Source organism: Nelumbo lutea, chromosome 3 (assembly GCF_056320005.1).
Source record: "Nelumbo lutea isolate HS-2025 chromosome 3, American lotus-T2T, whole genome shotgun sequence".
NCBI lineage: Eukaryota > Viridiplantae > Streptophyta > Magnoliopsida > Proteales > Nelumbonaceae > Nelumbo > Nelumbo lutea.
Window position 1 is genome coordinate 55,444,414 of NC_142686.1, and position 72,089 is coordinate 55,516,502.

The 72,089-nt window shown below is 39.8% G+C and overlaps 3 protein-coding genes, 1 long non-coding RNA gene and 1 other non-coding gene across 5 annotated transcripts; 2 read left to right on the top strand and 3 right to left on the bottom strand.

Moving 5' to 3' along the window:
- Positions 1–432: 432 nt before the first annotated feature.
- On the bottom strand, positions 433–2,631 carry LOC148865073 (Tetratricopeptide repeat (TPR)-like superfamily protein). Its single transcript, XM_088981691.1, has one exon. The coding sequence runs from the start codon at positions 2,458–2,460 to the stop codon at positions 625–627; it is 1,836 nt and encodes a 611-aa protein (XP_088837817.1). The 5' UTR covers positions 2,461–2,631; the 3' UTR covers positions 433–624.
- Positions 2,632–8,052: 5,421 nt separating this feature from the next.
- On the top strand, positions 8,053–8,273 carry LOC148865074 (small nucleolar RNA U3). Its single transcript, XR_016112055.1, has one exon. It is a non-coding gene; the product is annotated as a small nucleolar RNA U3 (small nucleolar RNA).
- A 7,035-nt stretch (positions 8,274–15,308) lies between these two features.
- On the bottom strand, positions 15,309–19,776 carry LOC148865075 (uncharacterized). Its single transcript, XM_088975746.1, is given in 5 exon segments — positions 15,309–15,801; positions 16,462–17,603; positions 17,605–18,310; positions 18,313–19,289; positions 19,291–19,776. Coding segments are annotated over 5 exon segments (3,630 nt in total). The 5' UTR covers positions 19,746–19,776; the 3' UTR covers positions 15,309–15,451.
- A 15,247-nt stretch (positions 19,777–35,023) lies between these two features.
- Positions 35,024–36,121, bottom strand: LOC148865076 (uncharacterized). The gene is made up of 2 exons (XR_016108869.1): positions 35,776–36,121; positions 35,024–35,643 (listed from the first exon to the last, which is right to left on the bottom strand). It is a non-coding gene; the product is annotated as an uncharacterized LOC148865076 (long non-coding RNA).
- Positions 36,122–48,596: 12,475 nt separating this feature from the next.
- Positions 48,597–54,135, top strand: LOC148865077 (uncharacterized). Its single transcript, XM_088974948.1, has 2 exons — positions 48,597–52,198; positions 53,546–54,135. The coding sequence occupies exons 1-2, from the start codon at positions 48,904–48,906 to the stop codon at positions 53,908–53,910; spliced, it is 3,660 nt and encodes a 1,219-aa protein (XP_088831074.1). The 5' UTR covers positions 48,597–48,903; the 3' UTR covers positions 53,911–54,135.
- Positions 54,136–72,089: the final 17,954 nt, after the last annotated feature.

Below are 72,089 nucleotides of genomic sequence, written 5' to 3' on the forward strand. Positions count from 1 at the left end.
TGCACAGTATAATGTCTCAAAACATAAACAAACGAAGAAAAAGAAAACCTCATAAGATCCTAAACCAAAACTGCTTTCATAAACAGAAATTTTTTTTTATCAAAAAACAGAAACATTTTGAACCAAAAGGGAACAGAGAGACAAATAAAGCACAGAGGGAAGACCAGAAGAAAGAAATACCAGTCAGTTCCGAGTCCAACTCATGCGCAGGGCAATAATCTCCCTTTAGATATGCCTTCAAGAATGGATCAATGCTGCTGTAATGGAGGTTGAAATGAGGCAGCAGACAATGCCAAATGAGTTTATCAAGATTTGGTTCAGTTCATCAGGTGAACTAGGAAACTCATCCCAGTGTTTGATCACATCTGTTTGAACAAAATTTTCAAGTTGATATCTCAACTTGATTGAAGGAAGAAAATGGAAGAAACCAGATGCACAATAACAGAGACCACCAGCAGAGAGAGTCAATATATATACACATCATCATCAGATGGCATTTACAAGAATACGAACTCCCCCTATAGAAGGGAAAAAAGGAAGAAATATTTAGGTATTCTTTCAATAACTCACAAATAAATTTCATCTCTCAACAAATTAAAACATGTTCATCCAGCAATCAACTTATCACCAAAAATCCTTGCAAGAACACTCCCCATCTTTAAAATGGTGAAACCTATTCCTATCCCTTACAATGATCTCTCTGTTGAAAACCCTAGATATGACTTTCGTGGCATCATGGCAATCCCCACAAACCCTGAGGTTCTTAACAATCCTTATTGGCAAACCTTCATCCAGACTGATCAAACCAAAAGCAATGGCCACCTTCTCACTATGCCTACACAGAGCATCTTCTTTCTCTTCTTCCTCTATATCAAAGAGCACAGGGTTAGTATTAGCCACATACCCAGCCAGTCTCAACCTCCTTGAGATCTCTCCCAACATCACCTCAATTTCACCATACCTAGGATGTGATTTGTCTCCCATAAAGAACTCATGGACTACACCCCCAACTTCTATGACACTGCACCCAGGAACCTTTCTCACCCCTTTAGCCTTCATTAGATGCCTAACGCTACTGACCCCATCCCAGTTTTTAGAATCTGCATAGATGTTCGATAGGAGCACATAGGCGCCATCGTTCTTGGCCTCTAGTTCTACTATATTCCTCAGTGCAAGCTCACCCAACTCCATGTTTTTATGGATTTTACAAGCGTGAAGCAAAGCCCCCCAAGCTCCTGCATGAGGCTTCATAGGCATGTTATTGATGAAGTTAAAAGCATTATCCAACCGTCCAGCTCTGCCATATAAATCAACCATGCATCCGTAGTGCTCAAGTTGAGGCTCAAGCCCATAAACTTGGGTCATGGACTCAAAGTGCTTTCTACCTTCCTCGACTAGTCCAATCACACAACAACCTCGTAAAACTGAAATGAAGGTTACTTCATTTGGCTGAATGCCGTCTTGTTTCATGAGGGAAAAGAGCTCAAGACATTTCTCACCAGCACCATTCATTGCCAACCCACCCATAGCACTACTCCATGTGTAGACATTCCTCTCCTTCATTCCCCAAAATACATCCATAGCTTTACTCATGTTACCACACTTGGAGTACATGTCTATGAGTGCAGTCCCTAGCGTCACGGTCATCTGAAGCTTGTTCCTCTCTATATAAGCGTGTGCCCATTTCCCCTGATCCAGTGCACCTAAATGGGTGCAAGCCGATAGGACGGAGACCATGGTTGCCTCATTAACTTTGGCGCCATCCATTTGCATTAAGTGGAACAAATCCAAGGCTTCCTTTGACCGTCCGCATTGAGAGTAACCCGCGATCATCGCATTCCAAGCAATGGGATCCCGATAAGGCATTTCATCGAAAAGATTCTGTGCAAAATCAACTTCGCCGCACCTGGCACAAGCACTCACCATGGCCGTCTGAGACACCAAATCTGGCTCCCTAATTTCTGAAAATAGCTTTCGAGCTGAACCCAAGAAACCCAATTCAGCATACATATTGATCAACCCGCTCTGAACATGCCGGTTCGAATCGGAACCGTGTTTTATAATGGCAGCGTGAACGGCCAGTGCAGCGTCAGACGAGGAGACCTGTGTACAAGAGCGGACTAGGAAAGTGAATGTGTAGTTATCAGGGGTGTTGGATTGGAGAATCCGGTTGTAGAACTGAAAGCCTCGTTGAGGAGTTGAGCTTCTAGAGTAAGCTCTGATCATGGAGTTCAAGGCGAAAACAGTTGGATTGTGGGATTGATCAAGGAGCTGGTCGGAGTAAGCAAGATTGTTTTGGTGGTTAAGAGCTATGGAAGCAACAAATTGGCCAAGACAGTAAGGGTCGTTAAGAAGGCCGTTAATGAGCAGTTGGGCGTGTATTTGCTTGATCTCTCTGAGGCCGGTGCATGATTCTACCAAGGTCACCGTTGGGTGCGTAGCCATGTACCTTATCATCATTCTCACCAATCAGGTGACCATGTCATGGGTCTGTTTGTGAACTCTGTACCCCTGCCGCTTTACTTTTTGCAAACTGTTTTCAAACCACTTATACAGTTGGCATCCGTGGGAGATGTCTTCTTAATGCATGCCCGAAATGTGCTGTAAGGTTGATATGAGGAGCGCTCTCTGAGAGTAAATCCGAATTCATTTCTCCAATGCATCATCTAAGGTCAAAAGTGAATTTAAAATAAAAATAATTAACATAATTAAAAACAATATAAATTTGTTAATTGACTTAACAAAAATTATTTTATTAGTTAAAATTGATATAAATTAATAAAAATATAATTCTCTCTCTCTCCCTAATCCCTTTGTTTTTTTAAATGTTGGACAATATATAACCCAATAATAATAATGCTAACATGGATAGGGTTCAGCTTGCTCCAATTAGAAAAGTCCTAAGGGTACGTTCGGTTTGCAGTTGGAATCGGAATCGAAATCACAATCCTCTGGAATCGGAATCGAAATGGTCCATTCCCATAGTCTGTTTGACACGAATCGAAATGAAAATTAAAATCAGCAGGAATGGGATTTCATTCCTAAGAGATGAGCAGGGAATGGTCATTCCCTCAAATAGGGTGGGAATGGGATTCCGATTCCGCCCAACCAAACAGTTGGAATTGGAATCGGAATAGCCCATTCCGATTCTGATTCCAGACCCCTATTCGTGCAAACCAAGCGGATCCTAAGATTCCTATCTAAATATCACTTAAAAAATCATGTGCATCACATTTAAAAGTAATAAAATATAATAAAAATGTAAAATTAAGATAAATAATAAAAATAAACACAATTTTATCTAACAATATGTAACTCAAAAATAGTTTACCACTTGGCCCAATTGATATTGTCATAATAAGGCTCCTACCACAATTTCCTTTAACAATAGTCATGCATCACATGTGGCCCAACTATATATAAAGCCAAGTTGTCCATGTGCCATCCTTGTTTTCTTTAAAATTTGATCCAAAATTCTTATTCCAATTTTCTCAAGTTTTAAAGCCATGTAATTGGGCATTGAACTAATAAGAAAACAACATAGGCTCTTGGTGCTATGATTATTTTATCAAGTGTGTTCTTTCCATGTCCTAAAAGCATTCTTAAAGTCCATCTCTCTCTCTCCTAAACACATCTCCATCTTTCTTACCCCGTTTCTCATATCTTCTCATATTCCAAAGATCTCTCTTTAAATATCTCTTTTATGTTTCATTTGTTGATTTGCTAATCCCTAAAGGATGGATTTGAGATGAATTGCTTGAGATGTCAGCACATCTGCTTTGATCCCCCTCCTCCCAATTCATTTGGTGCTTTTTTTTTTATTCCATTGGAAACAAATATAGAGCTGAGCATCTTGAGTCATGCCCATGTTGTTGAATTTCAAGAATTCATTTGATCCTTAGGCTCAGTTTGGAGGGAGTATAAATACAAATATGTACAACACAAATACATACAAAATAATGCAAAATGCAAGGTTTTGTGGTGTACATATTTGTATTTGTACTCCTTCCAAACTGAGCCTTATGGATGCTATCAGCACTCCTCTTTATCAAAGGCTACATTAATTTAAGCCAATAGGACTAATTGAGAAATATGTATATACTTCAATATTGATTTCTAACTTGAATACTTTTGCAAAGATCAAATATTTAATTTAGGCCATGTTCGGTTCATTGCTCTAAGCCTCATTCTCTTAATTCTTGCTCATTCTAGGCAAGAATGGGCAAGAATGAATAACATTAGAGTGTTTGGTTAGAAAGTTCTTGCCAAGGGCCACACTCTTTTTAGAATGAAAAATTAGCTCCATAGCAAGGTTTAAAATTTGGATATGATACACTCAATATAGGGTGTATCATATCGTATCTTTGAAAAGCATATACGGGATACACATGGAAATCGGGTGTCTCATCTTTTTTTTTCATGTGTATTGGACCCATATCAAGGCATATTGAAAGTGTATCAATGCGTATCAGGGGTGTATCAGGGTGTATTGGTAGCGTATTGATGAAAAAGATGCGGTCAAAAAGTGAAAAAAAAGGGGAAAGCAAGATTCTTTTCCCTAAAATAAGCTTTCTTTCGCCCCCAAATGACTCTAAAACCCCGAACCCCATTCCTAGAGTGCTAGATTTGCACAAATTTGCAAGAAACAAGTGTGAATCATTAATTTTTTGAAGAGTTTTCAAATTTTGAAAAAATATGGCAAAAATAGGTAATTTTTTCAATTTTTTTATAATATCTTGTGATGCTTTTTTTTTCTTGAATGTTTAAATTTATATTGATCTACATTACTTACATTCAAAATCAGATTTTTTTTTGTTATCAATAGATTTATGAAAATTTCATGAAGATATTTGGGGAAATTATAAATTAACAAAAAATTTGAAAATATAATTTTTCTTTGCTCATAAAGACTAAATATATTTTAGATCTATGGATTTATCTATCATATCCATAGAGGAATTGAAATTTCTTCTTTAATATATATATATTTTTGATTTTTTATATTTTTAGAATTAAAAGATAAATAATAATTAATTGCATTTTATCATTTGATCACAACAATTGAATATATTATAATTCTATAGATGATCTATCATATCCACTAACCAATTGAAATTTCTTCTTTAATAATTAATTTTTTTATTTATAGATTTTAGAAATAAAATAATAATTATATTTTATCATTTGATCACAATGATTGAATATATTATAATTCTATGGATAATATACCATATCCACAAAGCAATTGAAAACTCTTCTTTAATAACTATTTTTTGAATATATTATATAATGTTTATTTATTTTTGATAATTTTTTAAAATAAATAATAAATAATAAATAATTATATTTTCACTTAGAAGTTGTGCTAATGCATGTTTTATGGTTGGATAGGAGAGTAGGGTTTTTCCTATCCCATAAAACATTAAAACTTAAGAATTTTTTTTCATAAATTGTAGTTGAGTATAGGATTTTTAATGAAATTATAATTAACTACTATATATTTCTTCATAAAACCATTAAAATATATTAATTTAATGTTTATACACTTCGCAGAGGTCTTATATTTAGTGTTATTGATGTATTTTTATGATTTATTAAAGTATTTATAGTGTTTCCAAGCATATCTATGTGTATCTTAATTTTTCTTCGATACGCATGCGTATTGAAGGCATAACTCAATATGTCTCTTAAAATTGCCTTTCTGATATACTTGAGGTTTTCCGATACTTTGAACCTTGCTCCATAACACGAAAATTGAGTAGCCTGCAGCATGAAAAATAATCATGCCCATCTTGCTCATTTCATTATTTGAGGTGACTTTGCCCACAAAACCATTGCCTTAGATGTTTACTTTTACAAAAACACTTTTATAAAAGTATTTTTACATGAAAGCACTTCTACGAAAATACTTTTATGAAAACACTTTTATGGACAAAAGTACTTCCATAAAAGCACTTTTACGGAAGTACTTTCACAAAAATACTTTTACAAAAATACTTTTATAAAAGCATTTTTAGAAAAAGCACTATTATAAAAGTACTTTACCAAAGCATTTTTATAAAATCACTTTTACGAAAGCACTTTATAAAAGCACTTTTATAAAAGCACTTTTATGGAAGCATTTTTAAAAAGTACTTTTATAAAAGAACTTTTACAAAAATACTTATATAAAAGCACTTTTATGGAAGTACTTTTATAAAAGCACTTTTACGAAAACACTTTTATAAAAATACTTTTACATAAACACTTTTGCGAAAGTACATTTATGAAATCACTTTTATAAAATGACTTCTATGAAAAACTTTTACAAAAGCACTTTTATTTCACTTCATCATTTTAACCTTAATTTCTCAAAAAGAAGAGGAGAGAGAATTATTTGTTAAAAGTTGTCATGTAAAATAAATTAGTGGAGGGTGAATTTGAAACTTCAATATCTTTGTTATTGAAAAGCTATGGAAATAAAGTATTTGCACTTTAAAAAAAAAAAAAAAAAGAAAAAACCTATAAGGAGAGGGTTTTTTCTTGTTAGGATCAAAACACATGGGTGGTTTTTATATGATGGGTTCCATCACCACCTTACACTGGGCCTTCCAACGGTGCCATAAAATAGTAGAACACTTAGGTGGTGTTTGGCATCGATGATGGTTTCTCCTTGCCGATTGTCCAGTAATCACTGATTTTCTAGAATCAGTGATTTTTGAAAAATCATAAAAAATTGTTGTTTGGTATCATTTATGCCATGTAAGCTTATTTTTGAAAAAGTGGCTTTGAGTTTGTTTGGTACTGATTTTCAAGGGCTGATTTTTTTTTTTTTTGTATTAGAGTTATTATTCAATGCCTTGGATGCCACATCATCCTCAAAATATCTGAATCAATTAAAAATCAAGAAATCACTAGAAAGACAATCCCTGAAAAGGGCTGATTTCCCAAAAATCGGCATAATCAGCCAATCAAACAAGAAAAAAAATCAATGATTTTTTAAATTCTGACGTAAATCCTACATGACGCCGATTTCTAGAAATCATCATTAATGTCAAACATCACCTTAGTAAATATATTAACTTCATCACTTGATGCATGAGGGATTATAAACCACCATAGCTCTAACCATTGTGAAAGAGACCAAGATGGATGAGTGTCAACACGCGCCGTCACACAAGACCCAAACCAAATGGGCCGCATCACTGGACAATGAACTTGGACCAATTAGACATAATTCAAAATTAATTAAAGCTTGGATTTAACTGAACTTCGACCGGTTTAGTCCAATTAAGAATGTGTAGTTTTGCTTAACAATAAGAGATTTGCAAAAATGTGCGAAGCTTTATTTTTAATATTGTTGTAATATTATAAAAGTTCAAGTTTGTTCCACCATATATTTTAAAAGGTAATTACAAAATTTACATATCTTTCCTAAAATTTTGGAAGTTTTTCTTATATTTCATCCATAATTTTTGATTTTTAAAATATAAATAAGATAAATTATACAACTAAAATTATAAAAACATTAAGAAAACAAAAGTTACAAAACATTCTGTCCGAAATTTTTAAATTTCATTATCAGTTCTTAGGCCCAAATCAAGTAGACAAAATTTCTGAATTTTAAACATTGATTCATTATCAGTTCTTAGGCCCAAATCAAGTAGACAAAATTTCTGAATTTTAAACATTGATTTTAATTAAATTTAACACAACGTAAAAAGAGAAAAAAATGGCCAAGCCACAATTGACCAAACGATGGGAAATTATGTGTAGTTGACATACAGATTTCAGGGGAATTTGCTCTTCCACAATCTCTCAAGTTTCAAGTCTCAAGACTCTCAACGATGAATTTATGTTGATTTTGCCTTATTTTCCTTTTGAGTTCATGAGATTCGATCCCAATTCTCTGCTATTACCGGGCAGAGAGAGTCAGAGACCTCACCATTCACCCAGGCACCAACGAGTCACCTTAACTCATGGTCAGGGCTGATGGGCTTTGTGTGTAGCCCCAAATCGTAAAAGTATGCTATCAGAGAATTGCTTTTAAGCAGAGGAAGCGCATAAAATCATACGACCTTACTTGAACAAGATCTGTTCTATAGGCTCGTACCTCTGTATCCTTGAGTTCCAAGGAGACAGGAACCTCAGTCTGGTGGATGGATAATGACCATGTGATCAGAGCGTGATTAACGACTGCAATCTCAAGATTTGGGTCGCCCCGGCAGTAGAGGATCGTTCTCAGTCATCTCTGATCTGATAGCTGAGATGGTCGCATAGTTGTCCGATAGACTTTCCCTCTTTTGTCTCATTTTCTTTAAGTATTGGGGTTGTGTCATCTTGATAGATCATCCTTGTCTTGGCTTTCAAGATTGCTATTGTTTAAAGTCTACTGCTTTTGTAAGTTGTTAACTTTTAATGGGTGGTTGATCTTTATTGCATTTTGACTTGTTACTCTAATTTTGTTTACTGTGATCTGTTACTATTGTTGGGACTTATTTGTTAATAACCAGCACAGAAAGAATAATCAAGAGGCATTTATACTTAATTTCGGGATTCAGAATTACTAGTCACTTCTTGCAATCAAGTTGCCTTTGATTTGTAATAGAAGTCAAGACAGACAGGTGGTTTTCAGTATTGAGAACAAAACATACAGAATCTTCAAATAATCCTCTTATTGAAATACTCTCAGATCCCACTTTGGATATCATTTTTCCAAAATCTAATCAAATAACCCATTAGGAGAAAAGGAAATACATAAGCCATGGGAATCATGGTGACTTGATTTTCCTTTTTTTCATGGAATGTTTTCATGTATTGGCCATCAAAATGGTGAATCCTATCCCCTCCAAACCCTAGCCACCTAGACAGAAATCCCCAAGAAGGATTATTATATTTTAGAACCTTTAGTGGAAAATTGTTATAATTATAATAGTTAAGAGATTTCCCCAACAGGCAAAGAAAAGGAAACATAATAATGACACCTGATAATGACCAAAATCAGGAACTTTTGTAATGAGAACTTTGGTTTTGGGATGGAACAAAGTACTCTACAGGGAGAGAACTTTTAGTTAAAACATGGTTCCAACTAATTAGGACTTTAAGTGAAGCAGATAGGAATATTTTTGTAATTTAACCATGGGTGTGACTGTTTCATAAACAAGGTTTGCTCCAATCACTCTGTTTCTTTGTGTCACAGCCTTTGGTAATAACACCTGATCATTTATTCCATTATCAACAGTTCATGCCATTAGCAGAATGGTACTAGGGTGTGGTACTAAAGCTGGTCTTTAAGTCTGAGTGCAGCCACTTTATGCGAAAAATGCTGCAGGTTAGATCTGTATTCAGTCCACTTCTCCCCTCAGATGGTTGGGACCAACATTTGTTAATGGCCATTTTTAGGTTTCCAGTGAGAGGGTGTTCTCCATCATCTGAAATATTTAGGTTTCTCCTTACCTAGATTATAAAAGGGCATCTTGGATTGCAAGCTCCTTGTCAAAGTTAAGTTCTTCAGGTTGTTGCAGGCTCACAGCTTGTTGAGACACAAATAAAGGGAATACAAGTGTTCAAGAAAAGGCCATGCTAGCCTTTAAGTAATGTAACTGACAGCCAACCACTAGAACAAACTAAATAACAAACTGGACAAGTGGAGAGGCTGATATAACAGAATTGTAACAGAAGTGTATAAATAAGGAAAGGAAGCCAAGAGAGGAATTATTGATTTTGGGAATACAATCTTTCTCTCACTCTCTCTCTCTCTCTCTTTCTTCTTTTTCTCTCTCTCTTTCAGGAGGCAGTCTTCCTCGAAAAAGTCCCTGAGTTAGGCAGTTCCTAACAAATTGGTATCAGAGCCAAGATGCCAAGCACAAGGTCGTCCGCGGTGGAGAATAGGGTCGACAACATAGAAGGAGAAATGCAAAGATTATTGGCTGACGTCAAAGAAATCAAAGAAAGCTTCGCATCCTTACTTGAAGGATTGGAACAAACACCACCTGCACCAAATCGGGAAGGGCAGGAAGAACGCAGTGACACCAGTCATCGAAGCGGATCAAGAACAACAAGAATCGAGTTTCTTCGCAGGGGGAGATCCCACATCCTGGCTTCTACGAACAGAAAGATACTTCGATTACCACGATACGCAGGGACCTGATCGTGTTCCATTAGATTCCACACACCTGGAAGGAGAGGCAATTGTCTGGTACCAATGGTACCGGCGACGACATCCAAGAGGCACATGGGTGGACTTCACCGATGCCTTAACCATGAGATTTGGAGTCTCGACTTTTGAAAACTATGATGAAAGCCTCGCTAAGCTACGACAGACCGGTTTTGTCCAAGATTATCAGATGGCGTTTGAAAGGTTAGCTGTGTGCGTGCAAGGGTGGCCAGAAAATGTGCTTGTCGGCAGTTTTGTTGGTGGACTCAGGGAAGTATTGCGGCTGGAGGTGAAAGCCATGTAGCCCACCACCGTTCTTGATGCAACAGCCTTAGTTCGACTACATGAAGACAAACTGAATCGGGCAAGAAGGATTAATCGACCTTGGGAGTTGTGGTCAGACTAGGTATACCGAATCCAGAACCAGATTTCTTGGGTAAACTGGAGTCTAGACCAGGAGTAGGAATCACAGGCAAGGACGCCAACTCTGGTTCAGGCCCCGGCTCAGCCAAGAGGTTAACTTGGACTGAGGTGCAAGTCCGATGGGAAAAGGGCCTTTGTTATGCATGTAGAGACAAATTCGGGCCGGGCCATTGTTGTAAGATCCCGCAAGTTTTCTTCCTTCAACCCGAAACCGAAAACGTCGAGCAATCAACAGACATTGAAGAGCCAATGGACTATCAAGAATGGGGGCAATGGACAAAGGAATACCCGGAAGTATCCCTGCAAGCCTTGACCGGTCTTGCTTCTTCCCAAACTATGAGAGTAACCGGACTGGTACAAGGGCGCCATGTGTCGGTTTTGATAGACAGTGGCAACACTCTCAATTTCATTACCCAAACATTGGTTAGACAACTAGGGTTCCAGTCCAACCATCTACAACCTTCCGGGTGCACGTAGCTAATGGGAGCAACCTGGTGTGCGACAGTACGTGCATAGGATTAAAGATGAAGATACAAGGACACGAGTTCGAGGTAGATCTACACCCCCTAGAAATTAATGGAGTAGATGTAGTTCTCGGAGTCCAATGGTTAAGGCAACTAGGGCTGGTGATATGTGACTGGGCCCGTCTCACCATGGATTTTCAAGTGAGCAGCTCACAGGTGCATATTCAAGGACAATTGTCCAAGGGTCCAGGACCCATTAGTCTTGCCACCCTAAGAAAACAGGCAGCAAACCCAGCCCACATCATTTTAATGCAGATAGACTCCCACGAGAACGACCCAATTCTAGCCCAAGGAAGTAACTCCAGTAGATCTGAAGAAGCTCGCACACAACTACAACAACTACTTCAGAAGTTTTCAGTGATCTTCCAAGAGCCTAAGGAACTACCACCGAAACGTGCCCATGATCATTGCATTCCATTGCTGCCCGGAATGGAACCCACAAATGTAAGGCCCTATCGTTACCCCTATTTTCAGAAACTAGAGTTTGAGAGGCAAGTGCAAGATATGCTTGATAGAAAAATTATACAACCCAGCCAAAGCCCATTCTCCTCGCCAGTATTACTTGTGAAAAAGAAGGATGGGACATGGCGGTTTTGTATAGACTATTGGGCCCTAAACAACATTACTGTGAATGATCAATTTCCCACACCGGTAATCGATGAACTACTAGATGAACTTGACAAGGCCACCATATTCTCTAAACTAGACCTGAGATCGGGATATCATCAAATTCGGGTCCATGAGGGTGACATCCACAAGACTGCTTTTCGTACACACGATGGGCATTATGAGTTTTTGGTCATGCCATTTGGGTTGACCAATGCGCCAACTACATTCCAAGCACTTACGAATGACATATTTCAATCCCATTTGCACAAATTTATACTCATTTTTTTTAATGATATACTTGTACATAGCGCTACATGGGACGAACACCTAGTACATCTACAAATCACCTTGGAACTACTAAGGACTCATAAACTCTTTGCAAAGGAGTCAAAGTGAGCATTTGGACAGACGCAAGTACACTACTTAGGGCACGCAGTCGAAAACGGCATTGTAGTAGCAGACTCGGAAAAGATCTCAAGCATGATAAATTGGCCATGACCTCAAAATGTTAAGGAGTTACGGGGCTTCTTGGATCTAACAGGGTACTACCGGCGATTCATCAAAGGGTATGGACTGATTGCTGCCCCCTTGACAAGTTTACTTAAGAAGAATGGTTTCTGCTGGACTAGGGAGGCCCAAAAGGCCTTCGAGACACTCAAATCGTCCCCACTGATGCTCACACTTCTAGACTTCTCAAAGGACTTCATCATTGAATGTGATGCGTCAAGCCAAGGAGTTGGTGCGATCCTCATGCAAGAAGAAAGGCCACTAGCGTTTTTTAGTAAAGCAATGACAACACAGAAATGGGCCAAGTCAGTATACGAACGCGAACTGATAGCAATTGTTCTCGCTGTTTAGAGGTGGAGGCCCTACCTTCTAGGGAGGAGGTTCATCATACGAACTGACCACCATAGCCTGAAATTTCTATTGGAGCAGTCCATACTATCCCCAGAACAACAGCGATGGATAACCAAATTACTCGGCTACGATTATGTCATTAAATACAAGGCAGGGCACACTAACAAGGTGGCAGATGCATTGTCATGCCAACCACAACTATTTCCATTACTTCTCACGGGCCCAACATATTCCATCATGAGTCAGTTAAGGGAAGAAGCTGAAAGACACCCACAACTGAGCAAGCTGCATTCACAGGTCCAAGAGGACCCTACTAGCCACCTAGGGTACACAGTGGAGAATAACTTGCTGCTGTATAAATGCTGAATGGTGATACCACAGGATTCAACCCATATTCAGCAGCTTCTGGTAGTGTTCCACTCATCACCAGTAGGAGGACACTCAGGGATTTTGCGCACACAAGAGACTAGCCACCCAATTCCACTAGAAAGGCATGCGGAATTCGGTCAAAAAATTCATAGCCGAATGCGTCATTTGCCAGAAAAATAAGACTGATACCCAGTCTCCAGCAGGACTACTATAACCACTCCCAATTCCTACACAAGTGTGGGCAGATATATCCATGGACTTCATAATGGGGCTTCCCCTTTCCTATGGCAAGTCCATCATTCTCGTAGTGGTTGATAGATTCACTAAATACTGCCATTTTCTCCCTCTTTCTCACCCCTTTACAGCTTCAATGGTGGCTGGGATTTTTACTAAGGAGGTGGCACGACTGCATGGTACCCCTAACTCTATTGTCTCAGACCGCGACCCAGTTTTTATGAGTCGTTTCTGGTCAGAACTTTTTCGACTACAAGGAGTGAAACTCTTCAAATCTACCAGCTACCACCCTCAAATAGATGGGCAAATTGAGGTGGTCAACTGGAGTTTGGAAACCTATCTAAGGTGCTATGTAGGGGATAGGCCACGTCAGTGGCTCAAGTGGCTTCATTGGGCGGAATGGTGGTACAATACCACGTATCACTGTGCAGCAGGAATGACTCCCTTCTGGGCTCTATATGGACGGGACCCACCTCCCCTACTCTCATATGAAAAAGGGTCTACAGCAGTAGCAGCAGTGGAAGACCAACTCCTCTAGCGAGATAGGGTGTTACAAGATCTCAAATCCCACCTCCATCGAGCCCAACAATGGATGGTAGACTCCTACAACAGAAAGCGTAGGTCTGCCTAGCACCAGATCGGGGAGCAAGTCTTCCTTAAACTACGACCATACAAGCAAGTTTCACTAGCAGGCCACAGGTGGAACAAACTGAGCCCAAGGTACTTCGGCCCATTTCGGATTGTGAATGCATTGGATCTGTGGCATACAGGCTTGGCCTTCCAGCAACATCAAAATTGCACCCTGTATTCCATGTATCTCTATTAAAGAAATGGCCAAAAACGGGAGCAATAACAACAACCACCCTCCCATCATTCTCGGAAGATGGCCAAGTTCAAACTGAGCCCACCCAGATAACAGATTTCAGGTGGATACGCAAAGGGAATCACATTGAACCAAAGGCATTGGTGGTATGGTCAGGTCTCCCACTTGAGGATGCAACTTGGGAACCTTACTTGGACTTATAGAATAGATTTCCACATCTTGACCTTGAGGGCAAGGTCGCTTTCAAGGGAGGAGGGACTGTTGAGACACAAATAAAGGGAATACAAGTGTACAAGAAAAGGCCACGCCAGCCTTTAAGTAATGTAATTGACAGCCAACCACTAGAACAAACTAAATAACAAACTGGACAAGTGGAGAGGCTGATATAACAGAATTGCAACAGAAGTATATAAATAAGGAAAGGAAGCCAGGAGAGGAATATTGATTTTGGGAATACAATCTCTCTCTCACTCTCTTTCTCTCTCTCTCTCTCTCTATCTCTCTTTCTTCTTTTTCTCTCTCTCGTTCAGGAGGCAGGCTTCCTCGAAAAAGTCCCTGAGTTAGGCAGTTCCTAACACAGCTGAATTGATGTGAGATTTGAAGGAATTTATCAAGTTCATCCCTAATGATTTACGATGATTTACTCCAGAAAAGGTGATACCCATTGAATCAAACCTCATTTCATGTAAGGAAGGTAAAAGTAACTGAGGCCTTCAAATGTCTATTCCTAGTAGCTTTATGTAATTTCATGAAATGTTAGATTCAATTGATTCTGTTTTAGTTTCAATTTGGTTTTGGATTAAATCATAATATCCTATCATGATATGAAATAAATTGCTGTAGTATGAGGATAATGAACTTCAAGTAGATCATCAGACCTTTCTTAATCGGTGATTGAAGTCAGAATTGGACAAATCAAACACATGCATTGTGCCCGTGGAAGATTTGGAGCATTTGGATCATCTGAGTTTTAGACTAAAATGCATCCAAGATGTGAACCATCTTTTTCTAGTTTCTAGCTTGCTTGACTTATGCAGAATTCGTTTATGATGGCTTGTGCATGGAGTTTAATACATGTTGAACTTAGCTATTGTTGGTAGAAGCCCATATGTGGTTCCCAACATAGTGAATTTAGAAAAACTAAAATTGACTTTGCAATTTAAATATGTTGGCAAATGTTAATGCAACCCATGTTGGAGATGCCCTAGGAAGATGGAGTGTCCTTGTACTCTTGTTTTGTCTTAATAACTTGAATAAGTCTTGGTTTGTATTTTCTGGCTTAAAGTTATTGTAATTTCCATTGGAACGTATGAGTTAAAAACTAATATATTTTTTTCATACTTTTTGTGGAAAAGAAGGGATCAAAGCTCTTCACCAGAAGAGAAGAAAGTTGAGTTCTATAAATGAATTCCAATGCAAAAACAGAGTTGTATAGTTATTCTTACATAATATACAGATTCCTTGTAGTATATTTTCTCAAAAAGGACCCCTTAGATTTTGTAGTGTAGGCATGTCAAAAGGCTCAGAATAAAGCTGATGTGCACCATATGAGAGTTCATGAGACACTTGATCCATGTTAGGCCGTGAATTGGGGTTTGCACGTGTGCAGGCCAAAGCAAGGATCACCACTGAAAGTATTTGTTGCAAAGTGAGACCACTTGGAGCTTGAAGTTTCTGGTCTAACACACTTGTGATTGTGAAATTCAGGTCTTGTTGCATGCATGAAAGGAGTTCTCTGGGGTGCTTTCCCATGATTACTTCCAATGCAATAACTCCAAATCTGTACACGTCACATTTCTTTGTAACTTTCATTGTAGAGGCAAGCTCTGCAAGATCGAACACAGATATGAATAAAGAAAACTTTAGAAAAGCCACCTTGTTATTTGTTTTTATCATTTTTGTTGAATGGAAATTGAATAAACTTAACCTTCTATTATTTATGGGAACTTTGCCCATCCATGTTAGAAATCAAGATCAAAGTCAAATATTAAAGTCAAATATTGCCTTTTGAAGTTTTAAAGGGGACTGATTTGAATGAACCTGCTTTTTGTACAAACCAGACACATCCCCAGTGGCAACTGACAACACAAAGACTTGTTCGTAATGATGATAATTAATACATGGGGTACTTTGTCTTTTAAAAGATGTACTTTTTGACTAATAATCATGGGTGAGGACCCTATTTAAAAAGAGACATGACCAAATTACCCCATTATTGAATCATTTTGCAATAAGGAAAGTATTTGAAAACTCAACCTTATTTGTTGAAATTTATGCATCCTATAAAAAGTTAGCATTTTAACATTTTGGTTTCTGAAATGGATGTTGATTTCAGAATGGTTATGCATGTGGTGTGGTGTTGTCTAACTTGGCTAAATAAAAAGGGACATCTATGAATCATTTATCTAGATTCTAAAACAAATATGAAATTGAAAAACCAAAATGCATAATGGCAGAACAGTTAGAAATTAACTGAAAAAGTTTACCTGGAGCCATGTAGCCATAAGAACCAACTGGTGCCGTCCAATTGGACTGATCTTCTCGTAGAAACCTTGCTGTCCCAAAGTCAGATATCTTTGGTTTGAACTCTGAGTCCAATAAAATATTATCCCCTGATATGTCCCGATGCACTATGGGTGGTGAACAGTCATGGTGCAAGTAAGATAAGGCATGTGCCACCCCTCTAATAATATCCAACCTTGTATTCCAGTCCAGCATCCTTGCCTCATTCTCATCATAAAGTAAACATTTTAAGCTACCTTTCTCTACATACTCATATACCAAAAACATGAACCCCTTGCTTGAGCAGAATCCATACATCTTTACAATATTTCGATGTCGTATTTCAGTCAGAGCGTGTACTTCATATTCAAAGTTCTTCACCAACTCTTCCCCTGGCAACCCATTCTCATTGGATGATGGCATGTGAAGACGCTTTACCGCAAAGACGTCACCTGTATGAAGTATTGCTTTGTAGACACTTCCTTGTCCGCCCTTCCCTATGCAATAAGCCTCACTGAAGTTTTCTGTAGCAGTGATGATATCCTTGAACGCTAATTTCCCATTATAGTTCCATACTGAGAATGAGCTGTCACCTGCTGAATACGAATCATGCTTTTCTTCATCTAGATTTCTGGAAGTACGGTGGCAAATGAAGATCCAAAGAAAAATTGATAGAACTATGGCAGTAACAATGGGGACACTTGCAGCAATGATCAGCTTCCATCTGTTGCTTTTGTTGTCGCTTGCAGACAGAGTATTGCTATCACAAGAGCGCAAACCTTGCACTATGTTGCTGCATAGACCCGGATTTCCTTCCAATGCCTGGAGAGGAGCTTTCTCAAATGCCTTTATTTCTGGAAGTGGACCTTCAAGGTTGTTATATGATATATCTACTGATTGAAGGCTTATCAGACCTTGCAGTGAAGGTGGCAAACCAGAGAGGCTATTGTGAGAAAGATTCAAATTTTCTAATGATTTTAGATTTCCGAGCTGTGGTGATATCTCCCCCATGAGTGAATTTTGACTAAGGTCTAGGATAGACTGCAATGTCACTAGGTTTCCAAGCTGGAAAGGAATTGTCCCATTTAATTTGTTGTCATTGAGCTTCAAGGATATTAATTCTTCAGTCTTCAAGTTCCTCTGGTATTGGCCCACTTAGATTATTCCCTGACAAATCCAGGGTTTGTAGTTGTGATAGTTGTCCAATCTCTGCAGGTATGTGGCCTGAAAGCTGATTGTTGCTCAGATTTAGTTCATATATACGTGAAGATGAACTGATAAGCTCCAGCGGAATATTTCCTGTTAGTTGATTTGAAGAAAGACTGAGCTCTTGTAGATTTTTCAACTTTCCAATCTCCCTTGGAATTTGGCCTGATAGCATATTGCCAGAAACTCGAACAAATGAGAGGCTCACACACTCTCCCCAACTTCGTGATAATACACTAGATAGTTGATTATTGCCCAAATCAATGTATTCAAGAGCTGGGTATACCCCAAATGCATTAGATATATCTCCATCAAGAAGGTTTTGCTCAAGACGGACTCTGGTTAAACCTGTACAATTTTTAAGGCTTTGGGGAATCGGTCCCACAAATCTGTTTCCATCTGCTGACAAGTATATAAGATGTCCTCCTCCACAAATTTGGGGAGGGAGATTTCCTGAGAAGTTGTGTGAAAAACTTGCATTTTTGAGAGAACTGGGGCCAAAATCTTCAGGTATGCTACCAGAGAAGTTATTTGGAACATAGAAGAGAGTCAAAATTTTCAGGTGGGTTATTGATGAAGGCAAGGTGCCTTGCAGCTTGTTTCTACTGAAGTCAAGAAATTCTAGGCCTTCATGTTACCTATTTCATGGGGAAAATTTCCAGTGAGTTGGTTATTGGAGAGATTTATATTAACAAGCCTAGTCAAGTTTCCTATGCTTGAAGGAATTGAACCAGTAATGAGGTTGTCAGCCAAATCAAGGTAAATCAAATTCAACAAGTTGCCTATATCCAATGGTATGGAACCTGATAATTGGTTCTGAAATAGGAATAAGTAGTTTAGCTTGCGAAGTAACCCAATTTCAGGAGGGATTGTTCCTGTTAGACTGTTGACATGGAGTTGCAATGAAATAAGTTCTGTCCAATTGGATAGGAAATATGGATGGATTTCACCAGAGAGCTGATTGCTAGAGATTCCAAGCTCAGATATTTGGGTTAGGAGGGCCATGGTGAGAGGCAATGCTCCTGACAGGCTGTTTTCTGACAGTTCAAGGAAAGTAAGGTTGGTACAAAAGCCGAGCTCACTCGGGATACTGGAATTCAGACCTGCTTTCCGAAGATTTACTGTCTGAAGCATTATAAGGTTTCCTATTGAAGATGGCATTGGCCCATGAAACTGATTCTCATGCAACTCGAGGACTCTGAGGTTGGACAAGAGGCCGATTTCAGCTGGTATTGTACCATTCAGCTTGTTTATTCCCAACCTCAGATCTTGAAGCTTAGTAGGATTCTTTATTTCTACTGGAACCAGTCCTTCAAATTCATTATTAGTTAGGTTCAAGAATTCAAGGTTCTTAAGACTAAGGAAGTGTTGCACAGGAATTGGACCTGTGATGAGATTGCCTGACAAGACCAGAAAGATCAGCTTTGAGCATTCAAAGATGAAAGGTGGAATGTCTGGTCCCAGATAGTTGTAAGTGAGCTGAAGTTCTGTTAATGATGCCATGCCCCTGAAATGAACTGGGTCAGGATTCTGTAGGTAGTTTTCACCAAGATTGAGATTCCATACCTTTTGCAACTTGCTAAGCTGATAAGGTATTGGACCTGTGTGAATTGTTGATGAGGCTAAGCACCCGCAGCTCCAAAAGATCTCCAATCTCTGAAGGGATAACATCTGTGAAATTGTTGTTTCCTAAATCAAGAGAAATGAGTTTCTTTAATGACCCAATTTGATTCGGAATCACACCAACAAGATTGTTGCGATTGAGATTGAGGGAAGTGAGATTGGGGACAGCAGAGAAGTTGAACTGGTCCAAAGTGCCACTGAGGCCTGAATTGGTAAGATTTTTCTCTACAATGCTCCTGGCCTCATCACATTGAATTCCAGTCCAGTTACAAGGATTGCTGCCACTGCTGCCATTGGTGAGGGACCATGAAGTGAGCCCATGAGAATTTAAGCTGTTTTTCCATTTCAGCAAAGCCTCTGCTTCATTCTGTGCTGAGGTTTCCAGAAGAACGCAAGACAAGATGATAATGTAGAGCATACTCTTCAATGTTTCTCTCATGGCTACAGCTGTAATGGTCTGCAAAGCTCCATTTGTTTTCATCTTATCCTTAATTTAAAACAAAAAGAGCCAGCACTGAAAGAAGTCTGTAGCCTTCTGCCTTCCTATCCCAGGAATAAATGGAAAGACATCTTCCTTTGAAGTAGTTGCTTGAGAAACAAAACCTGGTAAGTTAGTTGAGGAAGTTTCTCAAAAACATCGAAGATGATCTGTAGCCGACTTAATCCGTTTTGATTGACTTTCAAACTTTTAATTGCTGCGTAGACATTTGATTGGTGGACGCAAGTTTAATGGTTTTGCTTTTAGGTGGGACCCACATGCTATTGGTTCCTCAAATGAAAGTTTTGTAGGATAATCTCCATTCTTTGAAATATTTCTTTGAGCAATTAATGGGCATTTCTAAAATTAAATTGTTAAAGCTTTCATGGACTTACATCACTGGAGAAGAGATCCAATGCATGGGGAATGGATATCAACAAGCTCTGCCATCTGATTGCAACTCAGCCATGGAAAACTATAAATGGGCTAAAAAAATGTTCTTTGCTTGACCTGACCCAGGTCAGATCAACCTTAATGGGGTTTCAGATTATAATCCGATTGATACCAAATCCGAGCGGTTGGCATAGTAAAATGGATTCATGGAAACATTTGTAAATTTGTAAATATAGCCATCTCTGGGTACGGGGGTACTATTCATGGGATGGGGTGGGTTGGATTGTCCACCCCATTTTATTCTTAGTTGGGTTGAGTCAGTTTTGGAATGAGGTGGCTTGTCCCGATGAAAGATTGACTAAAGCCTATTTTTAGTTGGGTTGGGTCAGTTTTGGATTGCCCACCCCATTTTATTTTTGGTTGACTAAATGCCTCGTGGTCAAATGGTGGTGACAAATTCTTGGTTGTACGCATACAATGAAGACAAATTCTTGGCCATTTGAGTGGTTGTACGCATACAATGAAGACAAAGTCCGATGGTTGTACGCATGGAATGAGGTGGCTAGACTGCAAGTTTGCCTCCTTAATTGAAAGTAAAATAAAATCATTTTTCATCAACTTTCTAGTTTTTTCTTGTTTTCTATCAAACCAAACAAAGCCTCTGTTCTTTGTGACAAAGGGGTTCTTGCCAAACATGATATGACAAACGTTTGGAGGATAAACTCATCTTATCTTATTTACAGAAAAATGTTTAGGCCCGACCCTGAATTTGCTCCAACCATCGGACTACTGAAAAGAAAAAGTCCTGCATACTTGTAATACTATCATATATTATGATGTCCAAATGTGTAAATTTCAACAAATAAGTAGGATTATAGTCAAATTACAAGTTAGAGCATAACTGTCAATTATGATCAAGCCTTATTGGGTCAGACCTGATTGATAGTCCCAAATTTTTGGAACTGGTTCTTTTGGGTTGGGATCGGGTCTACCAGTATGACCTGATCTGGACCCGGCCCGACCCGCTATCTGGTACTTGATTTTCTATGATTAAAGTTTATGAGCGTACGTATGATTTTACTGCATTTAATTTGATGGTGGAGCAATGCTTTTTCTTAGTTAAAAAGCAGCTTTGTGTAGTATCCAAAACAAACCGGTTAAAAATGATCTCTAACTCTGAAACAGGTCAAACCTCGGAGCACCCTTATTTCACCTATTAGTGACCCGTCAATACGATACATATTGACAGATACGTTATATATTTGCATAGTCCCAACTCTCAAACAGTGGTACGCGTGGCAAGCTATGGGTTCTAGGTGTACATGAATCCTGCATCGCCGAGTCCCCAAACACTTTCCTTTTATAAGTAACTAGTGTAGAGCCAGTCTATCCACGTCTGAAATTAAAAATCAAAGCCCTAGGCTATGTTTGGTTTGAAGGAAAAGGTAGCTCAAGGATTCCATCAATCCCAAGGCTTGATTTCTCTGATACATTTGGTCTTGTTATCAAACTAGTGACAATTCATACTAATCTTGCTCTTGCCACTTCTTAAAGTTTCCCTATATGAACATTAGACATTAATAATACCATCTTACATGGGCTTCTTGATGAGGACATTTATGTACGACAATCAAAGGTTTTGAGAACCCAAACTTTCCCCACCATGTTTGCAAATTGCATAAGGCTCTATGGGGTATTCGTTAGGCACCAAGTGCTTGATACTCTTCGTTTGACATCTAAACTCCTTAATTTGGGTTTTCATAACTCTATAGCAGATTTATCTTTGTTCATTTATACAAAGGAGCTTCATTATATATTTTGATATATGTCGATGATATCATTATCACTGGCACCTCCTCTGCCTCATTGGCTCTCTCCTCTAGAGCCTCTCTATAGTATTTCCTCTAAAATACTTGTGACCATTGCATTATTTTCTTGGAATTAAGGCTCGGTATAGTTCTTTTGGTCTCCATTTATCTTAACAACATTATATACTTGATTTACTTTAGCATACAAAATTGAATGGTGCTAACCTTACTCCTTTCCCAAGGTGGCTTATGCTCAAGTCAATAAAGCCTTTAGTGATCCTCTTCTTGATCCTTCTAAGTACAGGAGTGTAGTAGGTGCTCTACTGTATATTACCCTCACCTGACTTTGACATATCTATTGATAAGGTATGTCAGTTTCTTCTCTCACCAATTGAGGAACATTGACCCACTATTAAATGCATAATATGTTATTTGAAGTGACTATCAACTATGGGTTGCATTTTTCTACCTCTTCTTCTTTAAAGTTGAATACTTTTACTAATGCTAACTAGGTTAGTTGTCTAGATGACAATTGTTTTATAAGTGGGTTTGCCATCTATTTGGTGTTAAACAGTTGTATGTCCTTAGCTTCAATCAGAAATATGTATATTATGAATTTATTGTAAATGAATAAAGTACACATTTGATTCATGTTTCTGCGGTGTGTTTCTGTATAATATCCTTAAACTGGACACTTAATGAGACTTGTGTTAGTTTAGAATGCTCACAACCATTGGGTAAGTCTGGGGAGATTTATCCTGCCAAGGCTGACACTAGTGTACTGCCAACTGTTGGGGTGACTTGTCTCAGCTACCAGGGTGAGACCCAAAGCACATGCAGTGTACGATTAATAGAACCTTTGAACCAAACCAGATTATCAGTATTGCCCTGGACCTTGGAGATAAATGGGCAAAACTGAAAAGTTACACCTAACCCCTAGACTCGATTATGATACTACACTAGGTGTCGAATTGGGCTGTCTTTGATGTACCAATCAGTGAGATCCTTAGCGGGGTCAATACCTGGGTATGTTGGGACAGTCCGAGAATTCATCTGAGTAGGTGATCATAGTGACATGATCAGCCCCTTTGTCAGACAAAGGTAATGATCAGGGATGCACTCTCTCTGATGGAAACCAAGACTGCCGGCAGCCGATTTCAATTGTTGAGATTTTGTTTTGCAAAATGTATTAATGTATTTATATATATATATATATATATTGTTATGGTTTTGAAATGATTTGCAAAAGGTTTTAATTCCCGGGATCCATGTAAGCAAAGAGTGCAACACTGTTCCTTACAATCGAGGGAGGGAGAGGTCCTCCCTTGTCGGGCAGTGTTTGATCATTATGGGCTGAGAGGTTAAGTGTAAGACCATTGAGGATAATACCTGATGGGCTAATTTTGCATTTGCACACAGTCCCTGGGTGTTACAAGGTGGCTTGGCCCAGGGACCACTTAGGGTAACTGTTGGGCCCATAGAGCCCATAAGATGGGTTTCAGGGGGTGCACTGTCCATAAAAAGTGTATTCGGCCAGGCCTTGTAACAAAGGCTGGGCTGAACCCATGTGGTTGATGTGTAGATCAATGTTTGGGTCCCACGCCATACAAGGAAGCCCAACTGGGTAGTAGTTTGGAAGGCTAAGTGAGTACATAACCTTAAATGGGCTTTAAGCCCATTTCGAATTGGGCTGATTTGATCAGTCAATTAAAGGGGGCAGATTTTGAGATGGATCAACTGATAGGATTGGGCCCAGACCCTATCCACTTAGAGAATCCAAGATCTAAATACGATTTAGATTTGGAAGCTTCCAAATTAGATTAAGAGATGGTTGATTTGATCTGCAGATAAGATAAGGGTTCTCCCTTATCACTTAAGGAACTTCTAATCCAAATATAATTTGGATCAACAACTCCTAATAGGATTAGGAGCTGATCCCTTTAAATCTATAAAAGGAGGAGGGGGCGGCAGCTTTTAGACATGCAACCTAAGACTCTTGTCTTTAGAGCTGAAATCATAGAAGAGAGATTTCTGCAACCTCTACAAAATCTCTCTTGCCGCCTCCTTCTTGCCGCCACCATTACCTTCAGTTCGATCTCTAGTTCATGGGAGAAATCAAGATCTGATCTTGATACCAATCTTTTGGAAAAGATTGATTGGAGCTGTACTCACAAGCCATCTAGTTGATTCTTGCGAAGGGTCAAGTTCTTTTGAAGAACATTGCTGATTCTGCTCCATCCTGCACTGCGCCATTTTCAGTGGGAGCAGTCTTTGGATATTTCGTTGGGCGTGAACACCTCAATTGGGAGAGACTATTTCTCCGTATCAGGTACATCCTCCCTCCTACTCCTTTTGGTTCAGATCTGATTTGGTTCATGGTTTAAGATTGATCATTGAAAAATATGTTTTTCTAAAATAGGGAATTCGATTCCCTACAAAGATGGGAGAATTTTTTTGAAATTCGCCCAGTCCATTCCGCAAGACTTGGGCGTCTATGTGATGGATATTCCATCCCTTCAGTGGTATCAGAGCCATGGTTCAAATCTTGAATCAATTTAATTTAGATCTAAACCTGCGCAAATGGGCAGAAGGTGTTCTACCCAATTTGCGCAGATAAGTGTTTTTGGGAATTTGCTCCCAAAATTATGGGCGAATAATCTGAAATTAAATTTTATATAAATTTGATTATTGTTTAGAATAGTTCTTTATGATTTTCTTGATTTATGGGTTGTTTGTACAAGAGAAGATCGAATTCTTGGTTTGCGTAGGGAACCTGCAAGATTTGCAGTTTCTTGATTCATTCATTACATTTGGTCTGTAAATATTTTTTTTATTATTTTTAGACTCAATGTATTAGGCATTCGATCTGATGTAATTATAAAAGAAATTAGGTTTTCTGTTTATTTATTTTTGGATCGAAGATGGCGGCGCAAGGAAGGAGATTTCGTAGATGGGACATTCGCAACCTGCGATTTGCAGTTTGTGAAACTGCATTCTGTGATTTAACCTCTGTTTTGCAGGATGGATTGTACGAACAACCCTGGATTGACTGATTCTTGTTTTTTTTATCAGTTTTTTAATTTTAGATTTTTTTTCTTGAATTAAAGATTTAATTAAAGATCAAACCCTAGACCCATTCAAACCAAGATTGGTTCAAATTGTTTGGACCGAATCTAGGGTACGATCAAGGCTGAATATCAGCCCAAATTTTTTGTTTAATGGGCTTAAGGATTGATAATTAATTGGATATTTAATTTGGCCCAACCTGTAAGGCCCAGTTTTAGATTGTTAAAACTGCCAAAAGCCCACTTCAAAGGATAAAGCTACATGGGCCGAACTAGGTAACCCTAATTCAGCCCATATACCTAGATGATATTAATTGTTAATATTATGGATTAAAATGGGCTTCAAATGGGTTTTTATAGATAATTAATTGATTGGATCAATTCCTCCCTACATGTGATGTATGGATGTGTGATGTGCTACGTTCATGGGCCATAAGTACTTGGCCCATGCAGATTTGATAGTGGGCTCCACACCTCCTGAAGAGGTTACGTGCAGAACCCTAGCTGATTTAGGCCTACCGAAATCTGACTTTATGAAAGTCAGTGGGAGCCATTTTGGTTTGACCTAAAATAAACTAGGGCGTAATTCTTGTTCCCTCCAGTAAATATGAGTGCACGTGATAGGGAGATTCATGTGATGAACTCTCTAAAAGCCTTCCATCATTAGCATGAGGATGGGTCCTTCAGTAATGAGGAAACATACCAGAAAATGAGCTATCCATTTGCTGTTGGGCTTGTCTAAGTGTTTCATAAGATGATAGGGGCGTCATATACCGATGTGGGAGAGGCTTCACCAGAAAATGGGAACTCTCTCACGGTACCTTGGCGTTCATGAATATGATGGGTGAGCACTCACTAGACAGAAAGGTTTACCTGAAAACGGCTTTGAACCTTGTCTGACAGAGGCTAAAGGGAAAGCTCATATGATGAGTGGATATGATCCTTCACAGAAAGGTGGTGGGGTTTTGTAGCTGAAACAGTTGGATCCATGCACCATATGTGGTTTCCCACATTTCTAGAGACAAGTCGTTGTCTCTGTCCCTGAGAAGGAGGGAAAACTCAGAGATGAACAAATGGGAATGAAACATAGATTAAAATCCATATATGTGATATGAACATGAATCAAATAAGGTTGTGGACTGATATTTGCTGTTTTTATCAGAAAATGGCAAACGGACAATTTGCAAAGCTTCTTGACAACAACAAGCTTAAGGGCCCAAACTATGCCGACCGGTACCGTAACCTAATGCTAGTTTTAACATCTGAAAAACTGGACAAAGTAGTCAAGTTTCCTGCCCCGGAGCGTCCGGGTGATAGGGCTTTTGAAGCCCATAGGAGAGAATTCCAAGATTGGGAGGATAAAAACTCCCTAGCCCACTGCTATGTCGTTGCTTCTTTGGACAACTCAATATAGAGGCAGTTCGATCCGATCGAACTCGCTAAGGACATATTGGACAGTCTGAAAACAATGTATGAAGAGCAGAACCATTCTACTCGATGGAAGGTCTTGAAAATGTTCATGACCGCTTAGATGTCCAAGGGGCAGAAAGTTCACGACCATTGTCTTTGGATGATGGGATACATTAACGAGTTGGAAGCCCTTGGATTCGGGATAGATCTTGGCACTCAAGTGGATGCCATTCTGAACTCCTTGCCCTCTTCCTTCAATGGGTTCATATTAAACTACAATATGAACAAGCTGAATGTCAGCGCCTAAGAGCTCAACAATATGTTGCAAAGTGCCGAGGACTTACTTAAGAAGGATGAGCCTGTGGTGATGCTTGTGGAAGCTAACAAAACGGGCAAGAAAAAGAGGAAGGCAAAGAAGCCTCAGAAGAAGACTACCAAGCCCAAGAAGCAAAAGAAGGACAAGACAGCAGGTGCATGTCACTTCTATAAAGAAATCGGCCACTAGAAGTGGAACCTCGGTACCTGGAATCCAAGAAAGGTAATTTCGAATCTTGTGTCACAGAAACCAACTTATTGGTGGCTTCTGCGTCCTGGTGTATTGACTCCGGGGCTTCAACTCATGCGTGTAACTCACTACAGGCGTTCAAGGCAAGCAGAAGGCTGAATGATGGAGAAGTGATGCTCTACTTGGGGACTTCTGCAAGCGATGCAGCTACGACAATAGGCATCGTAGAATTAAAATTTAGAGAAGGAAATATTGTACTTAAAGATTTTTTTTGTGCAAAATCTAAGAAGAAATTTGATTTCTGTCTCAAAATTTTGTGCGGATGGATATTCTATCTTTTTCAGTAATACGATTACTATTAAAAGAAACAATAAACTCATCGCATATGGGGAATTGGAGAACGGTCTCTATGTTATACATCATTCTCTAGAAACTAACATAGCCGAAACTACGTTGGCTGAAATCCCCAAGAAAAGAGCACATGATACTGATGTATGTGGTCTCCTATGGCATTATCGACTTGGCCATATCGGTATTGACCGAATCACAAGACTGGTAAAGGATGGTCCTTTGGATTTTCTAACTACAGAAGATCTTCCCACTTGTGAGCCTTGCCTTCAGGGTAAGATGACAAAGAGGCCATTTAACGGTAAGCATGAAAGATGTACAGACACGCTTGACCTTATACATACTGATGTATGTGGTCCCCTGAGTGTTAGGACCCATAACCAACATGTGTATTTCATTACATTCACTGATGACTATTCTCGGTATGGTTACATGTACCTAATGAGACATAAGTCTGAATCCTTTGAAAAGTTCAAAGAGTTCAAACAAGAGGTCGAGAAATAATTAGGGAGAGAAATTAAGTCCATTCGATCAGATCGAGGCGGCGAATATCTCTCTGATGAATTTAGGGACTACTTGAAGGTAAATGGGATAGTATCATAGTTATCTCCTCCTGCTACATCACAACTTAACTGTGTTTCAGAGAGGAGGAATAGGACCCTATTAGATATGGTCCAATCACTTCTCATCCATTCAGAGTTACTTACATCCTTTTGGGGATACACATTAGAGACTGTGATATACGTGCTGAACCGGGTTCCAACCAAATTGGTTCCTAAGACTCCCTATGAGCTTTGGACCGGAAAGAAACCAAGTGTATGACACTTGAAGATTTGGGGTTGTCCGGCTCACGTTAAAAGAACGAATCCGGACAAATTGGAATCCAAGACCAACTGTTGCCTATTCGTAGGCTACCCAAAGGGCTTAGTGGGCTACCTATTCTATGATCCAAGTGAGCAGAAGGTGTTCTGCAGTCAGAATGCACAATTCTTGGAAAATGATTACATCATGGACAAACTTCGTCAAGAAATTGTTTTTGATGAGGAGAGCTCAGATGCAGTGGGAGGTGTCCCACAAGTTCTAGGTAGTGACCAACTTAGAAGATCTACCTGGGTGTCCAGGCCACCGGTCCGTTTTGGTTACGATCAGGATATTTACCTGGTTGAAACCTTGATTAGTAAAGAGGATCCCGTGACTTATACGGAAGCTATGTTGGACATAGACTCCCTTAAATGGGTAGATGCCATGAGAGCTGAGATGGAATCAATGGAGACCAATGGAGTCTGGGCTTTAGTGGATCTGCCCTCTGGGGTAAAAGCAATTGGTTGCAAATGCGCAATGACAGGGTTGAGACCTACAAACCGCGTCTGGTGGCGAAAGGATATATTCAGAAAGAAGGCATCGATTATGAGAAAATCTTTTTGCCCGTGGCCATGCTTAAATCCATTAGAATTCTGTTAGCTGTAGCAGCTTACTATGACTATGAGATTTGGCAGATGGATGTCAAAACTGCGTTCCTGAATGGAGATCTTACTGAAGATATCTATATGCAACAACTGTAAGGTTTTGTAGCTGTGGGTCAAGAACACATGGTTTGTAAGTTGAATGGATCCATATATGGACTCAAGCAATCTTCTAGAAGTTGGAACATACTCGACGGTCAAAAAGTTTGATTTTGAGCAGAACCCGGATGAACCCTGTGTTTACAGGAAGACCAGTGGTGACAATGTTATGTTTCTGGTTCTGTATGTAGATGGCATTCTACTCATTGGGAATAATGTAGGAATGTTAACTACGATAAAAGTATGGCGATTACAGCAATTCCCCATGAAAGACCTTGGAGAAGCCTCTTATATACTAGGTCTTCGGCTCTATAGAGATAGATCGAAGTGGATAATAGGATTATCCCAATCTGCTTATATTGACAAAATAGTCAAGAGATACAACATGGAAAACTCCAAGAAAGGAAATGTTCCTTTCAGGCATGGAGTCAATCTCTCCAAGAAGATGTCTCCAAAGACCTCTGAGGAGATCGAGAGCATGAAAGATGTTCCCTATGCCTTAGCCGTAGGGAGCATCATGTATGCCATGTTGTGCACTCGTCCTTACATCGTCCAGACAGTGAGTGTAGTAAGCTGATTCCAGGCCAACCCAGGGCAGGAGCATTGGACTGTTGTGAAATGCATACTTAAGTACCTTCCAAGGACAAAAGAGTTTTGTCTGGTATTCGATGGTAGTTCACTACAGATCCGATGGTATACAGATGCGGATTTCCAGTCGGATCCAGATGATAGAAAGTCTACATCTATATATGTTTTCACGATAGGATCGTGTGCTGTTTGCTGGAAAAGCAGCAAATAGGGGTCCACAGCAGACTCCACAACCGAGGTCGAATACATTGCTGCAAGTGAAGCTGCCAAGGAAGCCATGTGGATGAAGAAGTTCGTTCACGAATTGGGAGTAGTTCCGTCCAACACATCATCGATCACATTGTTGTGTGACAACAATGGAGCAATTGCTCAAGCTAAGGAGCCACGAGCCTACTCGAAGTCAAAGCACATCGAGAGGAAGTACTATGTACTCTGGGAGATTGTTGGTAGAGGGGACATCTTGATTCAGAAGGTAGCATCAGCGGAAAATGTAGTAGACCCATTGACTAAGCCACTAACACAGAAAGTGTTCGAGAAACACGTGGAAAGTATGGGACTCCGGCTTATACTGAATTGAACCTTAGTGCAAGTGGGAGCTATTAGACAGTTGTATGCTCTTAGCATCAATAAAAAATATGTACATTATGAATTTATTGTAAATGAATAAAGTACACATTTGATTCATGTTCCTGTGGTGTGTTTCTGTGTAATACCCTTAAACTGGACACTTAATGAGACTTGTGTTAGTTTAGAATGTTCACATCCATTGGGTAAGTCTGGGGAGATTTATCCTGCTAAGGCTAACACTAGTGTACTGCCAACTGTTAGGGTGGCTTGTCTCAGCTATCAGGGTGAGACCCGAAGCACATGTAGTGTAGGATTAATAGAACCTTTGAACCGGACCAGATTTCCAGTATTGCATTGGACCTTGGAGATAGATGGGAAAAACTGGAAAGTTACACCTAACCCCTAGACTTGATTATGATACTACACTAGGTGTCGAATTGGGCTGTCTTTGATGTACCAATCAGTGAGATCCTTAGCGGGAGTCAAAACCTGGGTATGTTGGAACAGTCCGAGAATTCATCTAAGTAGGTGATCATAGTGATAGGATCAGCCCCTTTGTCGGATAAAGGTAATGATCGGGGATGCACTCTCTCTGATGGAAACCAAGACTGCTGTTAGCCGATTTCAATTGTTGAGATTTTGTTTTACAAAATATATATATATTATGGTTTCGAAATGATTTGCAAAAGGTTTTAATTCCTGGGATCCATGTAAGCAAAGAGTGCAACACTGTTCCTTACAGTTGAGGGAGGGAGAGGTCCTCCATTGTCGGGCAGTGTTTGATCATTATGGGCTGAGAGGTTAAGTGTAAGACCATTGAGGATAATACCTGATGGGCTAATCTTGCATCTGCACACAGTCCCTGGGTGTTACAAGGTGGCTTGGCCCAGGGACCACTTAGGGTAACTGTTGGGCCCATAGAGCCCATAAGATGGGTTTCAGGGGGTGCACTGTCCATAAAAAGTGTATTCGGCCAGGCCTTGTAACAAAGGCTGGGCTGAACCCATGTGGTTGATGTGTAGATCAATGTTTGGGTCCCACGCCATACAAGGAAGCCCAACTGGGTAGTAGTTTGGAAGGCTAAGTGAGTACATAACCTTAAATGGGCTTTAAGCCCATTTCGAATTGGGCTGATTTGACCAGTCAATTAAAGGGGGTGAATTTTGAGATGGATCAACTGATAGGATTGGGCCTAGACCCTATCCACTTAGAGAGTCCAAGATCTAAATAAGATTTAGATTTGGAAGCCTCCAAATTAGATTAGGAGATGGTTGATTTGATCTGCAGATAAGATAAGGGTTCTCCCTTATCACTTAAGGAACTTCTAATCCAAATATAATTTGGATCAACAACTCCTAATAGGATTAGGAGCTGATCCCTTTAAATCTATAAAAGGAGGAGGGGGCGGCAGCTTTTAGACATGCAACCTAAGACTCTTGTCTTTAGAGCTGAAATCATAGAAGAGAGATTTCTGCAACCTCTACAAAATCTCTCTTGCCGCCTCCTTCTTGCCGCCACCATTACCTTCAGTTCGATCTCTAGTTCATGGGAGAAATCAAGATCTGATCTTGATACCAATCTTTTGGAAAAGATTGATTGGAGCTGTACTCACAAGCCATCTAGTTGATTCTTGCGAAGGGTCAAGTTCTTTTGAAGAACATTGCTGATTCTGCTCCATCCTGCACTGCGCCATTTTCAGTGGGAGCAGTCTTTGGATATTTCGTTGGGCGTGAACACCTCAATTGGGAGAGACTATTTCTCCGTATCAGGTACATCCTCCCTCCTACTCCTTTTGGTTCAGATCTGATTTGGTTCATGGTTTAAGATTGATCATTGAAAAATATGTTTTTCTAAAATAGGGAATTCGATTCCCTACAAAGATGGGAGAATTTTTTTGAAATTCGCCCAGTCCATTCCGCAAGACTTGGGCGTCTATGTGATGGATATCCCATCCCTTCACTTGGGTGATAATCTCATTAGTTGGAACTCTGAGAAGCAACACACCATTATGCATACTAGCATGGAGTCCGAGTTCAGATCTCTTGCTAACTCAACTACAAAGATCCTATGGATCAAATCTTTACTTTCTAATTTCGACTTTCCTTCTTCAACTCTTGTTGTTTGGCACTCACTCGATGTTTCATGCTCACACCAAACATGTTGGAGTTGATTTTCATTTTTTAAGGGATCTCTGTCTCAACAATCAGTTGTCCATTCGGTTCATCACTTCCCAAAACCAGGTTGCTGTCATTTCTTACGAAGCCTCTTCCTACACCAAGATTTGAACTTCTTCAACTTCATGTCACACTGTTCAGCTTGAAGGGGCGTATTAGAGATATATATATATATATATGAGTCTAACTAATGTATCAAGATAACTTAGACTCATTATTGTATTTTATCTAGGACCACATCTCCTTGTTTATCTTAAACTCTCTATATTGCTTAACAACTTATCCTGATAAGTCCTATGTAGTCTAAAACACTTGCATACATTTATAAATACTAGAGGATTCTACATCTAGAAATACTAGAGGATTCGACATCTATAAATACTAGAGTATTTGATGGCTTTCTCCATCATTGAATATTCATTATTTAAGAATATTTAAGAAGTTAGTTGGATGCAATTTCTACACTTATATTAGTTCAAATTGAAAAATTAGAAATTTCAGGAATTTGACCAAAGTTTCAAACTTTCAATACATATGTTTATTTAACATATGCTGACATATAATGTTTTTTATATGTTTTTATTTTCTATAATGACAGTATTGTAACTCAAAATTCTATTTTTTATTATTTCTTTTCTTCTAAAAATTAGCTAAATGATGTAAAAATATGTTTATATTATGTTTATCTATTCTATTAATTTATGTAGTTTTTTTTGTTTGAAATACATTAAAATTTTAGTGAGATGTAAACATTTCATCTAGAATTAAATTTTCTGGCAGGAATTTGGAGATTTCAATTTTGTTTCGTTTAGTGAAGTCAAAATCTCATGAAATTTTAGGAGAATAAGAACCTTGAAGACGATGACTACTAACTATTGTATCGTCAGGTTGTCATTTGCTAAATTGAATCATTACATGACCAAGATTCTATTTCAATGGTTAAGATGGTTGATTACTAGGAATGACCCTTTTCATTCCCAAACCAGTTTATTACCCTTGATCCCAGACTCTTTTAACTTTTCATCCTAATTTTCCCAACCCATTAGATCCATTGTGACCCATTTAACCCAATTATGCATATTTATTGTTGGCATTATTTTTCAAATTTGAAATTCAAATTCAATTACCTTAATTAGCACTTATAAACTCACCATAATTGGCCCTATTTAACACTAATTACCATAATTGATTCCATAACTACCCATATTTGAGGTGCCACTTATAACACTAATTATCTCCATCTCACATTAATTCCATTTAAGTCACTAAAACAAGTTCTAAAGGGACTTGAACCCAAGTTGCTTAATTTAAACATATGTATTTTGTCCATTAGACCACTCCATGATATAATCAAACTACCTCTAGATTCTTCTTCATACTTTTGCCTATATAATCTTAACTATCCTCTTAAGATTTTTTTTTATTACTTTCATAAGATAATTTAATATTTCTACTGACGTATCACTATTATTTATTAAACCTAACTTTTCCTTGGGCATGACATGCAGTCATATATTAGGAATATCTCCCATAAATTTAATATAGACATGTATAGGAGATATTCACAATGTGCGGCTGGATGCTATATTGTCAGGATCAAGTACTGACACTAAAGTTCAGTGAAGCCCATATTCCTGGGGCCATTATAACTACTGAATTATTTATAGGTTTTATAAGAAATTTGAAATTCCAGAATAAAAAGAAAAAGCATTTACCCTACAACTGTTGATTGAAGTGGAGTAATAGGGGGTGTGATCATTTCTGGTCTGACTTACAAATTAATTTCTAGGATTGGTTTAGGTTTTCTTTCTTTCTTATTTTTTCTTTTATATCCTGGTGGTCCTGGGCCAACAAGCGGGCTTCTTTCTTTCTTTCTTTCTAAGCGTGAATGAATAAATGATAAAAAACTTAAAATCATCATCAATTCCCCAAGACATCAGTGCTTAACCAAAAATATAACACAACTTCATTTAACTGAATAAACTTTGAAAATGAGGATAATGGAGGCTGAGGTGTGACCATTAGGCTGTGTTTTGGTATTGTAGAAAATTAAATAAAGAAAAAAAAACAATTTTGTAAATTAAATTCCATCACTTCCCAACTTTGATCCGCTTCTGCTATTGTGCCATACCAATCATGGCCTTATAGAAAGGAACCACGCACTCATGTCAACTTCAAACTCTTCGTTGCTTTTCTTCCCAAGTCATAAAGAGTTGGTTCATGCCTAAAGTATATCAGTGCCTTTAGGGTGTTCAAGATTCGGCTCATCAGTTTTCTGACCAATATAAAATCTCTGATACTCGAAAGATATGATATGAAAAAAGTTTTGATCGATCAAAGTCTACCCATGAATTTTAACAAATCACACCTCATTCCATATTACATTTATGATTGTAATTTAGTGGTCAGTTGATGTCATATCTTTTTTATATCATAATTGAATTAACTCTGACGGTTTTTCGTACTGTAACAAAAAACCTAACCAATATTTTTGACTTTTCAAAGATTCTAATAACTGAAGTTTTTAGTTCAGCCTTTTTGGTTTTTTATGAGCTACCTTCGATTCGTGATTGATCGAGGGTGGTCAAATCAGTGACCTATTTAGCAGGCCAAACAGGAATGAGTTTTGGGTGTTTTCCAATTTTGTCATTTCACCCGGTGGACGGTGAACTCCCCCGTTGGGGCTGTAATGGTATCCAATTGCCAAATTCTATCCATTCAATCCATTAACAATGGGAGAAAATATGAATCCACCCCTTTCCAATTTAATCCATATGGCTACATATCGAAGGATAAATATATAAATTAACATTATATAATCAAATTTAACTTTTTATTACAAACATCAAACCTTTCTCTTTTTGAAGGCAATGGCTAATTTCATTAAAAATGCTTAAAAATTCAAATGCAATTCACGAGTATACAATCAGCAAACAAAAAAAAAAAGATAAACCCAATACAGATTGCAACAAATCCTGAGCACCATGAGAAATTCTGGTAAGTGCATTGCAAACGCGCAAAAAGATGGAATCGCCAATAAAGGAGGACCGACCTCCAACAGAGTCAAAACTCTACAAGAACTCCCGAAAATGGGGAAACACAAAAAAATTGCCAAAGTCACCCGTTCTATGGCAATCGCAGCTAAAAAGTTCAGAAATGAAAGGTGAAAAGAAGAGAGACAACCATTGTCTCACCCAGGCTTGGACGTAACAGTTATGTTGCAAAATAAAACTCCTTCCACGGCAAACCATCCCTAGGCATGAGGCAAGAAAAAGCCACGTCCCCACTAAAAGAGAAGATGGTCCGAAAAAGTGCCAAAAAACGGTTCCTCCAATAACTGAAAGGCTGGACAGTGCCGGAGACTGAATGGAAACGATTGGGCTGCACCGGAAAAATATTCCAGAACAAAGAACAATCCTCCTCACTGAAGAACAACTCCCTAGAATACACCACACCAGAAAGCATCCCAAGGAAGAGGATACGCCCAAACATAAAGTCGTTAGTAAAGCATCCACATATTTCTTTTTAGAATTTCAAAGCGATTTTAGAAACAAACACATCTTCAACCTACATGAAAATAAAGCCAATGCAGAACAAGTCGTAGAGGATGAACCACTTCTCAGAACAAAGATCAAGCCCATCGTATGTAGAACCTACGGGGAGAAACCAAAGGAACAATACAGCAATCGACCAACAAATGAAAACACCAAAAAAAGAAACAAATAAAACAACAAAAAAGCACCCTATCTATAAAAAACCTATCATAATAGAGGAAAACTTGCATCAAGCAATGCAAGAGGGATACTCGCATCGCTGATGCGAGAGGGAGACCCCTCCCAGACAGGGAGGGGTTTTGAATTAACTGGAAAATTTGCTGTTCTCACGCAAACTCTCTAACTGGAAAATTGACCACTTTCGAGGTTTACAAACATCAAACTTAACCAAGGCAAGTATCTGCTTTATATAATTATACATGTTTACATATATTTATAATTTGTATCATATCGTTGGTTTGAATGTTGTGTTTTTACTTAAATTGTCATGCCCAAATAAATTTTAATTCATTTTGTTCATAAAAATGCAATATCAAAGTAATTTTTTGTTCATTTTATTAATAATATATAATATATAATATATTGATAATTTTTAGTTTAAATCAGATGGATTCAGATTTGAATATATACCTATATCAAAGTTAATGTTTGGTTGAGTTTCTAAAAACGTTGAAGTAAATGAGCAGAGCTCTGCCCATTTGAGACGACTTTATTGTGTAGGATTTTGCCTATGCGAGTAAGGGTTTCAATGGACCGGTTTTGGATAGGACCCCATCCAGTCCAAAATCAATTTGGATGGATTGGACGGACTAACAAGACATATTGGATTGGATCAATCCGGTCCAAAATATTTATTAGATTGGATTGGACCTAGCCCGTCTGTAACGAATTTATATTACATTGGATTGGATTGGATTAAGCTAATATCTGGTCCATTGATATAAGATAAAAATATATGTATCAATATGGACTGGGTTTGGGTTGAACCAATCTAAATCAAAATGGACTTGAACAGATCGGACGGTTCAGACATTGAATTGGACTGATCCAAATAGAATCAAAACATTCATTGGATTGGATTGGACCTGGTCCATTTATAATGGACTCACACTCACATTGGACTGGATCGGATTGGACGAAATCCAGTCCAATTGACACCCCTACATGCGAGGTAGATCCCACCCCGACAATATATAAACAATGTTTAGTGGAAAGCCTAAACATGCTACCCTTCGGTTAAAAAACGTGTTGTTTTCTTTATTTCTTTATTTTTATTTTACATTGAATCTTTCTTTAGTAGCATCTCCAACTCTAAAAAGCTCAGTCGTCGATGCTTTAGCCCTCCCAAATGGGCCATTAAATTTGAAGTCCAATAGGGATATGGTTTCATGCGTCTCTCACTAACCCATTATCTCTCTCCCTCAAATTCTCTAATCAAATAGCATTTGCATGCCATACATCTACCTTTTCTCCCCTGTTCCTACAAATTGCCTAATATGCAATCTCCAAACCTTACTCTCTTGTAATGGATATATCTAAATACACGTATTATAAATTAATTACTCCACTTCACATATAGTTTATTTGATGCCCATCTATATGACTATATGTTGTATGGTTCTCCTACAAATGAAGAATAAGTTAAGTTTACATTTACTCTCTCATTTACAAAACAAGTTATTAAAGTGTTACTTATTTTATGTAAATCTATTTTCTAAACCTGCCTTACCACCAAACAAGTTACTTAAAGTGTTCCTTATTTTAAGTAAATCTATTTTTAAAAAGAATTTAATTTAAAAATCTCAAGGATTCAAAGTCCCAATGGGGAACTTGTCTCCATTGGTGTTTAGGGATGGAGGGTCATTTTTATCCCTAATGGGGATAGAGGTCGGGGATGGGGATTTATTTTAAAGTCGGGGTCAGGGATGGGATGTCTGGTCCCCATCTCATTGTCATTCCTAATTTATGCTGGGTTCAAGGAATTATATACAAACCCCATCCTTGCCTTGTGCCTAGTTTGGGGAAATAATATTTTCCTCATCCCTGTTCCATCCCTATTTAAGATCAGGGAAAACTCTCCCCATTCGGGGTGAGGGCCCTGGTTTTATAAGAAAAATTGACATCTCTAATCTAAATTGATTTATCCAAATTAATATAAACTAAATTACTTGCTTACAAAATCCCACGGTTGTGGTGAGTACGGAATAACCTACAGAGCAGCCAAAGTTTTTTTTTTTTTTTTTTTTTTCTAATCAAGATCTTACTCCTGATAATCAACCTACTATTCTTGGGGACATGTCAAGTGTTCGGAAGAATGACTCCATGAACAATTGTGTAGATCAGGGTACACTTGTACAAGTCTTGGAACTATGTGAGGTGGAATGAACAACAGGTATTTGACAAAATGTCATTAAAGACACAAAGAAGCAACCGAAAGATTAGTTAGATGAAGGTAATACTACTATACCCATGGAAACAAAATGGCTCAAATAAGATTGGGTGATGGTGGAAAGCAAGAAGAAGAAAAAGAATTATAGAATTATAAATCTAAGAAGACCTAAGAGACGTCTCACTCAGGAAATATGGGGTCTTCTTTTAATTTTTGAACAATGGATATGGGGATTTCTTCTTTAGTAAGTACCTTAATTTTACTTAAGTTTAACTAAAGTTATCTGAATTTAATTATTTGATATTTAGATTAATTAAATTACTATTATTAAAATAAATTGCATTAAATTTAAATTCATCTATATGTAATCAAATTTAAAATTTGATTATTATAATTAAATATAATTAAATTTTGCTTAATGTAATTAAAATTAATGTTAGTAACTTAAGTAAATTATTATTTAAATAAACTTTTATCAAATTAATAGTATCTGAACTAATGTTTTACTCTATATTCCATTTTAATATTTAATACTTTTAATATTAAATTCTTAAAAATATTTTTAATATTTTTACCTATATTCCATTAATTGTTTATGAATTCTTATACCTATATTTTTAATATTTAATTCTTAAAAAATATTGGTTTTCTTTCCCTAAGTTAATTACTCCCAAATCATTTTATTTTCTTGCTTATTTCTACACAGAATTGTATTTCTTAAGATATCACCTATAATAGTATTTATATATTTCTTTATGTAGCAAGCTGTACATCTTTGATTTTTTAATTTAAGGTAGATTTTATTTTTAACATTTTCCATGTTTTAAGTATATTAACATTATTCTTTACTCCCCAAAGCTTTAGTCCAATTAAGAAAAAATAAATTTATATGAAATATTAATAAACAAATAGTTTAATGTATATATCTAAAACTAGTTACATTTTAAAATTAGTATAATAAATTAATTGAAGGTCTACATTTATTAAATTGTTAATGTTTATTTGAATATACTAGTATATATTTTCTAGTTTTTGAATTTGAAATTCTATCTTCTTTACATTCCCATGCTTGGCATGGGAGATACTAGGTTGATTGTTCAAATGACTGGTGGTCAGTAGGAGGATATGGTATATTTATGGGCTTGGTCTTATTATATAGGAATCTGGATTTTCTCCTCACAAAGCGTGCCTCATGCCACCCTCATAGTGCTTTCAATTGTGCATTGAAAACATCTTATATACTTGATTTTATCATTCATAGGAAGATGTTCCTAATGAAGGGCTGCGATGTGCTGTGAGGTTGGTGTAAGGTTCATATTGTAAGGAACAAATCTGATTTCATTACATAGAGGCTAGAGTTCTAAGAAACAGGTCATAGTCTAGTATAGAGCTAGAAATAGAATTGCGTGTTGTTGCTAATACAATAATAATTGCTAATACCATAATAAAGATCATTTGGATTTAGAAGCTACTCACTAAACTTGGTTGGAAAGTTTCTCAAGCTCTGATTATATGGTGTAATATTGGAGTATTGTACCTTGCATCTAGCTCTCAATTTTGTTTAGGCTGTGTTCGGAAACGATGCAAATAAGTGTGAATGCAAATATGTAGAGTGTAAAATGGTTCATATAAATTATAAAGTTGGGTAAGCTTTGCACCACAAATTTACCTTCTTACCAAACAGACTTTTTAATGGATGCAAACATGAATTCCAATAAAGCATATATATGCCTTATTTTATCAAAGGCCCACTTGAATGTAAATTTACTTCTTTTTTATTGATGTACTTTTACATCTTATTATTAATGTAAATAGGCATTGGAAAATGTATTTTCTGTCATTTGTCAATGCATAAATGTAATGTTGCCAAACACAAACAAAAGTGAATCAGAGTGCAAATTTACCCAGAACCAGCACCATTTGTATCATTTCCAAATGCAGCCTTACCCAAAAAGATCGGTCCAAAATACTAAGCTACATGTTCAAACTTCAAAGTAAATTATAATTAAGTAATTTATCTTTATGTTTAATGTTTATGGTTAAGTAGATGAGACCTGTTGGACGTAGGGACTAGTTAAAAGATGGCCATATTATATTGCTAGGGGAGTGATCATAGTTAGTTTTCTAATACAAAAGGAAACTGAATTAGTTGTGGCCATGGGTGAATTTAAATGATCCCATGTATGATTTTTTATTTTTAAAATTTAAAAAAATCACAAGATTTTAAGGAAGTAGGAAAGTAATAGAGAGAAAGAGAGAGCAAGCTTTTTTTGGATAAAATCCAAAGTTAAATTTCATTCGACTTGTTTTAGAAGATCATTAGTCCCTTAGAAGAGCAGTAGCTAAGAAGTCTGGAAGTGTGGATCATGTACAAGGATGACGCCATCATCATCATCCATGCCTTATCCCAACTATAAGGGGTTGGCTACATGAATCCTGCTTCACCAATCTGTTCTATTTCAAGCCATTTTCATTGTTAAATCATTAGTGATTAAATCATTTTTTACTACTTCTACCTATGTCCTTTTTGGTCTACTCCAATCTATTTTATCCTATTCATGTGTAACCAATATGTTCTATTTAAAGCCATATTCATTGTTAACTTGTTAGTGATTAAATCATTTCTTAATACTTTTACCTATGTCTGTTTTGGTCATTCCAATTTCTTTTAGCCTATTCAATGTGTAACAAATCACTTCTTCTAATTGGCGTAATTGGTGGTCTTCTATGCTTGTGGCCAAACCATCTTAGTCTACTCTTTCATTTTGTCACTTATTGGAGATATTCCTAGTTTCTTACATATAAGTTCATTCTTAATCCTATCATTTCTAGCTTTTCCACTCATCCTTAACATTCACATTTCTGCTACATTCATTTTATGAACACGTTGTTTCTTGGCTACTTAATATTCTTGCTTTATGCAACATAATTGGCTTCACATCTTGTGCTAATTCTTGTTTTTTCTGATCCGGTCTAGTTTCGAAAACCATGGGCTAGATGCACCCCTCAATTTTTCTCATCTTGTGCTAATTCTTTGAGTGACATCCTTCTTATTTACTCCCATGTTATGAACTATTGAACCAAGGTACTAGAAATAGTCATATTTAATTATCTCATAGTCTCCAATCCTAAGTGTATCTTGATTTACATTCCTATTATTACTAAACATACATGTCGTATACTCTATTTTAGAATAATGTAAAGTATTGTAATTTGAACTCAAAAACCAACTCATACCTTAGGAATGGCCTTCTTATTTGTTGGTGGCTCCTCACCTTCATAGTCTGCAACGATGGTGTAATACACATCTGGTTCTCTTTCTCTTTTCTATAGCTGCTAGATGTTTGCTTTGTGCGAGGTCTAGTAGCTTCGTCCCTTCTACATTGGCTATCCTTGTCTCCCTTCATCTTCCAGTTCCGTGTAATAGATTGCGTCTTGTAGGTGAGTCTCTGATTTATCGAAGGGGACCTTGGTGGTCGGGATTCTGATCATGTTGAGGGGACAAGAGCTAGGCCATGTATCAAAGGTTGCCCCAGGAGGACATGGTAGGTGGTCCTTCCCGAGATGACCTGAAATTCATGTGCGATGGAGAATGGCCCGATCACTACTTGTAGTTCAATTGGACCCTTTTGTGACAGATGCATTTCCGTTGAAATCTGTTACCTCCATCAATAGTCCTTTGACGGTTTCTTGTTGTATGTTCATCAGCTTCAACGTGTAGATGGAGATCAGATTAATGAAACTCCTAGGGTCGATCATTGACCTTCTCATTTCGAAGCCCCCCACTCTCGCTGAAACATATAGGGGACGGTTGTGATGGGTGTCGACAGCTAACATGTCTTCCACTATAAATTCCACGTTGTTCCAATCAAGTCGATAGGGCTCTAATGGGCGCTTGAAGACTTCTGCCAGCGCTGATAGCTAGCTTCTTGTCGATGTGCTTGCTCCCTACTTGCTGAAGAACTCAAGTCTCTCTATCAATGTGTCAAAATGATACTGGCTTGTTGTTCCTACCACGCTGATACTTCCCCCTTGGGCATGGGTCGGGAGGGTGTCAGTTTTTACTCGTGCTGGGTCTCTTTTCACGAACTCATCCAACTTTACCTTCTATATGAACAATCTTCTTAATGAGAAACAGTCCATAAAGTCATGGTGTGGTGACTGGTGATAGTTGCACCACCTTTCGCCGTGTTTATCCTTCTCTGGGTCTACTCCTGTTGGTGGTGGTGGCAAATTGATCACCCTGTCTTCAACCAACTTATTCATTATCATAATCACTTCCTCTTTTGTGCAGGGGAAGGGAGGAGGGATCGGTAAGTCATTTCTCTTTCTTGGGGTAGCGTTATGGTAGTAGGGCCCCTGTCTAGGCCCTTCATTGTTCCAAGGCTTCTAGTCGACTACATATGCTTCGTTCCTTCTATATGGTGCAGGCTGGTGTGAGGTGTTCTTGACCGTATTTTTTGTGCACCTCCATAGTTGACTGAATGTCTCAACCTCCACTTATCGATACCTATTCTGTAAGTGGGCCGCATCCCTTGCACTCATTGTTTGATGAAACTTTTTTCTGTGGCATGCTCGTCGAAAATCGGCCATCGTTAGCTTCCTTTCTAGGATGAACCATTTTGGTAGGAACTTTTTGGCTAGTTCGCCACAAGAATCGATGCTTCCAGCGGTGAGGCTAATGAATCAGGTGTACGTCGGGCTGGTTAGCGATTTTGAAAACTCCTGGATCTTGAGATCCCCATCAATAGAAAAAAAGATCTGAGGTTGTCTTCAAACTTGCTTATGTGCTCCTATGGGCTGCCTTTCTGGCCATCATACTACGACCACTGTTGTAGAGGAACGTATCTGACGGGGTAAGGTTTGTACAGGACCCGGTCAGTGTAGGGCTTCTATAAGATGGCAGAATCCTATGCTTAGTTGCGGCTTTCTACCACTAATCCTTGGACATACTCTCTCAGCTCATTCCGACTGAGTGGGGTCTCCATTTCCGGATTCGCTTAGGAGAAAGTTCATGGCTGGTTGATGGGGTGTTGCCCTGTTAGCGTGGGTGTGGGATAGGTTTTGTTGGGTTGCTCTGGTGTGGCGAGAATTGGGTTGGAGGCATGACGGCTGGCGGGAACGCCAATGGGAACAACGGCCAGGGTAGAGGGAGACTGTTCGGCTTGGGTTGATTGCTAGAGAAGGATCTAGAGGGCGTTCCTTGTTTCTTCTTGCATCTGCTTGATTTTTTTGAATTGAGCCTCAAAACGGGCCTTGAACACGTACACCTTGTTTAAGAGTATCTCGATGTCAGCTTGATTTGCTACCTCCGTTTCGAATTGATTCTCCACCCTAGGTTGGTATCCTCAGGGATGTTGTTGTGTTCTTCAGGGACTGGCATGAGGTTAATTATATGGGTGACCATTCTTTGTGGTCAAATACTAAAATAGAGATTCTATTGTAGATGTGGTGGTATGGCTACATGCAGAAGTCTCCTTGAAAGACAACGATATAGGTAAAGTGGCGGCTAGGATAGGGAATTGGTCTCTTTGAAAGATAGAGAAAGACCGAGAACAAGGGAATCAATCCAGAGGCCAGGGCACAAAGGGAGAGTAACAGAACGAGAGATCAATGACGAGGATAATCATTGATTGAATGAATGAATTTCATTATGAGAAGGATCTCTATTTATGGGAAAGATCCCGAGATCCTAAAAGGAATGACCTGAAGGTGTTTGTCTTCTGCTAGGAAATTGAATATTGGATTCACCCTCAATCATTAAGGGTATTGCTAGGGTTTTGCCACGTGTCCCTATGGGGATCTTTCCAAGGATTGGCTTTCCTTTCACCGGAAGATCCTCATAGCCCACGTGTGCTACTACCCTTTTGCTTCTTACTTAACTAACATGGTGCTAGTGATGTCACTGTTTGGCGGGCGGGGGTCTTATTAGACCTACGTGGTGCCATGTCATGTTCCCACATAGACATTATGTGTGTAGCTAATACCCGAGTTTGGTTCTTAACGAACCGGAATTCCGTAATGGTTTTAGGGTTCATTACGGGGCCGGGTAAGCCTGAAATCTCATCATAGGTTCGTCCTGAGTTCGTTTTGGGCATGCGCTAAGCGTAGTTTCATCGCAAGCGTATGGTGAACCATGGGTTCATCGCATAGGAAAGATGAACTGTTGGCTGATCGCAAACATCCATGTGGTATCAATTAATGTCTACTGTGCTCTGAGGGACTATGCAAGCACTATGTACCTACAAGTCCTTTTCTAAGGCATTTGTCCATAAGCTTAATTTTGCTTTTAATCCTTTATAAGTTTCATCAATTAAAACAATATCATTAACAAACAACATGCACCATGAAACTTCCTCTTTGATACGTAATTAATTCATCTATGATCACTTTATTTGCACTCTACTTCAGTTTTATAAGCATTTGGTAAGAATACATTTATATACCAAAAATAACAAATATCGCAACTTCCAACGACAAAGTTTATTTATCCAAAAAATGGATATAAGCTCTATACCCAAAGTTGGTCAGTATGCAAAGGTGAATTTTGTGTTTGTACTCATCAAAACGGTTTGAACATATTTGTGTTTACACTGTAAATAAATGCAACCAATGTATAGCCAACGACATTATAGGTCCCTAATGGATAAAATATTCTATTAAAATGTAATTGGTGGGAACCACTAACTTCGTTCCCACCAAAATTCAAAGTGGTGGCCCACTAGTAAAGCATGCCTTTTACATTAGGTAGTGAAGACCATTTTCACCACGTAAGCTATGTACTCAACTGCATTTGCGAAGCAATAAAATATGCCCATTATGTTCCTCTATATTAAGGGACCCCCTCTTCTATTCAAATCATCCATTTCTTTTTTTTTTTTTTATATACACCATTTAGGATATACAAAGTGTTGAGAGGAGTGTGGAATCTATAAGCGTGTATCGGGCATTAGGTGTGAGTGAGGTTCTGGTGAGGTTATACTAGTATTGCAATTTATCTTGTTTTATAGTAAAGGTGATAGCTTCGAATTAGTATCCGTAGTCAATTTAGTTGAATCACATTAAATATGATGTTTTCTCTCTTATTCTTTTATTTTTTTTTTCTTGGATTTTTGTTATTTATATTTCGTTTCTTTTTTTGTACATATAGATTATATTATCCATTGTGCCAATTCCAACAATTGGTATTAGAGCTTCATGGTTTTAAATTGGGATTTTGTCAAAACTCTATATTTGTTGTTCTGATGTTGCACATGTTAAATAAGGCAAGTTCGAGCTCTACCCGGTTTGATATTTCAAAATTCAACAAGTCTAATGTTGCAATTTAAAAGTTGAAGATGCATGCCATGATGGTGAAAGGAGATTATGCAATTGTCTTGAGAGGAAAAGAAATGAAACCTATTAATATAAAGGATGAAGAGTTTGAGAAGAAAAACTAGATTTCCATGATAGATATTCTTCTTAACTTAATTAGAAGATTTTGTATTATTCAATGTATTTGATGAAACCACTACGAAGGATTTATTCGACAAATTGCAGAACCTCTATGAAGGAAAATCGATGTCCAATAGAATCTTCGTCCAACAACAATTCTATAACCTGAGCCTCTTTATAGGAACACCTAAATGAGTTTTCAACATTTTGGTAAACAAATTAGCAGTTGTTGAGGTATTTATTGACAAAGGTTGCTCTTTTGTTTTACTTCATGCCTAATTTTTTAATAGTTTGGTATGAATTTGAACAATACAAAAAATTATCATTGGAATCTACTATTTTTATGTGGCTTATGAAAGAATTTCATAGAAAATCTAACAAGAGTTCTTCTAGTAATGCAATGATGGTACAAGGTAAATCTAGTGAGAGAAGTAGCATTAGCATAAATTAGATGAGGTCCAAATCAAGAAGCAAAATGTAGGGACTCAAGTGCATGTTAGAACTACAACAAGAAGAATCACCTTTAGAAAGATTATAGACAATCCAAAGTAACTTTGATTGTGATTCAAATTCAAAGAATTTCCAAAGAAACATCATAGAAGGAAGTGATTCATTAGAAGATGGTGTGGTGTGTTTTAAGCGTGTGTACATATATATATATATATATATATATATATATATATATATATATATATATATATATATTCAAAAGAAAGAATGATAGTTCAGTGGAGGGTCAGAATTTTTAGGCCTAAAATTTGGGATAAGTGCTAGCTCCAAATTAATTCCAATTCACAGCCGGGCAATGATGTATAGAATGGGGGTTTTTGACATTTTGAGTATTTATAGATCTATGGTGGAATTCAGAAATTTGCATTGGACTGGGCCTGTCCGTACATTTCCGTATGTCAAAATTGAATAGTGATTCATGAGTTCAAGAAAGGTAAGGGTTAAAAGGTAAGGCAAGTCGTCTTTGGTACAAAAGCCCTCTTAGCTCCTAAAGAAGAAGATGATTTCTCTTGATTGTTTTTTGTTTTCTTCCATCAAACATGTCATCTCAATTTAAAAAGCCTGCGCCATATAAAGCATTGAGTCAGTTGAATAACAAGTAGATTTCACCTTTTTTTGCTGGAAAACCCAAAACCCTTTCTCAAGGAGAAGAAAATAGAAAGACGGTTTTCCTCTATTTTCTTGGGTGAATAAACAAGGTAGTCAAATTTGTCTTTTTTTTTTTTCTTTCAATGTATTGTTTGAAATTCAAAAATAAGAGAATGATAAGGCTGTGTTTGGTTTGAAGGAAAAGGTGGGGAAAGAAATTCAAACCAAACACAACCAAAATGAAAATTGAAAAACAAGTCTAGATTTGTTTCAATAACGTCCCAACAAGCCATTGCAGCAATACATTGGGAACATCTCACCAGGACAGACAAGGTTGTGGCGGCTACAATGTGGGGATGTTGTTGAGACCATGTGTTGTGCAGATTCCAGTTTATGAAAAACATCTATTAAGCAATGTTTTAAAATTGACCATGAAGCTGAATCGTTTTTGCCTCTGGGTCGTAGTCGATTTGACTTGTGCATCGAATTCAAATTGAATCAAGCAATATTGAATTTGAATCCTATTAGAAATTCGATTCACTATCTGACCAAATAATTATTTTTGATAATTAATAAATATATAAAATAAATACTTTATTTATATAAAGTATGCAAATATATAAATTATTTATATAATATAATTGTTATATATAAATTATATAAAACATTTAAATATTTTAATATTATATATAAGAATTAAATAATCAATCGAATTTGGATATTTATCGAATTGAATTAGGTCATATCTGAATTTGATTCGATTATGCCGAATCTCAAATTCAAAATCGGATTTTCGAATACCATTGACACTCCTACATTTAGGTTAAACGAGTTAGACCATGCCATGCCATCATTCTATATATATACATATATGTATGGACACAAATGAATTTGATGAGCTGCTCAGAGAGCACATCCTATACATATTTATCGATGCATTTGAAACCAGTTCACACCAGCGCCCCACAACACCTCACATCACATCCAAAGGTGTATTGAAAGATATCACATCTGCGGAGATGAAGTATATCAATGGAAAATATTCTTAATATACGGTTAGGACATGCTGTGAAGCATTTATAGGGTACCCTCAGTAAGGCGCAGATATGAATTGGTATTGAATATATCCCATAACAAAGTATTAAAAATATTTTCAATGCATGCTGAGATATGCACGTGAGGCGCTAATATGATCTCATTATATTCTGAATGGTGAGGACATATGCTCCTCACAAATAAGCGCCTGATATGATCCACTCTACATTTAGAACATCTCCCATAAATAATAGTTAATAAATACGAAAAAGATTCTCAATACATAATAGGATGTGCGTGTGAGGCGCAGATCCGATTACGAATAAAGGGGGAATGACGATATGCGTGTGGGGCGCACTCTGGGAAACCCGTCAGAATCCAAGAATGGTATGTGCAGGAAATCCGGACTTAATAATAGATGCCGACGCTTGCTTCATGTTGACTCCCCACTGCCTGAAAAAAAAAATCAAAATCTAATCATTTATTTATTAATTTTATCTCTCCGCCTCTCCTAGTCCTAGCTTGTGGCCTGTGTTTTATTGATATTACAACTGTCTGACAGGTAAAAGCTCTTCACTTTCACACGTAAGAGGATTTCAGTGATGTGTTTCGTTGCGGCGCCTATCGATTTTGACTGCCCAACCAACAAATAGAACTCAACGGCCAGTGTTTCTGGTCGGGTCTTCGTCCATTCTCCATCAGTGGCCCGATCCATTACCAATAGGCGGGTTTTGTGTGTCGTCATGACTCATAACTTGCCAGCTGTATACATCAACAGAGGATAGGGCAATCAGCAAAGGTGCCATCCATGACAGGTGGCAAGTTGTGGGGCCTACACACAGTGTTGACCATGATTTCAGCTTCCTTGCTTGAGCTCTATCTATCTCAATATTAAAAACTCTTGCAGTTCCATCCTTTTCCTTTCTGTGGTCATTTGTCAACGAAGAAGATGAAACTTATCAATTCTGTACAATAATCGTCCAACGCCAACCCATCCTCTCTGTTCCCCCATTACTCTCCTCTAACTCCTTCCTTTCTGACTTTCATTTTTTTTAATTTCTCTGTCCATACCTCTCTCTTCTCTTCTCTTCTGCTTTGTATACAGCCTCAGAGAAAGAAGCAAAAAAATCGAAACAGAGAAGGCTACAAAGTGAAAACAAGAGCAAATGGTAAACTAAAGACGCCAGACATGTGGCAGACTCAAAGGCCTCATCTTTTCCTTGCTCTGCTTCTTCTGTTTCTCCTCACCCTCCCATTGAAGCTCTCTACATCAACAACTACCGAAGCCCAAGCTCTGGTCAAGTGGAAGAACAGTTTAGCTTCCTCGGATTCCCTCCGTTCTTGGTCCCTCACCAATATCAGAAGCTTCTGCAATTGGGCAGGCATCGTCTGCAACAAAGCCGGAAGCGTCACCGAGATAAACCTCCCCAGCTCCAGTCTCAACGGGACACTCGACCAACTCAGTTTCGCATCGTTATCCAATCTCACCCGCTTTGATCTCAACGGCAACTCTATCAATGGAACAATTCCCTCGGGCATTGCCAACCTCTCTAAGCTTACGTACTTGGACCTGGGCACCAATTACTTCATTGGTTCCATCCCTCCAGAGATCGGAAGATTGTCGGAGCTGCGGTATCTCACCCTATCTGTAAACAACCTCGAGGGTCCAATCCCATATCAGATCAGCAATCTCCAAAAGGTATGGTACCTAGACCTCGGAGCTAACTACTTAGAATCCCCCGATTCATCCAAGTTCTCTGCCATGCCCAATCTCATATATCTAAATCTTTATCTCAACTCACTGAGCTTGGACTTTCCGCCTTGCATACTGAACTGCCGGAACCTGACGTTTCTCGACTTGTCGGTCAACAACCTTTCGGGTCCGATACCAGAACTGTTGGTCACTAATCTGCAGAAGATTGAATACCTCAATTTTACTAGTAATTCCTTTCAAGGGCCATTGCCCAAAAACCTGCCCAAGCTTGCTCGGCTCAAAGAATTACGTCTGGGTACGAACAGGTTCACCGGTACAATTCCCGCTGGAATCGGTTCTATTTCAGGACTTGAAATTCTCGAATTACATAACAATTCTCTGGTTGGGGAGATCCCTTCTTCACTGGGCCAACTCAGGATGCTTCGAAAGCTCTATCTGGATGGTAACAGATTGAATTCTACTATTCCTTTGGAGCTAGGCCTTTGTACTAATCTCGCCTTCCTTGCTATTGCGGTGAACTCTCTCACTGGGTTCCTTCCTCCCTCCCTATCCAAACTGACCAAGATATCTGAACTGGGTCTCTCAGACAACTCGCTGTCTGGAGAGATCCACCCTTACTTCATTACAAACTGGACGCAGTTGACCTCTTTGCAACTCCAGAACAATAACTTCACAGGAAAAATTCCCCCTGAGATCGGTAGATTGACAAATCTCACTGTCCTCTTCCTCTACAATAATCACTTCTCAGGTGTGATACCCCCAGAGATTGGAAACCTGAAAAACTTGCAGCAACTAGACCTATCGGTGAATGCTCTCACAGGTCCTATACCTCGCACAATTGGAAATCTATCAAAGCTTGATTTCTTACAGCTTTTCTACAACAATTTGACCGGAACGATTCCTCCAGAGATTGGTAACATGTCATCATTACGGACGCTTGATCTCAACACGAATCAATTGCAGGGAGAGGTGCCAGACACCATCTCTCGCCTTGAATATCTTGAGACACTCTCCTTGTTTACCAACAATTTATCGGGTAGCATTCCAAAAGAATTTGGACAGCGTAGTAATTTGGCTTATGTTAGCTTTTCCAACAACAGCTTTTCCGGTGAGTTACCGCCGGGGTTATGCAATGGCTTTTCCCTCCAACATTTGACAATCAACAGCAACCATTTCACAGGGCCATTACCTGATTGCTTGCGCAATTGCTCACAACTAGTTAGAGTCAGGCTTGAAGGAAACCAGCTCACTGGGAACATATCAAAGGCGTTCAGAGTACATCCAAATCTTCTGTACATAGATCTTAGTGGTAATCAGTTGTCTGGTGAGCTCTCCCCTGAATGGGGAGAATGTGCAAATCTTACTTATTTTCACATTGATGGAAATAAAATTTCTGGTGAGATTCCAGCCGAGCTTGGGAAGTTAACACAATTAGGGGACCTAAGCCTGTCTTCAAATGAACTGAGGGGGCAAATTCCAGCAGAATTAGGATATCTGAACAGGTTATTCAAGCTTAACTTGAGCAACAATCACTTGGCAGGAGTGATCCCTTGGAGCATTGGCAATTTAAGTAGGCTACAAGTACTTGACTTGTCGGAAAATGTATTAAATGGCAGTATACCTTCACAGCTTGGAAACTGCACCAACTTGATTAAGCTGAACTTGAGCAACAATGAGTTAGTGGGTGAAATACCACCAGAGCTGGGGAATTTAAATGCCTTGCAGTCATTTCTAGATCTTAGCCAAAATTCACTCTCAGGGTCCATCCCTCCAAACCTGGGGAAGCTGGCTGCATTAGAGAATCTCAATATATCCCATAACAACCTCTCTGGCACAATCCCAAAATCATTATCAGACATGTCTAGTCTACAATATATTGATCTTTCCTACAACAACTTGACTGGTCCTGTCCCAACTGGTAACATTTTCCTCAAGGCACCTGCTACAGCCTTCACTGGAAATCCAGGCCTGTGTGGAACTGCACAAGGATTGCACTCTTGCAATACAAGTTCTCCAGGTAGCCATTCCAAGAAGCATTACAAACTCCTCATTTCTATTATTGTCCCCATTGTCTGTGTTTTGATTTTAGGGGCTATAGTTATTGGAATGTTAATTCTGAGTAGGAAATCAAGACAGCCAGATGAAGAGATTAGAAGTGTCAAAAAGGATGAGACTTCTGAGGCATTGATTTGGGAAAGAGAAGGAAGATTCACATTTGGTGATATCATTAGAGCCACAGAGAACTTCAATGAGGAGCACTGTATTGGAAAAGGAGGATATGGATCTGTTTACAAAGCAGTGCTTTCAACAGGTCAAATAGTAGCTGTTAAGAGGCTAAATATGTCAGATTCAAGTGACATTCCAGCAATAAATCGACAAAGTTTTGAGAATGAAATCCGTACATTAACAGAAGCTCGGCACCGGAATATAGTTAAGCTGTATGGATTCTGTTCTAGGAAGGGAATCATGTATTTGGTGTATGAGTATGTAGAGAGAGGTAGTCTGGGAAAGGTTTTGTATGGGAAAGAAGGGGGGAGTGAATTGGACTGGGTGGCAAGGGTGAAAATTATCCAAGGGCTTGCCCATGCAATTGCTTATTTGCACCATGATTGTTCTCCTCCTATTGTGCATCGGGACATATCTGTGAATAATGTTTTGCTTGAGTCAAGCTTTGAAACTCGGCTTTCAGACTTTGGAACAGCTAGATTATTGAGCTCTGATTCATCCAATTGGACTACAGTTGCTGGGTCTTATGGTTACATGGCTCCGGGTATGCTATATTTTGTATCCATTTGTTTTCTTATTCATTTCATTATTCTTACCTGTACGAATTGATGTCTCCTGGTTTAGGATAAGATATCATCTAATGGTTTAGTAACACTGGTATTAGAGATGAGGACATAGGCAACTGTTCTTTACAGAGCTAACTGTTTCTATTTGACCTCTTATTTGATATCTATTTATCAAATAGTGTGCATTAATAATAGTATTATTATTTCTAACCGGCCTAGCTTTTCAAAATTTTGGTCAGATGATCTCAACCTGGTCTTACCTTACTTATACCCTCCCTAACTAAGCCTTTTGGTTCTATACTGGAAGCTTAGGACACTCTTCTTGATTTGAGTTTTGGTACATCTGTGGTGCATTAGTGTATAAATATAATGATCTCTCTCTCTCTCTCTCTCTCTCACACACACACACACACACACACATAGGGATAGGGGTGTCAATTGGCTGGTTTAGGGTTGGATCCAATCCAATCCAAACCTTATCAAACCGGATTTGGATGGTCCATATAATTATTGGATTGGGCCAATCTAAAATAAATTGGTCCATATTCTTATTGGTCTGAATTGGACCTAAACCAAATTTCCAATAATCCGATCATGAGGCCAAACTCTTGTCCAATTTGAAACCGGATCACTTTTGTGAAAGTGCTTTTATGAAAGCATTTTTATAAAAGTAATTTTATGAAAAGTACTTTTACGAAAGCACTTTTGCAAAAATACTTTTACGAAAGCACTCACAGAAGTGCTTTTATGAAAACCCTTTTACAGAAGCAGTTTTATAAAAGCACTTTTCAAAAGTACTTTTACACGAAATTACTTTTATGAAAGCACTTTTATGAAAGCACTTTTATGAAAGCACTTTTACGAAAGCACTTTTATGAAAGCACTTTTACGAAAGCACTTTTATGAAAGCTCTTTTATGAAAGTGCTTTTTCAATGCCAAAAGGGTATATTTTTGTAATTTTCAGATTTCTTCATTTTAATATATTTTTGTAATTTTTATATGTTCTGTTTTTTTATATATAATTTTTGATATTTCATTCAGTTTGGATTGGATCCAGTCCAGTCCATTTACATTTTAATGGATTGGATTGGATTTGGACTGGATTGGGTCCGGTCCATTTGTAAGTGGACTCACATTGAACTGGATCGGGTTGGACCAAATCCAGTCCAATTGACACCTCTACTCGCACACACACAAATATACTTACAGATTGCACTCTGAAGTGGCAGGGTAATTACCGAACTATTTACTTAGATCCTTGAATCTAAGTACTGTTCTGCTGTTTAACAAAGAATTTAAATATGTTTTCTCCATTAAATGGCAGAGCTTGCATTTACAATGAAGGTCACTGAAAAATGTGATGTTTATAGCTTTGGAGTGGTGTCTTTGGAAGTTATGATGGGAAAGCACCCTGGGGAAATGATTTCTTCTCTGTCATCATCGTCTTCTAGTGATGGTGGCTTGTTCTTGAAGGACGTCTTGGACCAGAGGCTTCTATCACCCACAGGTCAGTTGGCAGAGGAGGTGGTCTTTGTAGTTAAAATGGCACTGGCATGTACACATGCCAATCCTGAGTCACGGCCTACAATGCGTTTCGTTGCACAGGAACTGTCAGCTCACACCCAGGCATATCTATCAGAGCCATTTAGAACAATTACAATGAGCAAACTAACAAACTATCACAAATAGATCAAGTTAGATAAGGGTCTATGGCCTTTGGATGAATGTATGGAGCTACAGTATAATATCACTGAATGACCTTGTTTTGTATTTAATTCAAAGCAAAAGAAAGAAAAAAAAAACATGATTTTTCATTCCAGAAATTTTACATTCTGATAGAAGAATATGTTAAAAAGGAGAAACATTTTTGTTTTCTTAATTTGGTTTAACTAAAACAGATTTTGATTCACTCAATGTGAGGTGTCTCATCGGGCAAATTGCTGAACCATGTAAATCATGCATCTATATTATCATAGCTGACCATGTTTCTATATATATTCACTAACAAATTAAGGTCTATCGAAGTTATCTTACAGAACAGGTAAATTACCTCAGTAGAGAAAGGGAAACTCAGGCTATTTTTGGCCTACTTCATCAACTGCCTTCAAATAGGGAACATCTGGCATTCTGGCTTGGTTCCTCTCCAGCATGAGTATAGCTTGGGCTGGGCTTGGTCACCTAGAGCTTACCTTAGGAACTCAAAACTGTTTGAAACCCAGTTAAGAACATCATGCAGCAAAAGTTATAATCTAATCAAATTTGTAACATACTAATCAACAACTGTTTCTTTTGCATGTAAAATATCTCTCTCAAGGAAGAAACTGTGGTTCCAGTGGGTAGATACATTCAACACAAGCATTTCCCAATTAATTATGTAGGAGCCTTTGTTTATAAAAGCAATTATCTCTTGACAAAGATTTGTGGAAAAGTGGCAGGTTGGAAGTTTGCATCGATTTGAAGGGGAGATAAAACCACTGGAATTAAGAATGTTATTCCTAATACAATGCTGCCTATCTTGTTATTAACTTGCTTGAGGGGATTTTGTGGAATTTTTACTGGGGTGATAATAATAGTCCCCAAAAACTCTTGCTGGCTGTAAATAATTGCAAAGTGAAGGTTCTGAGGCAAGGAATATCAGGGAACTAAATATGCCAAATATAAGAAATTGAAACTTGTCGAGAGGGAATTGGATAGTTTTCTAACTGGTAATCAACGGAAAGGTGTTTGGTATTACTCTTGAAAACTCTTTGATGGGTATCAGGAAATGAATCCTTAGCTTTTTGTTACTGATTTTTATTAATTTTTTGTTCAATAAATGGCTTGGGAATTGCTTATTTCTGATTTGGTTGGAAGTTTTTACAGTATTATTCATATAGAACCCCAAATATCTGTTTTAGACAGTCAAGGCAACTTAGGTTTGAAATAAATGGACTAGGCTACTGAAACTACAGATGTCAGATGGGCAACGAAAACTCAGGTATGAAGGCCACATATAGAAAGATAAACTAGTTTGGAAGAAAAATCCAGGATTGTTTACTGCAAAATCTGTTCTGCAGGTTTGGTGGCAAAGAGTTAATTTGTTACTAGGTTTAAAATAATTTGGCATAAAAGTTTGTCACATGATAAGATGGCATATTTCCTGCAGTGAGTAATCAGAGATTGAAGTCCAAGTAAAAATATAAGTCCAGGGTCTTGATGAAATCCTTCTCCCACTAACAGATCATTTGAAACTCGGTTAGGGCCCATTTTTTTCTTTTTTATTTTTTGTATTTTGAGAGGGGGGAAAGTTGGTCAATGGGATTTTAGTTCCCTTTAACCAAGATATTCATGTTCTTTTTTCAGATTTATGTGGGGTCTATGGAAAATTTATTTTCCTAGGTTGTGATACCTATCTCCCATGTGGGTAGGGTTTCCATTGACCAAGATACTCATGTTCCTTTTTCAGATTTATGTGGGGTCCATGGAAAATTTATTTTCCATAGGTATCACTTGGGTAAGTGTTACATATCTCATAGGTGGGTAAGTAATTTTCCCACTTGGGGGAAAATTGCCAATACTTGGATGGGACAAAATTGCACCTTTTAATAATGGTTTTTTATGGCTAAAATGGTCATTGTTTTATTTACCTAGGATATAAAAGAACATGGTAAATGCATTTACCTAGGAAATCCTAGGTAAGTGTTTAAACCTCCTTGGACAAATAGAAAAAAGAGAAAAGGAAAATTATGAGTGTCTAAGATGTCGACCCCTACTCCAAAGTGCCACTTATATATTAAGGTGAATGCATAATTACAAGAATGCCCATGTGGGGCAAAGAGAGAAACAAAAGGAAAACATATAAACATAAAACAATGAACTACACAAAAGGGTCTATCCTAATAAAGTACATTAAGTCTCAGAGTATCCACACTCCCCCTCAAATTGATGCTTAGACAAGCATTAGTTTGCCTACAAGAAAGAAATGTTGAGCTCTAGTCATGGCCTTAGTGAAGATATCAGCAATTTGCATCTCCGAAACCACATGGGATAGAGAGATGGATTCAACAATGAAAAAATCTCTAATTAAATGACAATCCACCTCAATGTGCTTAGTCCTCTCATGGAAGATAAGATTAGATACAATCTTGATAGCACTAGTATTTTTACATTAAGTGGAGTAGGTGTAGGACGTGGACTACCAAAATCTACAAATAGAGATTTTAGATCTATGAGTGACAGGGCAACCAACCCAATCAACATCTACATATGATCTCAATTGAATGGAAGAGGAGGAAGAGAAGAACATCCCCTAAGAAATTGTGTCTTTGACAAAACGAATAATGCAATGGAAAAAAAAATTATAACTGGCGAGGAGTAGAGACAAACTGACTAATAAATTAAACATGTGAAATATCAGGACGAGTCATGGTGAAATAGATGAAAAACCCTACAAGTTGGAAATATAGGGTAGCATCAAGAATCATCTAACCGTTAGATTTAGATAATTTAACATTCAGATCTAGAAATGTATCAACTTGTTTCTCATCATTGAGACCAGCAAGTTTGACAAGAATGGAAGCATATTTCTACTAGCAAACAAAGTATCCCCGATTACTATGATGAACTTCCAAGCCTAAAAAATAGGTTAGAGGGCCCAAGTCCTTCATGTTAAAGAAATTGATGAAGCGCGATCCGGCCGGTCTTAGCTGTCAACGACCTTGCTTCTGAACTGAATAGCAGGGAACCTGAAACGGAGGAGATGAGGAAGCTCCGGGGGGAACTCGGTGTAACGGCTCCGAAGCTTAAGTTAGAATCCTTCAAAAGCAAGATAAAACCAGATAGCGCAAAGTTTTTGCATACCTTCTTTGTTGGGGGCAGGGGACTCTTATAATCACTTCGCGCACTCGCTCCGAGGTCCTTGTCAGGTCGGGTATGATTACCCTTGCATTTGTCAATTCGGGCGTTGTCCTTTCTGCTGGGACAGAACCGTCACTGCCTAATCGTCTCTCTAAGTGGAGATGGCGGTGTCAGTGGCAGTGGCAGGTGGCCGTTTAGAGTGTGGCCGCCAAGCGTCAGATCCCAAGTCAGTCAGGTGCGGCGCCCTCGGGCATGGACTTCCTCAGTGTCAGGCATGGTATGACTTGTTTGGTTTTGGTGCCCAGAAGGTGATGCGGAGTGGTGAGCGAGGCGAAGTCTTGAGTTCAGAGGTATCTATATGACAAGTCAGTTCGGCGAGGTGTATCCCAAACTGTTACAAGGCAGGCCAGTTCGACGAGGTATATCCCGAGCTGTTACAAGGTTGACCAGTTCGGCGAGGTATATCCCAAACTGTTACAAGGTTGGCCAGTTCGGCGAGGTATATCCCGAATTGTTACAAGGTTGGCCAGTTTGGCGAGGTATATCCCGAACTGAAGGTATGCCAGTTCGGATTACTTTCTGGTTTCGGGCCGAGGGTGAGTTTGGGCCCCTAGTAGGGAGTTCGGTCCGCTGGTGTCCCCTTGGTGTTCACGCCTTAGACTTGCTTTTTTGCCGAGCTGTTGTTTTTGCCACGTGTCACATAACTGTGAGGTCGGGCCAAATCTTCCTTCATCAATTGCCCCCTACTCCTCGTGCCAAGGGTCTTGCCCTAGTGCGGGGAGTTTCACGAGGTGGTAGGTGGATTTGTCCCGTCCTTCGAATCTTGACTGCGCGAGTTGCTTTTGCCAGGGTTCTTCGGTTTCCGAGAAGGCGGGGAACGTGCCTACTAATAAATGTTGATGGTTGTGACAGTGTGCGTTTTAAATTTCAAAAATTCGTGTCGCTGGGACGTGATAGCGGGTCATTCAAACTTGAAAAAAGCGTGCCACTGCTGTACGTGCGCGGGCGGCTGTCAGGGAGACGTGTCGGCGCGACATTGGTTTCAAGAAGGCGTGCGCTGACGTTTCACTCTTTTCGGAAAGACGTGCGCCAATCACGTCTCGATCTCATGGGACATGCGGTCAGCGCAAATGTGGGCCGTCGGATCGTCTTTGATCTGCACGATCGGTTCTTGGTACTGTAGCTATAAATAGTGGGGGACCCCAGTTGATTTGCCACTTCTGCGGTTTGCCTACTGAGCTCGCATCCAACTTTTCAGCTCGCGTCTAGGCTGGTTACATAGCCCCCAAGGTTTTATGGCTTGTTCCCGTCTCCGGAGCCTTCAAAACTTTCTTCCGGTGAGTACCTTCCGGAATCCACCTCTTTTCTTCAATGTCTAGCTTTGTTAGCTCAGACGACTCTTCAAGTAGGATTGACGTAGGTTCTACAAACCGAGCCGTATCCCCCGACTGCCTCAGTGATCCTGAGGTGGAACTCGGGGACTATGAACCAGTAGGCCGAGCCGCTTCGGGCAGTTTGGCGTCTACCTCTCGCCGAGGTCGGATGCTAGACAGGTTTGGTCCATCGATCATGACGCCTGAGGGGCTTCAATCTATACTTATGTCTTACAATCTTCCTGGGGGGTATACATATTTTATTCCTTCGGGTAGCTTTCCTTGGGAACACGGTCCTGATGAGATCGTGATTTTTCGAGAGCAGCTCGCTGTGGGGTTGCGACTTCCTTTCCACCCCCTTCTCGTCGAAGTCATAAACCACTTCGGTGTCACCATTGGCCAACTTCATCCGAACTTTATTCGGAACCTGGTGGGGATAGTTTCCCTTTTTTGCGAGCAGAATTTCCCCTTAGACTTAGAGATATTCTCTTCCATCTTGATGCTCAAGAGATAGGCGGGTTCTCTTCCTGGGGGAAGACGGGTGTATTACCTTTCTCCTCGCCTGGGCTTCAAGCTTCTGCACGATCTTCCTAATAAGGTCCCAGCGTGGAAGCGAGACTACTTCGGTGTGCGAAGTGCACAAGGATGACCCTTTCAGACCGGGTGGGGTGAGGCCACTCCTAATTCAGGTGTTACTCTCGATAAAGAGACGGTGAAGGGCCTCCGACAATGGGAACGACAAGGTTTAAAGTGTCATCACTACTTAACGGAGGCCAAGCTTATTGCGGCCGGCCTGAGTTCGGGTAGGTTTCTAGTTATGCGGTTTCTTGCTTTGTTCCTTCATTTTTTCTGATGTCGAACTCGTTTCTGCAGGTGTGATGGACGCAGAGAGAACTCGTGGGGGGCATCTGTTCCAAGGTATGAAGAGGAGGAAGCGGGTCGCTAAGCGAACTCGTACCGAGCTGCCCCCGGATGAGGAGCCTCAAGTTCCAGACCACACGCTGGAGGATCTGCCCAGGGAGCCCGAGGTGACTCCACCGATGCATGAAGCTGCCGGGGTGCCTTACGCTGAGACCACTTATACGAGCGCTCCTGCATACTCAAGTGCTCCTGCTCACTCTGGGTCCGCTCATACGCGGGCTGGGCCCTCGGGTTCGGGAGCTCAAGGGGAGTTCAGGAGCGTGTTGACGCCGAACTACGCTCTTCAAAAGAGTAGGGAGGCTACTTTCCCTGAGGAGATCACGACGTGGACCGATCTTCCTTTGAATCAGGTCGCCTGCCGCGCCGTAACACATGCTATGGTGGTAAGTCAGATTCCGTCTGCCTTTTTCATTTTCTGTCGCTTTTGCTGTTATTGCTCACTTGTTTCTTTTGGTTGGTGAATTCTTCAATTCATGCCATAGCAACACAAGTGGAGAGGAGATCGCGACAGACGCAAGCTGCTGAGGCTGCCGCCCATGTTGTTGAAGACGCTTTCCGTGCTGCAGAGGCAAATACCCGAGCTGCTGAGGCGGCCGCTTATGCTGCCGAAGGGGCTGCTCGCGTCGCAATGGCCAAGCAGGCAAGGTCTCAGCGTGACGTCGAGGCCATGGGGGTAGTTGTCAAGCACATGGCGGGCTTGAAGTTGGATTTGCAGCATCAAGTCGAATATCTTTAGGAGGACATTAGGGAGAAAACACAGATTTTTTCCCAAGGCATTGAAGACGCCAAGAAGAAGGCCATTGAAGACTACATTTCCTCTTCGCGTTTTGACGATCTGATGGTGGATTCTTACAGAAGGGGGTTCAAACTGAGCAGCTGGATGATCCGGAACATGTACCCCGACCTCGATGTTAGTGCCATATCCACTTCGCGTATAACTCAGGAGATGGCCAATGCTGCCGATGGCGAGCCGGACTCTGAAGGAGAGGCAGGGCCTTCGGGTGTTGTTGAAGTGCCTTTTGATGGCGAAGAAGTAGTTCCGAGCATGTAAAGTTTTTTTTTTTTTTTTGTAAGTCCCTTCTGATGGCCAATGTACTCCTATTTCTTGCAACGGAATAGATAATCTTTTTGCCCAAGTGTTCCTTTTCCCCGAACTGATTCTTTGTCGAACTGAATATGCCACTTTCTTGTCCGGGTTATTATACTTCCGCGACCTGTTTTTCCGCGAAGGCTTTTGCAGCGAACTGATTTTTTTCCGAGCTGATAATATGCCCGACTTTTTCTTGCTTGTTTACGCCGAGGTTCCTCTTGGCTCTGTATCGTGGCCCATAGGACCTGATTTCGTCCACTTCGCTTGGTGGTTTATAGGTAGTATCGCCTTAAGTTCACGATGTTTCACGCTCGAGGTACTTGTTTGCCTTCCAAGGTTTCGAGTTCGTATGCCCCCCCGAGCGCTCTCTTTACTTTATAGGGCCCTTCCCAGTTTGGTCCAAGTTTGCCCACGCCGGGTTCGGGCACCATAATCTTACGAAGGACCAGGTCGCCGACTCGGAAGCTTCGTTGCTTTACTCTGGCATTGTAGTAGCGAGCTACCTGCTGCTGGTATGTCGCTGTCCAGATGTGCGCGAGGTCCCTTACCTCGTCCAATAAGTCAAGGTTGGTACGTAACTCATCTCCATTTGTCCGATCGTCGTATGTTTCTAGTCGCAATGTTGGTACTTCGATTTCCGCCGGGATCACTGCTTCAGTGCCGTAAGTGAGGTTGAAGGGGGTCTCTCCCGTGGCGGTTTTTTTTGTAGTTCGGTGAGCCCACAAGACACTTGGTAGCTCTTTGGCCCATAATCCCTTGGCTCGATCCAGATGTGCTTTCAGTCCACGCAGGATGGCTCTGTTCATTACTTTCGTCTGACCATTTGCCTGCGGGTGCGCGACTGATGTGAAGTTTTGCAAAATCCCCATTTTCTGGAACCACTCTTAGAACTTGATATCCTCGAACTGCTTGCCGTTGTCGGAAATTAGTACCGGAGGTAACCCGAAGCGACATACTATGTTCTTCCAAAAGAAGTTCTGTATGTTTTGGGCCGTAATAGTTGCTAGGGGTTTGACTTCTATCCACTTCGTAAAGTAATCTACTGCAACGACTAGGAATTTTCTTCCACCTGTTGCTGGTGGGAATGACCCCAGGAGGTCAATGCCCCATTGTTCAAAGGGCCACGGGCTGGCGAGGTATTTGAGGTCGGAGGCAGGTTGATGGTGGATATTGGCGTGCTTCTGACACTTGTCGCATTTTCTGACGAGCTTGACAGCTTTTGCCTTCATCGTTGGCCAGTAGTATCCTTGTCGAAGTGCTTTTTGGGCGAGTGCTCTACCCCCCAAAATGTCCGCCGCACAGGCCTTCATGAGTGTCGTGGAGTACAAACTCGGCTTCGGCAGGTCACAGGCAACGCAAGTAGGGGAGCGTGCAGGACCGTCGGTATAACCGTTTGTCTATTATGACGTATTTGGCTGCCTGGTGCTGCACCCTCTTGGCCGCATTGCGTTCTGCAGGGAGGGTTCCGTCTATCAAGAAGCTCGCGAGTGTGTCGATCCAGCTCGGCTCTGCTTCCAGGACGGGAGCGACCTCCTCTGTCCCCTCGAGAATACTAGGCTGAGGTAAGTCCTCTATGTACATGGTTCTCATGTTGTTGTGACTTGTGCTGGCCAACTGGGACAGAGCGTCGGGCTTAGTGTTCTCTGACCTCGGGTTTGAGTAAAACTTGTCTCAGAGGTTTGTCAGTCAGGACGATGACGGTGTGAGCCTGGAATTATGGGCGGAGTTTCCGATCTGCTGTCACCAGTGCGTATGCTAGCTTTTCTATCTGCGGGTACCTTGTCTCTGCTCCCTGCAAAATTTTAATAACATAATAGATGGGTCGCTGGACCCGGTCTGTTTCTTTTATTAGTATCGAACTGACCACCTCGTCACTTGCCGAGAGGTACAGTTCTAAGACCTCGCCCTCTTCGGGCCAGCTAAGGTCGGCACACTAGCGAGGTAACCTTTTAGCTCGTCAAACGCGAGCTGGCAGTCCTGGGTCCACTTGAACCCTTTGCCTTTGATTGCTTTGAAGAAAGGTAGGCAGCGGTCTGTTGATTTTGACATGAAGCGGCTTAGAGCGGCTATGCGGCCGTTTAGCCTCTAAACTTCTTTTACTTTCCGAGGTGGTCTCATATCTAGAATGGCTTTTACCTTGTCCGGGTTGGCCTCAATACCACGCCAATTGACAATGTAGCCTAGGAATTTGCCCGAAGTGACGCCGAAGACACATTTGTTGGGGTTCAATTTTATGCTAAACTGACGCATGATTTGGAAGACAGAATCTAAGTCTTGTATTAATTCTTGTGAAAACTGTGTCTTGACGACCATGTCGTCTACATAGCACTCTATCTCCGTGCCCATCAGGGGCCGAAACAGCCTATTTACAAGTCTTTGGAAGGTCGACCCGGCATTTTTTAATCCGAAGGGCATGACCTTGTAGCAATATAGGCCGAACTCGGTTATGAAGTTGGTTTTTTCCTCATCGGATGGGTCCATCCGGATTTGGTTGTAGCCCGAGTAGGCATCCAGGAAGCTTAGCAACTCATGTCCCGAGGTCGCGTCCACTAGGCGGTCAATTCTGGGGAGGGGGAAGCAATCTTTCGGGCAAGCTCGATTCAGGTCGGTGTAGTCGACGCACATGCGCCACTTACCATTCGCCTTTTTTACCAGCACCGGGTTGGCCACCTAGCTCGGGTAATGGACTTCCCTTATGAAGTTTGCTGCGAGGAGCTTCTCGACCTCCTTGTTGATCGCCCTCCAGCGTTCTGGGGCTAAGTTGCGTTTCCTCTGTCTAACGGGTCTGACTACAAGGTCAGTATTAAGTTTGTGAGTTATCAGGTCGGGGCTAATGCCAAGCATGTCAGTCGCGGACCAGGCAAAAATATCTAAATTTTGAAGTAAAAAACTCACCAGTTAGGTTCGTAGGGGTTCCTCGACGGAAGCTTCGATCTGAAGTGTGCGAGCTGGGTCCGTAGCCGAAGTCGGGATTGCGACCGTTTCCTCCATGGGCGAAGCTCATTCCTCACCCTGCTCTGCAGGCTGCTCTAGTTCGAGGTCGTCGGTCCCCTTGGTTTTTCCCTTTAGGGTGGCAACATAACACTTGCGGGACTCGAGCTGGTCGCCCCACACTACCCCCACACCGAAGTCCGTAGGGAACTTCATGGCCAAATAGTAGGTGGAGACCACCGCCCGTAGGATATGCGTGATCGGCCGCCCTATTATGGCATTGTATGGGGAGGGGGTTGCGACCACCAAGAAATCATGGTTGAGTCTGACCACACAAGGCCATGTGCCGAATTCTACAGGTACTGTTATTTTTCCAAGGGGCCTGACTTCCTCTCCGCTGAAACCCACCAGGGGAGTGTTCGCGGGCTTCAGCTCGCTCCTCTGTAACTGTAGCTGGTCAAACGCTGATTTAAAGAGGATGTCCGCTGAACTGCCCGAATCTACGAGTACGCGTCTAACCTCGAAGTCGCTGATCCTTAGCTTAATGACAAGCGCGTCATCATGGGGGTAGCGAACCCCTCGCGCGTCGTCCTCCATGAAGAAGATTGGTTCTTCAGTCTTTGGTCTCTTTGGGGGGTTCCATTCCTCGAGGGCCGCTTCGCGAACTGAAGTCCGGGCCGCTGACGAGGTACACCCTACTACCACCGAACCTCCCACAATTACATGGATGGTTCCCCGAACTGGCCTCTCTTCCGGAGGCTGTCGCTGCAACGGTTCGGCAGGTCTGCTGCTAGACTCGGGGGCATCCTTTTTGTGCTCCCCTTGCCGGCCTGCCTTATTGTTATTATTGTTGTGCTGTACAAAGTTTCTCAAGTATCCGCGATGGATGGGCCCCTCTATCTCTTCCCGGAGATTATTACACTGCTCGGTACTATGACCATGGTCTCTATGGAAACTACAATACAAACTCTTATTTCTCTCGTTCAGATTTCCCTTTAGGCGAGGTGGCCACTTCACGTATTGGGTGTCCTTGATCGTCATTAAGATCTCGGTCCACCTTGTGTTTAACGGCGTGTAATCCGTCCGAACTGCTAGGGGAGCTTAGAACGACTGGTTCGACTTCGGCTCCCGGGCCGAGTTTTTCCTGTCGACTGGGTTGGGGAGCTCACCTTCCCTCTTTCTTTTCTCGTTCTCGCCTTCGGTTCATTGGTTGATTTCTTCCTCTGTCCTCATGAACTTGTCAGCGAGTTTGAGGAATTCGGCCACGGATGCGGGCTGGTTAGCTACCATGTGCCATTTGAATTCTTTGTGTGTTACCCCTCTTTTGGACACTGTGAGCTGCACTGCGGGGTCCAACCGTGGTATCTGCAAGCATGCTTCATTGAATCACTTGATGTAGCCCCAGATGGATTCTCCTTCCCTTTGGACTACTCCGAAGATGCTTTCCTCTGTTCTGGGGCACCGTTGGCTGGTGACAAAGTGTGCGGTGAAGACCTGCATGAACTGGGCCCAACACTTTATCGACCCGGGGGCCAGGTTCCTGTACCAAGTGCGGGCTACCCCCCTGAGGGCGGTGGTGAAGGCAACGCACATGCACGATTCGCTGGCCCTGGCGAGGTGCATTTGGGATTAGAAAGTGTCAACGTGGTCGTTGGGGTCGAAGGACCCGTCGTACTTGTCCAGAGGTGGGAGCTTGAAATTTCTGGGTAAGGGGACCGCCAGGAGTTCTGATGCAAGGGGGGAAGGGACCGAGAGAATCGGGGCAGCTCCTACCTCGTCTGAGCTCGTCTCTTCTTTGCCTCTGAGCTCTGACAAGACACGGGTGGCGGTTCGGCGACTTCGCCGACACCTTCGTTGTTGAGTGGGCCTTGTACTGGCGCTGCTGGCCTCCATGTTTCCAATCTCGATGGGCCCGGAATGCTGGTAGTCTGCCGCCAGGGCGCCGAATCGGTTTTCTGTGAGCGGGAACTCGGGCTTGGAGCGCCGAGGTGCTGATCTCGCGGATGAGGTTCCCGACCCGCCTACGAGCTGCGAGGCGGGGATGATTTTTTTCTCTCTTCGGCCTGGGGACGAGGCCTGGCTGTTAGGGGGGTTCTGGGGCCGGGAGGCCTTTCCTTGGTGGGGGTGTCCATCCTGCGGGGAGGCCTTGACCGGCCTCGGAGCGGGGTGGCGAGGTGGAAGTAGTGGTTGGTTCAGTGGCAGTTGGGGGAACTGCTATTGATAGTGATACTGGTAGATGTTGTGCAGCACTTGGTGCTGGTGAAGCTGGTGCTGCTGGAACTGTTGCATTTGGGCTTGCATTGCCCGCATGCACTAAATCAGGTCGTCCAACCGGTTTTGGCTGGCTGCCAGGGGGACGACAGTCGGTTCAATAAAGGTTGTCTCAATAGGGGGAGGAAAGGGGATGCTTGTGGCAGGAAGGTTTACGGGTGCCACTGCTTGTGGCGCATTCAAGCTGGGGATCCCATCCACCGAAAGGGGGATGGTGAACTGTCCAACACACACCACGGGGACTTGAAGTTGTTCCCCAGTGGTGTTTGTTTCCGTGCCACGTCTGACATTGCTGGAGGAGGCCATGAGTGTTGGGTTTTTTGAAGAAAAGGAGGGTATGGAAGTTTGGAGGGAGGCTTTTTGAAGCTTTCCCACAGACGGCGCCAATTGATGAAGCGCGATCCGGCCGGTCTTAGCTGTCAACGACCTTGCTTCTGAACTGAATAGCAGGGAACCTGAAACAGAGGAGATGAGGAAGCTCCGGGGGAAACCCAGTGTAACGGCTCCGAAGCTTAAGTTAGAATCCTTCAAAAGCAAGATAAAACCAGATAGCGCAAAGTTTTTGCATACCTTCTTTGTTGGGGGCAGGGGGCTCTTATAATCACTTCGCGCACTCGCTCCGAGGTCCTTGTCAGGTCGGGTATGATTACCCTTGCGTTTGTCAATTTGGCCATTGTTCTTTCTGTTGGGACAGAACCGTCACTGCCTAACCGTCTCTCTAACTGGAGATGGTGGTGTCAGTGGCAGTGGCCGTTTAGAGTGTGGCCGCCAAGCGTCAGATCCCAAGTCAGTCAGGTGTGGCGCCCTCGGGCACGGACTTCCTCAATGTCAGGCATGGTACGACTTGTTTGGTTTTGGTGCCCAGAAGGTTTGCGGAGTGGTGTGCGAGGTGAAGTCTTGAGTTTGGAGGTATCTATAGGACAGGTCAGTTCGGCAAGGTGTATCCCGAACTGTTACAAGGCAGGCCAGTTTGGCGAGGTATATCCCGAGCTGTTACAAGGGTGGCCAGTTCGGTGAGGTATTCCCGAACTGTTACAAGGTTGGCTAGTTCGGCGAGGTATATCCCGAACTGTTACAAGGTTGGCCAGTTCGGTGAGGTATATCCCGAACTGAAGGTATGCCAGTTCGGATTACTTTCTGGTTTCGGGCCGAGGGTGAGTTTGGGCCCCCAGTAGGGAGTTCGGTCCGCTGGTGTCCCCTTGGTGTTCACGCCTTAGGCTTGCTTTTTTGCCGAGCTGTTGTTTTTGCCATGTGTCGCATAACTGTGAGGTCGGGCCAAATCTTCCTTCATCAGAAATCATGAAGCAAGGACTTCAATTCCTAAATGCTTTCATCATCTTGCCAATCAAGAACATATCATCAATATATAATAGGAGAATAGTGATACCCTGGGGCCACTTCTTAACAAAGAGAGAGTGATCAAAGGAGCTTTGACTATATCCATCATTTACTACAGCATCTTGAAAATGCTCAAATGAAGCTTGGGGAGCTTGTTTCAAACCATATAAAGATTTCTTTAGGCCACATACTAAAGAAGGATCATTGCAATATCCAAGAGGAGCCTTCATGTAGACTGTTTCCTTTAGCAATTCATAAAGGAAGGTATTCTTCACATCTAACTAACAGATGATCTAGGATTGGACGACAAATAAAGCTAGAAGAGCATGAACTATTGTGATATTTTCAACTGGTACAAAGGTTTCTTCATAGTCAATGCCATACTCTTGGCTATAACCTTGAGAAACTAATCTAGCTTTGTACCGATCAAGAGAGCCATCTGATTTTATTTTGGCAGTGTAAGCCCAACGGCTCCCAACAATGCAGGCATCTAAAGGAGTAAAAGGAGTAAAAAAAGCTCCCAAGTATCATTTTTATGTAGGGCTTTAACCTCGACATCCATGGCTTCTCTCCAATGAGAACTAATTTCTTGCTAATAAGAGTAAGGAATATCTATTGAGGACAAAGTAGTAGAGAAGGAACTATGGTTTTTATTAATACGATTAGAATGACAGGGGATGAATGGAAAAATTAGCATTGGAAGTAGTAGTATTTGAGGGAAAAGCTATGTTTTTTGAATTGTTTTTGCGTCTGGGTCGTGGGTCACTAGTTCGACCGGTTGGGTCGATTGCTTCATACCACACACACACACATACATATATATATATATATATATATATATATATATATATATATATATATATATATATACACATATATATATGTATATATAAGAAATAAATAATGTATAAATATGTTTTAGATATGTTATATGTATTATTTTATATTTAATTTATGTTTTTTAATTCAGTTTTTAATTTTTATTTATAAAAATATTAAAAAATTGTAATTCGAGGCCAAAAAGGGGTCTTTCTTCGTAAAAAATAGTGGGGGAAGGTGTCTACGTCACCTTGGGACGCTTAGATCTCGAAAAGTTACCCAAAATAAAAAAATCACCCCAATCAGATATTGGAGTGCAAAGTTATTGCCTTCGAAAGTTTTGCACGCATTGAGTGTGCAACCCATGACTCGGTCACTGGGTCGAATGGGTCAACAGTTGAACCGGCCAAGTTGGATGATTCTTGACCAAGTCAACGGTTTTTGACTGTTTGATGGGTCTTGACTGAACGTGACCTAGAATCTTGGCCAGGTGACTGAACAGTTCAACCGGTTGAGTCAAAGGTGGGTTAAAAACATTGGGGAAAAGTATCACTAATAGGAGGATTTACATAATGATGTTCTGGACTGAATGAAAATGGAGCGGTGGGTATTTATTCTATACTTAAACTTGTTGGAATTTTTGCTGTTATTCAATATATTTGTCAAGAGTAGGTAATGTAAGAAAGTTCTACCACCCACTTCTTGTAAGTGCTAAACTTGAATAAACTAGACTTAAAATGAGAAACCATGAAATGGAAATGATAAAGATGTTTAAGACTTTCAATGTTCAAAAGTCAATAATGTAAAATAAGTATCATCTTTCATGCTTCATGGTACTAATGGTACGAGGACTTGAATAGAAGCATTTGAGATAGTATAACAGTATGAAAGTTTCAAAAAACAAATACTAGATTCAAAGTGAACTTTGGATCACTTGTTGGTTAAAAAGCTCATCCCAACACAAGGGTTTAACTAATGAGACTCAAGAAAAATTATAATGCAAAAACACTTTTTTTTTTGAGAAATTATGTATAAATTATAATGCCAAAACAATGTTGGTTAAAAATCTCACCCCAACACAGGGGTTTAACTCATGAGAATCAAGAAAGATTATAATGCCAAAACACTTTTTTTTTTTTTTTTTGAGAAATTATGTCAAACATCACACAACAAATTCACTGGTTGGATTATGAATATTTGTTTGATTAACCTTACTAAGCAAGATGGTCTGTTTTTTACGGATTCAAAGTTGATATGATAGCCCACTTCGAAGAGTGGGCTTGTAATATATGATGGTGGTTGATATGATAGCCCACTTCCAAGATTGTCCTAAGTTATATATTGCTAGATGTTTGATATAATTTAAACCTATCTACTTCCTTCTTTTTTTCTATTTTCATTTTTCTCTAGGGTGAAATTAGCTAGAGCAAGAAGATATTATATAGCATCTTTGTTACACATGGTCATGATCATGTAGTTCTATATTTCTGCCCATCTAAAAAAAGTTTTGTTCTTCTCTTTTAGTCAAATAGAAAATATTCCTTCATTCTCTATGAGTCAAATAAAAAGTACTTCTCTTCCTTATGAAATGTGGTATGTGAATGATTTGTTTATGAGATGTGGTATGTGAACAATTTTCTTATGAAAGTTGGTATATGTGTAAATAATTTTCTTATGAAATGTGGTATGCGGATGCTTTTCTTATGAAATGTTGTATGTGAATGCTTTTATATTTCCTTTACATTGGCTAAAATCCTTTTGTTGGCAAAAGTTTCGTTTCCATCATGCATAGGAATGAAAGTAGGGAGATATATGTTCATTGTCAACCATGGTGGTCAATGGAAGACCACTAATGGGAAGTTGTCATATGTTGGTGGTGATGTGGGATATGTAGATAACATTGATAGTGACAGGATTTGCTACTTAGACATCATCGATGACTTTTGCAATTTGTGTGGGATACCTCCTGGTAATATGGTAACCATAATCGTGAACTAGAGGAAGAATTGGGTTTGTTGGGCATTGAGAGTGACATATTGCAGATGTTTGCTTTGCATAGTTATATGTGTGAGATTATCTTCTATGTCACTACTATGGATGCTAAATGTGTATCAGTTGATGACATGTGTGTTCAAAAAAGTGGAAAGAATAATGGCCATAGAAAATGAAAGTATATAGTTGAAGGTGATGATGACTGTTGCATTATTGAATCTATATCCGATGATGATGCTCATTATGATGGTATTGGAGATGGTGCATCTGAGCATGAGTATGGTTATGGAATGGAGGGTAGTGATGGTGAATTTGATGAAGATTAGAATTGTGGAGATGGGCTAGGTGGTGATGATGATGTGTTGGAAGGTGATATTGGTGACTTTGATTTAGAACAAGATTATGGGAAGGAGATGAAAGCTGATGTTGGGGAATTCAATAAAGGGAAAGGTGATGTTTGTAGTGGTAGGGGTGTTGGTGTACCATCAACTGGGCATGATGGTGTTGGTGTATCATTAGCAGGGCATGGTGATGCACCATTGAGTGACAATGATGATGTAAATAGTGGTGGAAATTGGGATATAGTTGATTTGTCAAATTATGAACCATTGAGTGACAATGACAATCCAAAATGGGGTAGCTGGGTTGAGAATGGACAGTCCACCTGAATTTGAATTTTTTAAACCAAAATTTCTTGTTGGAATGGAATTTGCAACTATAAAGGAGTTCAAAGAAGTCTTAAGGCATTGCTATGTGATAGAAGGTGTGGAAATCAAGAGGAAGAAGAATGAGAAGTCTAGATTTACTAGAGTTTGTGTTGTTAGTGAATGTATGTGGATGATACATGCATCCCTCAGCCAGGATGGGGTAGTTTCATTGTCAAGACACTCCATGGCAGACATACTTGTTTGAGGATGACAACAAACAAAGAAGCTACCAACACATGACTATCCACAAAGACTGAGGGGTGGTTAAGGGTTAACCCCAACATGCCAGTACATGTACTCAATTCTGAATTTTTGAAGTTTGAAGGTAAGAGTAACTAAGAATTGAGATATTTACAGCCAAGTGACAAACACTTGATTTTTTTTTTTATTATATAGAGCATGTGCATTGTTGTGTTTATATTCCAAAAGCCAAGTGAAACTTAGATGACCATGTGCATTACTATGTTTATATGTTTGGTTTTCTTTTGATGATTTATCTTTTTGTGTATTTATTATAGGGTTATGATTAAGAATTTTTTTTTGTTTTGTTTTGTGTATATGATCAACGCTCAAGTGCATGAACCATGTTCAAGTTGGATATATTGTCAATATAACACTTATTTTTTGTAAATGTTGATGAACCACTTGTTAAATGAATGATGTTTTTTTTTTATTGTTTTTAAACAATGTCCTCTTCTATATATGAAAGATGTGTTTTTAACCAAAATACCCCTAAATCACATTTGACGACTGGTTTTGTCAAACAAAAAGAATAACTTAGCTAACTCTAGCTGAGCTCAGATAAGTTGCATAGTGTTTGACAATTTAGAAGCTGCCAGTGTTGCAACCCAAAACTAAGATTCTTTGACATTAACAACATCAGGTCTAAGTTCAAGACTTAACAATTGAGGATAACTATAATTGATTTCAACTGACCTTTGCATTCATTTGACCACAATTAGGGCACCAGTGATGGCGATCTGCAAAGAGCTTAGCTTGTACCTGACCTAACACCTGACGTTCATTCATCCATTCCTCCTAGATTTGGATCATTTCATGTGGGAAAAGTTCATAAGTTCCATATCTTCATTAGCAAAGTAATATTAGTTTGGTAACTTTTAAGTAAAAACACATGTGCAAATGAATTGATCATAATAATTTATTTTAAACTTGAGAATTAAGTTGCAACCTGAAGTGGGGTTTTTGATGACAAAACTTGTGGAGTTGAACTCATAGCCATTTTTGCAAATTCATAACTCAGGCGCTCTAATGGGAAATGCCTATTCAAGGTTGTATTTGGTTGGCAAAGAAAATGACACCCCCTATCTAATTATTGATATGATATTGACCTCTATCTAATTATTGAAAATTCTATCATTTTTTGCCTCTTTGTATAAGGAGGAAATTAACTTAATGAACCTACCTCTTTAGGAATTCAACTAGACAAAAGGAAAACCAAATTTGAATTCAACTAAATAGTAGACCACCAACAGGGTTTGAAATCAACTAAATTGTTCGATTATCAACACACTAGTGCATCAGATTATACATCGTTGATTCTCATATTTTTTATATGACCCAACAATTTAT

Coding starts and splice junctions, on each gene's coding strand:
- LOC148865077 (XM_088974948.1), top strand. CDS start 48,904: ATGTGGCAGACTCAAAGGCCTCATCTTTTCCTTGCTCTGCTTCTTCTG. Junction 52,199..53,545: donor TTATGGTTACATGGCTCCGG/GTATGCTATATT, acceptor ATTAAATGGCAG/AGCTTGCATTTACAATGAAG.
- LOC148865073 (XM_088981691.1), bottom strand. CDS start 2,460: ATGATGATAAGGTACATGGCTACGCACCCAACGGTGACCTTGGTAGAA.